General features: G+C 37.2%; 1 pseudogene; it reads right to left on the minus strand.

Annotated features, from left to right (window-relative positions):
* Nucleotides 1–46,281: 46,281 nt before the first annotated feature.
* On the minus strand, nucleotides 46,282–48,362 carry LOC145112963 (neutral ceramidase 1-like; annotated as a pseudogene).
* Between the last annotated feature and the right edge of the window lie 23,727 nt (nucleotides 48,363–72,089).

The raw sequence follows: 72,089 nt of genomic DNA on the forward strand, positions 1-72,089 counted from the left end.
TTTTAAAGTTATATTTTAACCGACTTGGACAGATAAAGTCCGTTAAAAATTCAGAACTTTATCATCCGACGTCCGATTTCGACTGTATTTATATAGTTGAGCTCCTATTAAGGAGATATTCAATTCTCATTTAAGTTGTGTCGGCTAAAAATCGATCAATCTAAAATTTGATTTTCGGGTTGTGCACTGTTACGCTAAATCTTAGAAAAATCATAACTTCCTCAAACGAAGTTAGATTTGGACGTTCTCTATATTCATGCTCTCGGTTTAACGTATACTACGACTTTCGTTTAGATCACTAAGGCTAAAAAGCAGCTTATCAAAAATTCACTTTTTACGATACGTGGCGTTGTGCCGGTTTAGTTACAAAACTTCGACGATCATAACTTCTTCGTTATAAGTCAGATTTCAGCATTCCTTATATCTCCGGAATTCTTGTTACGACTACTTCAACTTTATTCAAAGATATTGGGTCTAATTATTATTTTATTTTTGACGCATATGTTCATTATTATTTTATTATATCGTTATAAGCATATATGTTGCACATAAATCACATAAATCACATAATACTCAAATAATTCTTCTTCATTACTTCAAAATAGGTTACAATTGTTGACCCTAACTATTACATCATCATAATAATGCTTAGCCAGAAACGCGGGCGTTACAAATTTCAAATATGTATACTAATCATTTAATGAACTTACATAATTTTGATTAGAACTTATATTACCATCAGTAGAAAGTCCAATAAACAAAGAAAGGTGCTTATTGATTAAGGTCGACTATCTGGAACACGGAATATATGAAATAGATTAAGAAATATTTAATCATGATATCAATTGAAAATAAAAATTAAAGCAACAAATAAAATGCTTAAACTATGTAAGCCTTATTTGGTACAGTAACAAACTATTTGCAGCCAATTATTAATCATTTATCCGATTGCAAAAGTCTTTCATCACTGATTTCACATATGCAAAGTACACGGTGACTAGCCTAGGATCTGCACAAAACATCATCATATCACATACTACCACTCAAAATATATTGCAACAAAAGAAAAAGTCACTCAATATAATTATATCTGAAATGCCTTGAACACCTTGGCAAAGTACATCATCAGAAAGAAGAAAAGCATTCTAAAGGGGTCTCTGTTCATCAACAATATCCAGTAAATAGTCTTTTGGGATGACTATAAGGGTGTCAACATTCTTTTGCAGCTTCCAAATAGCTTCCAATACCTGATAAAAAAAAGAACATGAGTTATTATATATATATATATATATATATATATATATATATATATATATATATATAGTTTCTTTGTGAATTAGGTACCATATATCCCCGTGATCACCTGCCTGGACTGATCTTTTATGTCCTTCAAAGTTGAATGGGCAGGTCACAACACAAATAGTCAAATATCCTGATTCTTTTGCTGTCTGGGCACACCTGGAGCAGCTCCAAATTCTGTCACACCTCTCATTCCTGCTGTTATGAATATAAGATGATCCCTTTAGAGCATTTCCAATTGTTTCTTTGATTCCTCTGCAACATGTTCCCCTAACATTTGATTCCCACCCGTATATGAAGGCATCAAAACATGAACAACATGGATATGTTGATATAAGAAAAAAGATGAAATTTAAGGGGTCAATGTAACAAAAGCTCCAAAATAACACTTGCTATTTTTTTATTGTATGTGAGTTTAATGCATAATTATGCAACAAAGTTTTCATTTTTTCCCCAATGTTTTTTAGGATCAAAAGTTGGAATATTTTATCGGTTAAAAAAATGTACTTTATTATTTGCGTATAATAGCAATTCACTTACATTTTGCTCCAGATGTAAAGAAAAAACTATTAAACTACCTTGCAAGCTGTAATATTAGCAACTGTGTCCATACAACACTCGCCATTATTGGTCAGACATTCATCGTTTCTACTTCTGAAAACAAAACACAATAACTTTTTAGCTTAAAATCAAGGCTACATGGGTTCACAAGATACTATTATCTGGATAAATAATGGTTATGAGAAAATGGAAGATACGACTTAATGGGGTAATCCGATTTATATCGATTTCTCTATTAAGTTATTATATTTGCATTAGGTCTAACTGAAACATACATATATATGTCAAATATTTATCAAGTAGGTGAGATACATGAACATTTGGTTGGAAATAATGGAAAAAATAAAGCTATCAACTTGCCATCACTTAAACAAATTGGTGGCTCTATGGTTTCTTCAAATCCTAAATAAATAGCTACAAGAACTGTTTTTTTTATCAAGTTTACCTCAAAAGTCAAATGGAAGGGTGTGGGGAAGATGATAACTGATAAGATTAGTTTAAAAAAAATACTCTTTTAGAAGATAAATTTGGAATGGTAGAAACAAAAAATGAAATGTGATGGGTTTTAGGCATAACAAAAACAAACGTAAAACTCTTAAGTGTGCATGCAACCTAAAACAAGATCTATGTTTTCACTATTGAACCTATAACTATGAAACTCAAAATATGTAAAGTCCTGAAAAGGATCTTTACCAATGATCAAGCAACAAACAATCACAAAAAGAAGAATAAGATGAAAAGAAATCGAGCTTGCACACGTTTATATTCAGAAAAAGCGTCAGGTACAACTCGAAGGAACACTCTGTAAACGCAATGGCATCAACAACCGCACAAAGACCAACACCTCCACTATTTATACTAGACAGGACCGTAAACAGGGTTTACGACCGTAAACAGGGTTTACGGTCGTAAACGTGTTTACGGCCGTAAACACAGTTTACGGTCGTAAACACACATAATGACCAAAAACACATATACAACTCATAGACAGTATTACAGACTCATTCCGAACAAAATATAATGAAATCCTAGACCAAACCATTTACTGGACCCTTCAATCTCCCCTTTGGTTTGGTACTAGCTTGGACTCAGCTTTTGTCGACCACCAGTACATCGGATTTTCCCATAGCTCCGTTCCACATCTCTTTCTCGATAATCTCAGCAACCATCGAAGTGTATTCCTTTGCAACGGGCTCAAAAATGTCTTCAGCCACCTTGATCTGATGAATGGAGAGCTGATGTATGTCCCACTTGCCAAATTGAAGCAAATCCCTCTTGTCATACAAGCGGATACAATCGTCTTTAAGCTTGATGACAGCAGCAGCAACAAATTCATCAAACACCCAGTATTGCATGGATGCGAGAGATCCATCTGGATAATTTTGAAGAACGGGAACCTGCTTTACTTGAGCAGTAGCGGGCCACATCACTGATCGAACTGGCTGACTTGTTTTGGGATCAATGACGCTAGGATAAATCTTGATAATAGACTCTGCAGTCTTCATTGAAGGGAAACCCTTAGCTACTTGATCTTCCAAAAATGATTTGAACTGAGTCGCCCTGGGATTGTTTGATGGATTTGAGAAAGGAGCTTTAGACAGCTCCGTAAGATCAATCCTAGTAAAGGAATGAAAATCGTGAGCATCTTTGTATAATTCAGTGTTGCCGCTCTTTCTTCTCACCATAAACATATTCATAGTGTCATGGAATCCCCACGAGGTGATTCCTGACCTATCACCATAAACGTCTCTGAAACGATGTTCGCCCAAATCCGTAATGATGATCTTTTGTTGATCCCATGGGGCATTATGATATGCGCTCCTTTTGAATAGAAGTTGACCCTTTTCAGCTGACTTGGCCAATTTAGCGCGTTTTAATGCCATTATACTTGGAGCCTGAGCTGGTTCTTTCTCAAAACGGTCAACAACGGTGGTTGTTCTTGTAGGTCGTGGAGCTATGGGAGCATCTTGGTCCGGAAGATAGATCTTTGGCTCGTCAACGGATGATTTGAATTTGTCGCCAAATTCTTCTTCCAGCTTCTTTTTAAGATCGTAGTAGCTGGCGGTCAACAGGCCGAAATGCGTCTGAAGGTCAGTAATTTGCTTCGACTTCAGAGCTTTGTCTTCGATAAGTTCGGCCACTTGAATATTGAGCTTTGTATTCTCAGTCTGAAGGTCTGCGACCTTGATATCTAGCTCAATATTTCTCTGATCTAAATCAACATTTTTCTGATTCAGAGCATCGATCTCTTTCTGGAGTCCAAGAAGTGAAGGATTCTCTTCTCCTGAGCTGCCACCCCCAATAGAAATTCCTTTGCCATGTGAGGGAGGCGTTGTGAGTTGTTCTCTGGCCAAAAACCTGGCTAACTTAACCGAGGCAGCATCATGCTCTGTCCTGGGAGGAGAGAAATCCGTGGGGAATGAAGATCCACCAGCTTCATAGAAGGTACTAGGACGTTCACTGATAGGTTCAAATGAGATGATAACTGGAGTTGTTGTTGGTGGAGCTGTAAAACTTTGAAGTACACTAGAATCAGGAATTCCCTGTCTAGGGTCGAGTCTTTGTCTTTTAGTATGAGGTGGAGGAGTGGCTTGTGTGGCTGGGTGATCACTTTCCAATGGCGCAGAAGTAGGTAAAACAACATCAAGGGGAGGAATCCCTGACGCTGTCACCATAGGAATTGCTATTTCCGCCGATGGATTGGTAGGAGGAGGCGTAGCTTCGAGAACGTCTTATTTTTCCCTTGTCTCTGTTGCTGGATGAGCAACTTCATCGACATTGTCAAGCAGCGTGTTGAGATTTACCCCGGTCATGAAATCTTCATTACTACCGAAGTTTAGAGGAATTTCATCGTTATCAAATCCTGTGAGGTCGAGGCCTTCGTACAAATCAGTCTCCGTTTCAGACCCCTCATTGTAATCTCCTTGTACCTGAACAAATGTCAATTCATGTTCCTCAGCTACTTAAGCATTAGCAGCTGGAGTTTCTTCCTCATCATGATCTGAAACTGTGATGACATCTTCAGAAACAACTCTTTCGGAGGAAGTGGGCTCAGAAGACATCTTATCAGACGTTCCATGAGATTCAGAAGATTCATCTATTTCAGCAAATTTCCTGAATTTCACGAGAGGATGTAAGCTTTGGAAGACGACTTTGCCCTTTCGATTTTGCTTAATGAGACCAATCGTGTGCGGGCCTAATGACTTTATATCCAACTTGTCACCATCTTTGATCATCTCTGGGAATTGGTTGTCGATGAACGTCTGAATAAATCTCGGATATAGCAAGAATGCATCTCTGGTCTCCCGGCTTATAGCGTTGATATTTACCAAGAACTCGTCCAAAATGAACTTCGAGAAGTTGAATTTGATGCCAGCCGCCAATGAAACGATTGCCCCTGTGTTCCTGAGAGAGATTTCATCAGCTCCTGATCTCCTCCCCGAGATACAGCTCACGAACACATGTGCTAAAAATCTCCAGTAGGGAGGCAAAAGCTTCTTCACCGTGGGAGGATAGATGCCCTCATAACCCATCCTTCTGAGAATCTTTTGAACATCATCAATCCCAATTTCAGTAGGAAAATCGGGTTGATCATCGATCAACAATGTGTCTCTCATATACTGCTCGGTGATTACGATCTTGCATCCTTTGACCTCAGCTTTAATAGCAATCGCACCATTTTCTTTTGACATCTTGGCCGTCTGCCAGAACTCCCGAACAATGTTCTGATAAATGACAGGATTCACAGTGATGGCACAAGCTAGGCAACATTCTCTTAGTCTGTATATCATTGATTTGAAGTCTCCATGTGCAACAGGAGGTTCATCCAACACAATCTCTAGGTTGTGCATGTTAGCAAACTTAAGATTCGCCATTGATCTGCACTAAACAGGCCAAGTAAGAAAACAAAGTATTTAAACAATTTAAAGCTTTAAGTTTTCTTAATTAAACAATTTTATTTTGGCCTTAAAAATAATATTTTGATCAAAAATTGGAGTATACGGTCAATAATGGTCAAACATCGAGTTTACGGTTCAAAATGGTCAAACAGGGTTTACGGTCCAAACTGGTCATCTGACCGTAAACTGAGTTTACGGTCGTAAACTCAGAGGAGTTTACGGTCGTAAACCCAAAGTGAGTTTACGGTCGTAAGGCCAAAATGAGTTTACGGTCGTAAGGCCAAAATGAGTTTACGGTTCTTGAATCTCCCCAAACCGTAAACCCTCCCAGAACCGTAAACGCCGACGAACACTTAAACCCCGATTACTCCTCCAGTTTAAGTCGAATCGATGAACAAGTAGCATATCCCCAGTCGGTTTTAGCATACCTTCGAAGTGGACTAGTTGATTTCGCAAAAACTCACAAAAAAATTTCGAGGAGAGAGAGTAGAGAGAGAAAGGGAGTTTGCGGCAGTAAAAAGGGAGAAATGGAGGTGAAAAGGGGTTTACGGTAGTAAGCCCCACCTTTTATACTTCCTTCGAGATTACCTGTCTCCCACACAGTCCAAATCCCGATTAAAATTTTAAAAAATAAAACTTTTGAGTATATTTAAAATAAAAGTAAAATTAAAAATTAAACTAAAAATAAAATAAACTAATTTCTAAAAATTTAAGAATTAAAAGATTTAAAAATTAAATTTTTGACAATTATAAAAATAAAATAAAATTAAAATAAAAATAAAAATAAAATAAAATAAGAATAAACACAGACAAAATTTTATCTTAAAATTCACTGAAAATCTTCTTGTGATACTGGGATCAAAGTTGTTAGATAGCTTTAATCCACTTGTCGGTACCTTTTATCTTCACATCTTTGTCTGGTCGATCGTCGGTATTGTGGTCCACTTAAACACGAAAAATTGTGACAAAATTAGGACATACTATTAATTATAAGACAAAGTAATCCTAAGTTCCTAGATAATATTTCCTAAGGACCATTCAACTGACGACGACCATAGATATTGTTGTCCACCTAAATCGAGCAACGAGATCTATAGACAATCTGTAAGTGTTCAATTGTTAATTGTACTAGAACATGGTTCCCGCTTCCTGATATGCTCCAGTAATCAAGAACTTCCAGAATACTCCTTACATCGGGTGAGCAGACAATTATTAAGAGAGAAGATAGATTTAGAATGCATATGTATACACCCAGGTCGGATCTCTTCCAATCATGCAGAGGGTGAAACATATGACTAACTGAAGTTTTAGAGGGATTGAGAAAAAGAATGATGCATATACTGTATACCAGGTCGGATTATGAGTCACGCAAAGGAGACAATATATGGCTAACAGATAGAAAGAATTGCATATATAGAAGATGCAGAGAGATTGAGTTGCATATGCTACATTCCAGGTCGGATCTTTCGATCACGCAGAGGAGGCAACATATGACTAACAGATAGAGAGAAAGAATATAACCTTCTACAGACCTAACTTATCGGAATTCACCAGTCACCCCATCAATACCAGAATTAAGGACAGAATCCGCACATCGAGGAAAAGTTAAACCACGGTTCCAAGTACAGGTTCTTTAATGTGACCAGTAGATTCCCATATATATCTCCCTGCTCAATCTATCCAAGCATCGTATTGTCAGTCTAAACAGATCTAAGTAGGTCAAGATCTGTCAAGTCTATGAATTCCTTAAGTTCAACTCTGCCTAGTCAAGTCCATTTAGAATCTTCCGTGCCTACCAACGCATCAAACCCAGAGCATAGACCATTCAATTTTGGGTACGTTACACAGACTCAGATTGCCTGTTATCACTTGATAATATCACTTCCCAGTACTATATCAACAAGCAAAACTGAAAGCGACAATATTTTTGATTTTTCTGAATTTTTTTAATGTTTTTGGATTTTTGAATGTTTTTCAATTTTTTTGTTTGGTTTTTGTTTATTTCTCCCCCTAAATTTGTGCATGGGTGAGAATGAAATCACTAAAATGCGCAAATTTAAACTAACCTAATGAATAACAAAAAAATTTAATCCTCAAAACGAATCATTTTTAAAAATCCCACAAGCACATCGAATCGAGCTTTGTTAAAAGGCTTGGTGAACAGATCCGCCACATTATTGGCAGTGGGAACCTGTTCTAGCCTAATGAGCGAGCGCTCATAACAATCTCTGATAAAGTGAATTTTGATATCAATGTGCTTGGTTTTGGAATGTTGGACCGGATATTTAGTGATTTGAATTGCGGCCTCATTATCACAGTGAATTGGGGTTTCTAGATAATTCAAACCGTAATCCAACAGCTGATGTTGGATCCAGATAACTTGAGAACAGCAGGCAGATGCAGCAACGTCTTCCACTTCTGCTGTTGAGGTAGAGACGGTATGATGTTTCTTGCACTGCCACGACACCAGCCTATCGCCAAGGAATTGGCACCCTCCTGATGTTGATTTCCTGTCAAGCTCACAGCCTCCATAATTACTGTCAGCAAAAGCATATAAATCAAATTCAGAATTTTTCGGATACCAAAGACCCAATTTTGGGCTGCCTTTGACATACCGAAAAATTCTTTTGACAACAATAAGATGAGAAAGTTTAGGATTAGCCTGATAGCGAGCACATTGACAAACTACAAACATGATGTAGGGACGACTTGCAGTAAGATACATCAACGATCCGATCATCGACCTGTAGTGTGTCTGATCTACGGATTTGCCATCAATATCTGGATTCAGCAGGGGTCTTTCAGCCATTGGTGTCGATGCAGGTTTTGCGTCTTGAAACCCGAACTTCTCAAGAATATCCTCCACATACTTAGCTTGATGTAGCAGGATTCCGGTTGAATTTTGTTTGACCTGAAGCCCCAGAAACATGGTCATTTCACCCAGTGAACTCATCTCAAACCGCTTTTTCATCACGCCTTCAAACTCTTTACAAAGCTGTGGACTGGTAGACCCGAAGATAATGTCGTCAACGTAGATATGGACTAGTATCTGATCATTACCAACATGCTTGATGAATAAAGTTTGATCAATAGTGCCGCGAGAGTATCCATGCTCGAGCAAGTGCTTTGTTAGAGTCGCATACCATGCTCGAGGAGCTTGATGTAACCCATACAACGCCTTGTCCAACTTGTAGACACGATTAGGAAACTTTGAGTTAACGAACCCAGGGGGTTGGTCAACATAAATTTCTTCCTTCACCTTGCCATACAAGAAGGCAGTCTTGACATCCATTTGGTAGACCGTGAAGTTCATATAATAAGCATATGCGAGAAAGATACGAATAGCCTCCAATCGAGCCACGGGAGCATAAACCTCAGTATAGTCAAGACCCTCAACTTGTCGAAACCCGCGAACCACCAACCTTGCTTTATTGCACACTATTACACCAGAATCGTCTTGCTTGTTACGATAGACCCAACGCGTGTCAAGAGACCTTTTGCCCTTCGGTAACTCAACCAACTTCCAAACCCCGACTTTTCAAACTGATTTAGCTCTTCATTCATTGCATCTACCCAGCTGGGCTCATTCAAAGCCATGTCAACATTCTTGGGCTCTATTTGAGATATAAAGAAAGAATAGAGACATGCATTTACATCTCCACTCTGACTTCTAGTTTTAACTCCGTCACCCAGCTGGCCAATGACGTTATCGATCGGATGATCGCGTTGAATTCTTGAAGGAATGTCTTGGCTGATATCATTGAGTGAAACAGGAAGAGTGTGAATGTTGAAACCTCCATCATTTGCTGATTGATCCACATTGGATGGATCTGCTACAAACTCATTAGCAATTTCTTCAGGAAAGAGTAGTTCCATAAAAGTTGGATTGACAGCGGAAGCATCTCTAGACATGAACTCTCTTTCAATAGGGGTAAGAGGTGTAGCATCAGCATCAGGAGTTCCATCATGAACTTTAGACTCTGGACTAGTAGGTCGATCAGATGACTCCCCCTCAAGTGGAGCAGAGGACTCCCCCTCAGATGGAGCAGAGAACTCCCCCTCAACCGTTGGAGGTCTGTAAACAACTTCTTCATCTTCGTCTTCAGAAACAATCTTAGAACCAGAAGAGGATCCATTCAAACCATCTGAAGACACATTTAAGGATTTGAAAAGCGATGTGTAATCAAATAGCCAGTCAGGACCCACTCGAGCGTCTGTTTCATTCTCCTCCAACCAGCGCACGTCATAGGATTCAACAATCTGCTTAGTCTTCTTGTTGTAAACCCTATACGCAGTGCGCGCAACATATCCTATAAAGTAACAATCATCGACTTTGGCATTGAATTTAGGGTTGGATTCCAAGTGAAGAAGGGTGCAAGGGCAGCCAAATACACGGAAATGGCTGACTGAAGGCTTGTGTCCATAGAGAATCTCGTACGGTGTCTTCATCTGTGCTTTGTTGATTAGAACACGATTCTGCATGTAGCAAGCAGTGTTAATCGCCTCGGCCCAAAAGAAAACAGGTAATTTGGAATCACAAAGCATTGTCCTTGCGGCATCTTTTAAAGTTCTATTTCTCCTTTCAGCAACGCCATTTTGTTGAGGCGTGTGAGAAGAGCTGTATTGACGCACGATCCCCTTTTCTACGCAAAAATGGTCAAGAACTGCATTCTTGAACTCAATTCCATTGTCAGTACGAAGCGCCTTCACTTGGTTGTTGGTTTGCTTCTCAATCATCACAATGAACTTCTTTATCAGATCAGCAACCCCCGCTTTGTTGGATAAGAAGAAGACCCACGTAAACCGAGAGAAATCATAGATCACAACTAGACAGTACGATCTTCTGTTGATGCTCAGGACATTGACCGGACCAAATAAGTCCATATGCAATAATTGGAGCACCTGACTAATTGAGTTGACTTGCTTGGGCAGGTGTGGTTTTCTGTGATGTTTTCCTTGAGCACAGGACACACACTTCTCAAATGTAATAAAGTCTCTGATAGGTAAGCCTCGGACCATCTCATTCTTAGCAAGGCGATTCAGGTTTTTCGCGTTAGCATGACCAAGTCGTCGGTGCCATAGCATTGCGTTTTGTTCGGAGACTTTTGAGAATAGGCAGGTGACTTGTTCAGGTAGGTTATTGTTCATGTCAATAATGTAAGCATTCCCATCGCGCTTAGATTTGACGAGAATCCACTCTTCCGGGATGACAATGCCTGGCTTGAGAATCATGCATTCTTTATCGGTAAAATGGGTAGAATAGCCTTTGTCGCAAATTTGGGAAACACTCAACAAGCTGTGCTTTAACTCGGGAGCAAAGTTGACATTCTCAAAGCTTAGCACTCCATTTGTAACAGTTCCTCTTTGAGTGATCTTGCCACCATCTCCGCCCGCGAAGGAAACATAACCCCCATTAAAAGATTGAATTTTGCTCAATTGGGAGATGTCTCCTGTCATATGCCGGGAGCAGCCGCTGTCGACATACCAAGGACGAACGACATTCCTCCGCAACTGTCCCTGCAAAATGAGCGGAATCATTTAGATTTGGGAACCCATGTCATTACTGTCCTGGGTTTCCTTTTCGCTTTCTCTGATTTATCCTTTAATGTTTTCAAATTAGAATCCTCATTCCTAATCACTTCAGAGGATGGTAATGATGGATTGGAAATTGATTTGGGCATCCAATGATATTTAGGTTTTAAAACATTCTCAGGTGGTTTTGAAATAGGTTTCTTATGAGTTTGCACTGAGCCTCTGGATGTTCTACCAGAAGTGGAAGACCCATAATTGCTTTTTGACGAAACCGATCTTGGCGGAGCCTTGTTCGGTTTTGGCAAACTATTTGGAGATTTGTTAGTAAAAACCCTTTTATTCTTTTGAAAAATCGTCCTTTTTCTGCTTCGATCATCTTTCCAATCATCATTTCGAGAACGAGTTCTTGAGGATTTTCTAATTAAAGACCTTCCTCGAGATTCATTCTCTCCTCTTGGTGACATATAGTTCACAAAGATCCTATTTTGACAATTCCTAGCTATATGACCACCAACGCCACAATTAAAACAAATCTGCTTATTATTTGAACTTGTACTACATTTCTCAGATTTATTTTCTTGACAGACACTCTTACTCTTCTCAGAAGAACATGCATGAGAAATAGGTTGTGAGATAAGTGAGGGTGTCTCAGATGATGTGACTTGTGGAATTGATGGTTTTTCATGAGAATCACAAGCATCAGAATTACCAAACAGTTCATCAAACATATCAAAGAAATTAAATTCAACAGAATCAGAAGTAGAAACATCACACAAAACATTATCAGTCTTAACATCAGAATCACAAACAGAAACAGAAATATCAGAATTAGGAACAGAAACAGAAACAGAAACTCCAACTCCATGCTTCGCCTAATCTAAGGGTTGATCTGCAGAGGAAGTAGAAGCGTCAGTACTTTCAACATTTATAAATCCTCCTGAAACGAAACGAGATGGCTTGCCATAAACCATAAAAGATTCATTGGCAATCTCATCTTTGGATAGGGGTTGATACTGATATGTATGATTATAAGGAGGAGGTACACTATCATATCCTAAGCCCTTTTGTTGGTTTCGTTTGAACTGCATGCAGTGATCAATCATGTTGGCAACTACCTCGCTTGATCCATCAAATTTTCTAAAATCAAAATTTGCAGTTTCAAATTGTCCTTTTAATGTATCAAGCTCGGTAATTAGCGCATCATTTTGTCTTTTAACATAATCATACAGTTCACATTTCTCACTATATTCTGCCTGAATTCTTCTAAAATCTTTTATCTTAGTTTCTAACTGGGCCTTAAGGGGCTTTTGTCCTTTCCTAAGTTGGTAGCCCTCATATCTAAGGTCCTCTACTTCTCTACGTAATAACTGAATTTCATCATGAAGAAGTTTAACATATTCATTACATGCATGAGAACAAGACGGTAGATTTACCTCACTTTTCTTGGGCTCGGAAGAAGTAGACACCATTAGAGCAAGTTGCAGCTCCATCATCTCTGCTTCGGGATCAGCTGCATCATTCTTCAAGGAAGCATCATCAATCTGAGCTAGGTGAGCATTTTCTGGCCCTGACATATTCAAAGCCTGAATCTGGTCCTCCCAGTCAAAAGACTGAGCAACCATAGCAGTCTCACCATTGACCGCAGCACCTGCATGGTTGTTTCCCACTGCAACCATCGTCCTGTTGTTGTTCGTCCTACGATCAGGCTTTGGACACTCACGAGCAAAATGACCCAACTCGTGGAAGTTGAAACAACGCAGCATGCCTTTGTTGAATCCCACCTTCTTGTCAGCATTCATGCCCCAGTTGCTCTTCCCTGTCTTCTGGATGAATCTGATCCAGATCAGCAAATGACAGCTGAGGTGGAAGCTCTCTAGCTACGAAAGCATTGTAGCAGTTAACAAGCCCAGTGGCTAGAGCCAGATTTTCATCAGTGTCCTTTGTGTTTGAGGAAGATGCTACAACTGGTACATTTGGATGGGGAACAGCTTGTGGAGTGACAAATGGCTGACTTTATGGAATGGATGATGCAGCAACAAAGGTTTGAATCTGAGGTTGTTGAGCAGCAAACACTTGGCCTGAGGAAGTCATGATTGATGAGAGAGCATTGTTGGATGAGATTCCAAGATTCACAGTAGAGTACGAGTTCACATGGTTGATTTCTCTCTGCTTGTCATCAATATCACAAGCTTTGATGATTGCCATGATTTCAGCAAGAGTAAGGCGGTTTAGATCCTTGGTCTTCTTAATCACAGCAACATTCATATCCCATGATGTAGGAAGAGCATTTAGAAGCTTCTTGTTAATCTCTGACTTGGTCAAGAAAATCCCAAATATATTCATGTCAGTGGTGAGAGTTGTGAACCGTTACAGCTGTGTCTCAAGAGTCTCTTCGGGAATGTAGTTGAACATGTTGAACTTTTGTCTCAACATGTCCTGGCGACTCTCCTTCATATCTTTATTGCCCTCATATACCTCAATTAGGGCTTCCCACAAATCTTTAGCTGATGTGTACTCTCGGAAACCTTGAGCAATATCAGGAGATAATGCCATGGTTAGAGTGGTTAAAGCCCTTTCCTGTTCTTCCACTTTTTCAAACTCCTCATCTGTGTAGTTTTCAACAGCCTTTTCAATCACCTGTCCTCCAACTGTAACAGTGATTCTGACAGGTCCTCTAAGTATGCTTCTCCAGACTTTAAAGTCCTTCATTTTGATGTACTTTTCAATTCTATACTTCCACTCAGGGAAACCATCTGCAGACATCAATCTTGGAATGTGCGTAGTAGTGCCCATGACAGTATCAAGTTCGTGAAAATGATTTTGACTTTGAGATTCCATTTGAAATTGAAGCAAATTAAAGTCACAAAGGTGTTTACGGTTGATGATGATTACGTCCGTAAACTGAGTTTACGGTTGAAGGTTTACGACCGTAAACTTGGTTTACGGTTGAGCAGTTTATGACCGTAAACTATGTTTACGGTTGATGAGTTTACGGTTGGTGAATTTACGGTTTAAGCGTTTACGGTTAATGAAGCTTGGTTTACGATTTTTGAGGATTCACAGTTTACGGTTCTTCAAGATCTTGAGTTTACAACCGTAAACAGGTTTTACGGTTGGCAGTAAACTCCCAGAAAACCTTCAGAAACACGTTTTTGCAGTTGATTCAGTTCCTTTAACCACTAAAACACTAAAACCAGGCTCGAACAATAAGAATATCAGTTTAAACAGCCCAAAAATCGATTGAATGAAGCTTTGACACCGGTTTTTGCTCTGATACCAATTGTAAGGTCCTAAAAAGGATCCTTACCAATGATCAAGCAACAAACAATCACAAAAAGAAGAATAAGATGAAAAGAAATCAAGCTTGCACACGTTTATATTCAGAAAAACGTTAGGTACAACTCGAAGGAACACTCTGTAAACGCAATGGCATCAATAACCGCACAAAGACCAACACCTCCACTATTTATACTAGACAGGACCGTAAACAGGGTTTACGGTCGTAAACGTGTTTACGGCCGTAAACACAGTTTACGGTCGTAAACACACATAATGACCAAAAACACATATACAACTCATAGACAGTATTACAGACTCATGCCGAACAAAATACAATGAAAGCTAGACCAAACCATTTACTGGACCCTTCAAAATATGAACCCTAAGAACCCTAAGTAATTTCCAAAAATTACTAAAGAATAAGGTTTAGGGTTACATACCTTTTAGTTGTTATTGTAGACAACTAGAAATCCTCTTGTTGATCTTTTGGAAGCAAACACAACAAGTGTCGTGCCTCTAATGGTTCACACCCAAGCTAGCAAGAGGAAAACTAAAGAGAGAGGAGAAGAGAGCCAAAATTTCGTCCAAGGCTCGTAGAGGGAAGGGATTGACGAAATCATGGGCTATGGAGGCCTTTATATAGCTGAGGAATCTTGGGTTAAAAGATAGGGTTTAAGGGATAAACCCTAGATTCCCTTGCTTGGTGACCAACCAGCCCAATCCCTTATCCAAAGGGCCTTGGACGAAAATTATACGCCTTCCTTAGAAGTTTTAATCCACCTCATCTAATGAGGTTCTAGAGCCTTCCTTCCTCAATTTTCAAAAAATAACCAAATAGTCCCTGTACTTTTAATTAATCCCAAAATTAATTCAAATTAATTTCTGATTATTATTAATTAAATAATTTCTAATTAATATATTATTTTCATAATACATTATTAAACCATTTATTTAATTTATTATTCACATAATAAATTAATATCTCTCTCTCTCTAAAAATCATCATGTTCAATTGTTAGGTTTGAAGGCAACTCAAAAGGACTGTGCTACTATCAATTCAAGTATATACCAATTTTAGTTATGGGCTTAGAAACCTAATCCAACAGTCTCCCACTTGGATAAGTCTATAACTATAATTGCCAATATAACTTCTGAACTGATCAACAAATTGTAGCTTCCAAAATCCGTTGTCGAACTCTGACCCAGTCAGCTACGTGTCCTAAGATTAGTGATCATATAATCCTCCGTTCTTCAAAATATCATTCGGATATTAGGCATGGAACATAATCATCTCATAGTCTAATACTTTGTTTCCCGATTTCTGATTTGTATTTACATAGAAATTCTAATCGAACACATCAATTTAGTCGTGGCCGGGCCCGACATTATAAGTCAAAACCAAATCACCGAGGGGCCCAAAGATATCGCTTTTCCCGTTAGGGCAAAAGGAAAGAATAAACTTTGACATATATTTTTGTACCATTTACTCATCAAATCATGCACACCAACACATTTTATAACATCAAGTTACTGATGCATTTACGCATTATCAATGCACAACTGACTTGTAAACCACAACTCATATATCTTCTTTTAAAGATTATAAGATATTATCATCTCAGAATTACCCGTGATAAATTCCATGAGTAATATCTGAGCATGGTTTAATCCAATACTTAAATCTCCATTTCTAAGTACTCATGAACATTTTAGCAATACCATTGCTATGTTTAAAACTCTTTAGACAATCTACAATTCAATTCATGATAACCTTAATTCACTACTTACTTCCAAAAGTATGAACGACTGTCGAATTTGACTAATGGAATTATTCGGGAAGTCAAATATGCAAAATGAAACACAATAATAAACATTTTACAAAAGGTAGTTAAAAAAAATCATAAATAATTCTCTATTATTTAATCACCAAAAGTCAATTACATTTACTTTGTTACAAGTTTCAAACTAACTATCTAACTACTGAAACTAGTATCATCTCTCAGACCAATGCTCCTAGCATGTTGAACGTGTTTAACCATACTCAGACCCTTTGTGAGTGGATCTGCAGGATTCTCTTCAGATGATACCCTCTTCACTACGAGGTAACCTTCTTCTACCATATGTCTGATGAGATAGTATTTTCTGTCAATATGTCTTGATCTGCCATGATTTCTTGGTTCCTTTGTCAAGACAACTGCTCCTTCATTATCACAGAAAATTTCCATTGGCTCCTTGATGGCTGGCACAACTCCAAGATCTCCAATGAATTTTTTCAACCAAATTAACTCCTTTGATGCTTCGCTTGCCGCTATGTACTTTGATTCACAGGTAGAATCAGCCACTATCTCTTGCTTGGAACTTTTCCAAGTAACTACTCCTTCATTTAAGGTAAACACCCATCCAGATTGAGAAAGGAAGTTGTCCCTGTCTGGTTGAAAGTTGGCGTCACTTACCCAATTACTCTCAATGTATCACTGCCACAAAGTACTAGGACCCAATCCTTAGTCCTTCGCAGATACTTGAGAATGTTCTTAACTGCTATCCAATGAGCTTTACCTGGATTTCCCTGATAACGACTGACCATGCTCAAAGCAAAGGACACATCAGGGCGAGTACATGTCATAGCATACATGATCAATCCAATGGTGGAAGCATATGGAATCTGACTCATTTTTTCTATCTCTGCATCAGTACTCGGACTCTGAGTCTTACTCAGTTTGGTATTACTCCAGATAGGTAGTTCTCCTTTCTTGGAATTCTCCATACTAAAACGTTTTAGCACCATTTCCAAGTATGTGCTTTTTCTAAGTCCAGTTAGTCTTTTACTCTTGTCTCTCAGAATTCTTATCCCTAGAATAGAAGCAGCCCCTCCTAGATCCTTCATAGATAAACACTTTCCAAACCAAGACTTAACCTCTTGCAAAGTTGGAATGTCGTTTCCTATAAGAAGTATGTCATCAACATACAACACTAGGAAGGTTACTATACTCCCACTAGCTTTGACATATACACATGACTCATCTTCACTTCTAGAGAAACCAAACTCCTTGACTTTCTCAGCGAAACAAAGATTCCATCTGCGAGACACATGTTTTAATCCATAGATGGATTTCTCAAGCTTGCACACTCTATTGGGAAACTTTGCATCAACAAAACCCTTTGGCTGATTCGTGTAAAAATCCTCAACCAACTTCCCATTAAGGAAAAAAGTTTTGACATCCATATGCTAAATTTCATAGTCATGAAATGCAGCTATGGCGAGCATTATCCTAATAGATTTTATCTTAGCCACTGGTGAGAAGGTGTCATCATAGTCAATCCCTGGGGTTTGAGTAACGCCCTTCGTAACCAGTTGAGCCTTGAAATTGTGTAATTTTCTATCCATGTCGTTCTTCTTCTTGAAGATCCATTTGCACCCAACCGTCTTATGGCGTGGTACATTATCAACCAAATTCCAAACTTGGTTGTCATACATGGATTTGATCTCGTTGCCCATTGCCTCTTGTCATTTGGCTGCCTCAGGGCCTGCCATTGCTTCCTTCTAGTTACCAGGTTCAATCAAATTTACCATTGTACTATCACTGATAAACGTATCACTATCTGTAGTAATATGGAAACCATAGAACTCAGATGGCATTCTAACTCTACTGGAACGCCTAAGATGTAATAAATCGACAACTAGTTCAGTTGGAATCTCTTCCTCTAGTTGAACCCTAACATCTTCAGAGGTTCCTTCATTGTTTGATTCTTGAATTTCTTCAAGGTCAATGGCACTCCCACTGTCCTATTTGCATATGAGCGCTCTCTCGCAAAAGACTCATCTTCGTGCTACAAAGACCACGTTCTCACCAAGTCTGTAGAACAAACATCCAAAGGACTTCTGTGGGTAGCCAATGAAAATACATCTCTCACTTCGAGGTTCAAGCTTGGCATGAGTCTCTCGTCTAACGAAAGCTTCACACATCCAAACATTGATATATGCTAACGAGGGAACCTTCCATGTCCACATCTCGTGAGGTTTTTTGGCAACCTTTTTAGTTGGGACAAGATTAAGAATCTGGGCGGCAGTCTATAAGGAATACCCCCAGACGGAAATTGGAAGAGAAGCTCGATTCATCATGGAACGAACTATGTCTAACAAGACTTGATTGCGCCTCTTAGCCACACCATTAAGTTGTGGCGTCCTAGGAGGTGTAAATTGCGAAACTATTCCACATTCCTTGAGGTAGTCGTGGAACTCGATACTAAGATACTCTTCGACTCTATCTGATTGAAGCATCTTTATCTTCTTCCACAATTGATTCTCGACTTCATGTTTAAATTCTTTGAATTTTTCAAAGAATTCTGACTTATGCTTGATCAAGTAGATATAACCATATCTGCTATAATCATTAGTGAAAGTCACATAGAATCGATTTGCATCCCTTATGGTGGATCTGAAGGGCCCACACACATCTGTGTGTATGAGGTCCAACAAACCTTCACCCCTTTCACATGATCCAGTAAAAGGTGATTTTGTCATCTTACCCAAAATACAAGACTTGTATGCATCATCCGAACTTAGGTCAAATGATTCCAACACTCCATGCTTTCGGAGTTGGGCGATGCGTTTCTTGTTAACGTGTCCACGACAACAATGCCACAAGCATGCTTTGTCTATACCATTAGACGAATCAATTTTAAATACATTATTGCCTAAATTGTCTACACACGTCACAGTTTCATACACACCAGCACACGGTAAAGCTTCAAAATAAAAAACACCATTTTTATAAGCAAAAAGAGAACCATCCTCATCATTAGAAGAATGTCTAAAACCTTGTCTGAACAATGCATGAAAATAAATAATGTTTCGTGTCATTTCTGACGAGTAGCAACAATTCATCAAGTCTAAACTAACACCATTACTAAGCACTAGACTATAAACTCCAATCTTGGTGACAGGTGAAGATCGTCTATTCCCCATGATCAAGTTTATTCTACTGTGCTCCACCTCCTCATTTCTTCTTAGCCCCTGTAAATCAGAACAAATGTGAAATCTGCATCCTGTATCAAGGACCCAAGAACGAGAAGATGATGAGTTATTAGATGAGATAATGTATATACCTACATAAGTCGGCTTCACCTTGCCATCTTTAATATCTTGCAGATACTTTGGGCATCTTCGTTTCCAATGCCCTTTATCATTGCAGTAATAACAAGTGGCCTCTTTGGGATCAGAGACAGGAGGAGCATCAGAACTGGATTTACCTTTGGGTCAATTGCTTGACGACCCAACTTAAGACTTTCCCTTCCAGTTTTGCTTTGGTGGACCTTTCCTCTTCTTCCTTTTCCCTTGACCAATGGCCAAAATGGGAGCACTAGCAGAAGTGGAGGTAATACTCTTTCCCTTCATCCCTGCTTCAGCTGTTCGCAGGAGGTTGTGCAATTGAGCCAAGGTGGTCTCATTGTTGTTCAGATGATAGGTCAAGATAACCTGATCATAACAACTTGGTAAGGAGTTCAAGACTATGTCAATATCTAACTCCTCGTCAAAATGCACATTAAGCCTAACAAGGCGATCCACATATCGTTTCATCCTTTACACATGGCTGCTAACAGACTCTCCCTCTTTCATTTTGCTTGCTATAAGGGACTTTACCACCTCGTACTTTTCTGGACGAGCTCGCTTATGATACTTTTCCATAAGGTCCATGTTCATCTCGTACGGCCAGTAATCCTCATAGAATCTTTGCAACTCAGGATTCATGGTGGCTACCTGTTGGGTTTTGAGCATTCTAATACTCCTAAGGTGTACATGCAACCCTAAATACCTTGGATCTATGTTTTCTCTATTATACATGCAAACTTGAACTTTCCAAGGTATTACCCTAACTAGAATACAAAACATTGATACTTGGGTAATAAAACAAGTTAGAAGACATACCTTTTGTTGTAGTTGGAAGCCTTGGAACTTTAAGAACTTAGTGCCCCAAGTTTTGCACCTCAAATGGAATCACACAACACCACTAACAATTGGAATAACTTGAGAGAAGAACACTTGCACTCATAAAATCGGCTTGCCCTCTTGTGTTTCCACTAGTGCCCACTTAAGTGCCAATTTCATGAGCATTCTAACACTTCCTAAGTGTACATGCAACCCTAATAAACCTTGGATCTATGTTTGTCTAAGGTACATGCAAAATATTAATTTCCAAGGTTTATAACCTATCTAGCATGGCATGGGGTACTTTTAAACATAAAAGAACTAGATGAATTACATACCTTTTGTTGATTGCTGATTCCTTGGAGTTTGAGAGCCAAGCACCAATAATGTGAATGCCTCAAATGGAAATCACAAATCACCACAAACTTGGAAAATGTATGAGAGAGTATACTAACACTTAGAAATCGGCCACCACTATTACACACACACTAGGGTGTTATTTCATGCAACATGAGCTTGTCTATATAGTGTGCATGGTTAGGGTGAAACCCTAATAACCCATGTCTTTTCCTTTCCAAGGATCCATGGGTTAAAAGCTCCATGGATCATCCATGGACTTCCATATAAGCTTAGCCCATTAACAAATGAGTCTTAGCCCACACCATATAAATATAATAGCCCATGATTTAATTAGTCTTCCTTTTAATCACTAAATTAATTCATAATTAATTCAAGATTAAAACTAATTAAATAACATGACTTTATATTAATATATTAGAACTTATAATATATTAATAAATCGTAAGTATACAATTCTCATAAAATTATCCATAAACAGTTTGGGTGAAGTGCAACCCAAATGGACCATGCCGGGTCGGGTCAAGTATATACCAAATAAGTTATGGACTTAGACACCTTATCCAACAGTCTCCCACTTGGATAAGTCTAATAACTATATTTGCCTATATGACTTCAGGAACCAACCGGCAATCGTAGCTCTCGAAAACTCTGTTGAACTATGAAGCGCCATTTTAGATAAGTGATCATATAGTCCTCTGTTCTCATGATATCAGCTGGACAAATACATGGAACAACGTCGTACTTATTGTCCAGCAGTTTGTTTCCCGATTTCCGATTTGTTTGACAAAGAACTAAATTGAACACATCAATTAGGTTCTGACCGGGCCCGGTACATAGGTCAAAACAAAATCATCGAGGGGCCCAGATATCGCTTCTAATCCTCCAAGGACTAGAAGGAACAGATAAACTTCGACTCATATACTTGTTTCTACTACTTGTTGAATTATACACAAAGGCACGTTTTATAACATCAAGTTACTGATGCGTTTACGTGCAATCAATGCACAACCAACTCATAGGTAACAACTCATATCTCTAGGTTTGAAGACTTATATGATATTACCGTCTCACGATCACTCGAGATAAATTCCATGAAGTGATACAAGTGAGCGTGGGTTAATTCCAATACTCATAACTTATGAGTACTCATGAATGTTGTAGCAACCATTGCTATGTCTAAACACGTTTAGCCATCTACAAACTCGATTCATGACAGTCTTAATTCATACCTACTTCCAACATATGAACGACTGTGGAGTGTTTAAATAACTTAGTCATTCGGAAAGAATAACCTAGCTATTCTGGAAGTCAAAACATGCAAAGTGAAACACAATAATAATCGAATCCAATATGGTCTCAGAACCCTTTTGAATATAAATAAAACCACCTTTTATTTATCACCATATTGATTACACATTATTCATTGTATAATGTTTCAAATAATCAACTTAATACTTGAACAAAAACAACAGTCGTCCCATGCTCCTAGCATGTACACTTTGTTTTTCTAAACAATAGTTATGCCATACTCCAAGTATGCACACTATGTTTGTCTATGATCTTTACTTTGTGAAATAGATCAATTGAACATGATTCCAATGATGCTCATTTCACAATCCCAAATCCTTATTTTAAATGTAAGAATTCCTAATTCCTACCATTTACCAAAAAGACTGTTAGATTTTAAACTTTTATGCAATGTTCCTCTTGTAATGATTATGCACAAAGTCACAAAACTTGTCAACAGTCATTACAGAGTATTCCAAAGGAGATCAACTCTATGGAAACGAAGTCTCATATTCAAAGTACATTGCTTTGAACATCCTTCTTGCACTAAGGTTTTCTAATCTTACACAGATTGAATAACTTCCACCTATGGAGAAATTTCCATAGTCCCATTTTGACTATCACTTCTGAACAAGAGTTACCTCTTTTTAGAATATGTCAATATGGTCCTTTCCAACAATTTATATCCTACTTCCAACTGTCCCCGAGCAACCAATCTTTGGAGAACCTTAGATTGTCCTCGACAATTGCTTAATCACTTTAGTCATATCCAATTCTAGACTTTTCCCTTCTTAATGCCCTAAGCATTTGGAAAATTTAGAAAGGATAAATATTATAACACATGAAATCGATCCTATATCCGAAGCATATGGGACACGATTCATGATGTCTCACATAAAGACATGATACTAGACCAGTCTTTTGCTACAATATTTTTTATTTGCCATGTTTTCAAAATTTAACTATGAAGAGGGATGCCGTAATCATAATCGAATTTTGATAACGCAATATATATAGAATTTCTTTAAGTTGAACCATTTCAACATAAAATACATATATATATATCCTTGACTAAAGATGATTAAAAACTCAATCTAAGCTTTTAGAATTGAAATGAAGTATAATTTCCTCTCCCTTAATTATAGCAAAACAACTTTTTCAACCCCTACAACTTTACGAATTGAAACTTTTGTTTTTCTATAATTAACATTGCTAACTTGCAACACTAAACATAATAATCATGCTCCCACTAACATGATGATTATCAGCATAACACTTATGCTCCCACTAGCTCTGACATATTTCCAGAAATCAGCTGGACTCCTGAAATTTAGATTCGTACACCCTTTCTTAGATAGCTCACATGTGTGTCTAAACAATTTCCAGAACTATGAAAAGGGATGCCGTAATCATAGTCTTAATTGTTTAGACCTTTGCCATTTCTCACAAGTCCATGTTAGTGTGCCGGTTAACCACACACGCTCCATTAACGACTTTGAGAATGCAAAAATCACAATTGCTATCTACTTAAAATCTTCTTAGTGAAAGCATTTCCTCACCATCATTTTCATGAATCGGAGAGAAACCTTATGACACTTAGATTTTATAGTGTATGAGTTTCTATCCATGTGAATTTGTCAAAACCATAATCACAAGACAAGGTTAGTGACAAATTAGCCTTACATGGATTGAACTTGTTCAATCTTAATTTCTTGTCACCTGGTAGCACAAGGCCCACCAATGCTTCCAAGCTGTTATGCACACAGTTTAGAACTAACAAAACTCATATGCATAGTCAACTTAATAGGAACAGACACAAAAACAAGAATTATGTCAACTTAATAGGTTGCAAACCTTAAGTCGTGTGCTAGTGATAAAACTCAGGTTTTACTCTTGATATCTTGAAATCCTTTCAGGATCTTAAAGACTCCCACTGTCCTCTTGACTTATAAGTTTCCCTAGTCAAGAACCATTCCTTGACAAAACAAATATTCAAGGGATAGTGCAGATTCTTATCAAGATAAACACTTCACACAATTGGTCTTAGTTGGTCTTTGTCTTATCCAAGACATCACAACTTACCAATTTCAAATGTACAGGAGTAGAAAACATTTTACACTACATTTGATAAGTGTTTTAAACCTTACTTTATGTCACTCAATGTTACAATCTTGGATTATGACTCTAAGAGTTGTTTTGGAACGAAGTATGATCCATCTTCTTGATTTTAACCATTCCAACAATTCATGACCCCTCATCTTAGTCATAACAATGCACTAAGATGTCCTTAGAGTATGAATTTGTGATATGGTTTCATAATCATTAAGATGATCATAAAAACATGTATGATCCATCTTTTTGATTTTAACCATTCCAACAATTCATGACCCCTCATCTTAGTCATAACAATGCACTAAGATGTCCTTAGAGTATGAATTTGTGATATGGTTTCATAATCATTAAGATGATCATAAAAACATGATACTAAAGTACTCTCCCATCTTTTCAGATTTGAGAAACTTTTATCTTTCTGCCAAATTTGATTCTTCTCATCCGTTCTGCCATACATTGAAACTTTTCCAATGTTACAGAATTATACTTAACCTTATAAGTATAATCATATTTACTAATCTTTAGTAAATCATGACGAATTGATCTTTGTGGTGGACCTTGACCAGCACACACCCAGTGTGCCTAATTCCTTAGTCCTTCAATTGACTCACACATGCATGTGATCAATGAATTAGTCTCAATTTTACAAAGATGAAAATTCTCATTCATCATACAATACAACTTGTATGATTCCAAGTTTCTGTCTAACTGAAGCTTGGGTGATGAGAACCTTTCCTCATTTGGTAAATTCAGACACTACCACATATGAGAGAATCAAACTTATATTTCCAATATTGCTAGAAACATACAAACATCAATTTTCCATAAATGCCATTGTAAGGGGATATAATATAAAATAAACTAAACAAAACTTTTATTTCTTTATTAAAATGCGGAAAAATATTCCTTACAATGCAACTTTAAATGAAAACTATGCTATTACATATTTCTTAGCAATCTATCATAACTTTTAAGTAGTGGCTCAAAAATCCGATCCTCGAACCATGCGATAGAAATCCATCTTCGTGATCAGATTCAACACACTCTTCTTTTAACCTTCCTTTTGCTCGATCCTGCTAAACATCAAGATGCAACCTAGTCACATCATGTAATAAGAATCAACAATTAGGAACTTTAACAAAGTTAGATAGTGGACTTACCTGAAGCCGAGTCAAACATTTTGTCTCTACTTGCTTTCAAATATTTCAGGTATTCAGGGCAGCTTCGCTTCCAATGTCCCTTCTCATGACAATAAAAACATATAGACTCTTTGGGAATGGTACACGAGACAATCACAGACTTAGCCTTTCCCTTTACCTTTTAGTCAACCGGGTTGACCAAGGCCGATCCCCTTCCATTGGGACGAGAAAGCTTTTCTGGACTTCCAATGTTACCATTGTCCATGTCCATGGAAGTTTGAGAAATAGATTTTCCATCAATATTTGCTTGACCATTGCGCCAAATCATTGCTGATTCAGCAGCAACAAGCAAATAAGAAAGATCTATTAGGGTTATGTCGGGATCTGTCATATGGTAGTCTTTAATAAACTCACTATATGACTCAGGAAGTGACTGAAGAACCCAGTCAACAGCGAACTTCCTTGAAATAACAGCACCCAACATTCTCAACCTGTCTATGTGTGACTTCATTCCTAAGACATGAGTGCACACAGGTCTTCCATCTTTATGTTTCATTTCTAGTAGAGCTTGAGTGATCTTGAACCTTTCAAGTCTTCGGGCTTGTGGGTCAGGGAGAATAAATGGAGGAGGTGGGGGGAGTGAAGCATGATGTTGAGGGACATCATCTTCAGGAGGAAAGCTTGTTTCAAGCGATTTGGGAAGATCATAGTTGTCTGAACCAGACATCTACAATGGGAGAAAATCAAGTTAGTTGATTCAAGTCCTTAATATAACACCCAATATGAAATATTAAGGCTAGGACCCAACACAATATTTTATAACTTGGAAGAGGGATGCCGTAATCCAAGCTATAAAATATTTGAAGGTAGGCGAATGACGATTCACCAATTTCCACCATGAAAAACGAAATAATTTATTAGGTTTTAATTGGATTTGAAACTCCTAGATCTTTTGAGATTCATTGAACTTTTTAATGGCATGTTTCAATCTCGATTGTGCCCTCTCAAGTTTTGTGACTGGGATGCCGAGGATCACAAAACAAGGTGTGAATAACCATGCAAACTCACTAGGTACCCTTAATATTATCACCTAATCGATGTGCCGGTTAACCACACACGCTCCACCGATCTATGATAAACATTAAGTCACCCTTCGTGATCTTTACTAGTCCAAGTTAGTGTGCCGGTTAACCACACATGCTCCACCAACGACTTGGTAAGGTACAAAGTGTGAATTCCATGGACTAGCACCAAGTTCACATTTTTCCTAAAGTAACTAAGATTGGGAATTAAAATATTTAGTTACTTTATAATAATCATTATACTTTTAATGAGGATTTAAAGTCATTGTCCTACCCGTTCGGCTAACGACCCTCCACCGATCAAGGAAGCGGTGGGTGAGAGTGGACACCCATTAAGCTGCCATTTTATAGGCAACAACCTTATACCCCCCTTATAGACCGGCTTCGTGAATGAGGCCTACTAACGGTAGAACGACTTATTCTTATACATATATATAATAATTAACCATTAATGTTATAAATAGTATAAGTGTTGAATTTTAACTATTAAAACTCTAAGGGTTGGAATTAAAGTTTATTAAAGTGTGTGTAACTTTACAAATTCCAAAACCTGAGGACAAGTTTTGAAACTATTCAAAACTTTTCATTTCATAACTTATGAATTAAAGGTTCATAAAAATGAAGACTCTTCATTTCCATGTAACTTATGTGTTTTAAGTGTGTGTTTAAAAGAAGTGACCTTTGGATATCCATAACTTGAGGACAAATTATGGACTCCATTAAAACACATAAATGATCAAGAATTAATCCTAAACAATTCAGCAAATAATTCCTATCATCTTCTAAATTCATAAGAACATGAACATGATCATCAAAGTTTCAAGAATTATATGAACACATACAAAGCATGAAATTTTGATATAAGCTATTGTAAATGGATTAGAACAACCATTACACCAACTAAAACAAGTTTTAAAACACCAAAACAGTTTAGGGTAATGTTTCTAGTCCATTTCCAGCAGCAAAAGTCGAAAATCTGCATTCTGAGGCTCCTACTCGCCGAGTGCACGAACCTACTCGGCGAGTAGGATGAGTTTACACATGAACTCGGTGAGTCCCCCCATGGACTCGGCGAGTTCATCAGTCAGACAGCAAAAAATCGACTTTTTATCACTATTTTGCATCAAGTATCAAACAAACAAGCCTAGGCTCTTATACCACTGTTGGGTTTTGAGCATTCTAACACTTCCTAAGTGTACATGCAACCCTAATAAACCTTGGATCTATGTTTGTCTAAGGTACATGCAAAATATTAATTTCCAAGGTTTATAACCTATCTAGCATGGCATGGGGTACTTTTAAACATAAAAGAACTAGATGAATTACATACCTTTTGTTGATTGCTGATTCCTTGGAGTTTGAGAGCCAAGCACCAATAATGTGAATGCCTCAAATGGAAATCACAAATCACCACAAACTTGGAAAATGTATGAGAGAGTATACTAACACTTAGAAATCGGCCACCACTATTACACACACACTAGGGTGTTATTTCATGCAACATGAGCTTGTTTATATAGTGTGCATGGTTAGGGTGAAACCCTAATAACCCATGTCTTTTCCTTTCCAAGGATCCATGGGTTAAAAGCTCCATGGATCATCCATGGACTTCCATATAAGCTTAGCCCATTAACAAATGAGTATTAGCCCACACCATATAAATATAATAGCCCATGATTTAATTAGTCTTCCTTTTAATCACTAAATTAATTCATAATTAATTCAAGATTAAAACTAATTAAATAACATGACTTTATATTAATATATTAGAACTTATAATATATTAATAAATCGTAAGTATACAATTCTCATAAAATTATCCATAAACAGTTTGGGTGAAGTGCAACCCAAATGGACCATGCCGGGTCGGGTCAAGTATATACCAAATAAGTTATGGACTTAGACACCTTATCCAACAGAATCATCATTTGAAGTAGACATCTATAAAAAGAAGGTATTTTTAGTGAGATAAGAATAATCGTTAATATAACAACCCAAAAATGAAATATAAAGGCTAGGATCCAACTAAAAAATTCACAATTTAGAAAAGGGATGTTGTAATCTAATTGTAAATTTTATAAAGGTAGGTAAATAACGATTTACCAATTCCACCAATAGAAAACGAAATTTGAAAAGAACTAAGTTAAGTGAAATTCCAATATCTGTTGAGATTCATTGAAACTATTCAATGGCATGTTTAAAATCAGATTATGCTCTTCCATTTGTGACCGGGATACCGAGGATCACAAACAATATGTGAATAACCATTCAAATTAGCTTCGCACTCTCGATGTCTTTATCATCTCATTTTAATGTGCCGGTTAACCACACACACTCCATTAATCAATGATAATTTTAGATATGCCCATTATGACTCTTTATAGTCACTATTAGTGTGCACGTTGACCACACACGCTCCACTAACTACTATAAAGTATAATGTGCAATTTCATGGGTTAGCATAGAAATTTACATTTTTCCTAAAGTAACTAAGAGTGGAATTTTAATAAAAAAGTTTAATTACTTTTAATAGCATTATACTTTTAATGATAATTAATTTGTTCTATCAAACCCGTTCGGCTAACGACCCTCCACCATACAACAGAGCGGTGGGTAAGAATGGATACCGAATGGCGGGCATTTGTAGGCCGCTTCCTTAAACTCCCCTTATAGTATGGCTTTGTGAATGAGGCGTACTAGCGGTTCAACTGACTTTGTATTATACATATATTAATTATTAAACTTTTAATTTTACATATAGTATAAGATGTATTTTAAAACATTTTCAAAATACTAGGTTTATATTCAAATTTTGAAAATTAAATAATTAATTTAAATTTAAAAATAAATCAAATGATTTAATTATTATCTATTAATTAACATTTAATTAATTATATTAAATCAAATAATGATTATCCAATCAAATTAATCAATTAATTTAATCCTAATCCTTGTACCCCTAAATTTTCAAAAATAGGTATATGATTTATCCAATTTTAATTATCCCTTTTTTAAGGCAAGTAAAAAGATAATTACCAAAATTAAGAAATCCCTAACCTACCATTTTCGAAATCTTGCTTGGGGAGGAAGGTAAGGGATTCAAATCCTTATCTTAATTTCGAATTTCGTGGGGAGGAGGGTTAGGGTTTTAAAATCCTAACCCTAATTACAAAACTTAGGGGGCAAGAAACCCTAATCCAATTTCGAAATTTGTTGCCTTATAGGGTTTAATTGTCATAAACCCTAATTTGATCAAATTCAACAATTTTAGAAAATTCAATTGAAAACAAACCTAATGCTTTGATACAACTGATAGGTTTTAGGCATAACAAAAACAAACTTAAAACTCTTAAGTGTGCATGCAACCTAAAACAAGATCTATGTTTTCACTATTGAACCTATAACTATGAATATCAAAATAAGAACCCAATGAACCCTAGTTAATTTTCAAATATTACTAAAGAATAAGGTTTAGGGTTACATACCTTTTAGTTGTTATTGTTAACAAATAGAAATCCTCTTGTTGATCTTTTAGAAGCAAGCACCACAAACGTTGTGCCTCTAATGGTTCATACCCAAGCTAGCAAAAGGAAAACTATAGAGAGAGGAGAAGAGAGCCAAGATTTCGTCCAATGCTTGTAGAGGGAAGGGATTGACGAAATCAAGGGCTAGGGAGGCCTTTATATAGCTGAGGAATCTTGGGGTCAAAGCTAGGGTGTAAGGGATAAACCCTAGATTCCCTTGCTTGGTGACCAAGCAGCCCAATCCCTTATCCAAAGGGCCTTGGATGAAAATTATAGGCCTTCCCTAGAAGTTTTCATCCACCTCATCTAATGAGGTTCTAAAGCCTTCCTTCCTCAACTTTCAATAAATAACCAAACAGTCCTTGTACTTTTAATTAACCCAATTAATCCCAAAATTAATTCCCATCAATTTCTGATTAATTATTAATTAAATAATATGATTTCTAATTAATATATTATTTTCATAATACATTAATAAACCATTTATTTAATTTATTATTCACATAATAAATTAATCTCTATCTCTAAAAGTCATCCTATTTAATTGCTAGGTTTGAGGGCAACCCAAAAGGACTGTGCTACTATCAATTCAAGTATATACCAACTTTAGTTATGGGCTTAGACACCTAATCCAACAAAAACAGCTTCAAGACAGGTGATCATCATATATCATGCTTCTTGAACATCAACATCAAGAATACAACTCTACAACAAAAAGAAAAATCACTAATTAATATTCACATTTTTAAATAATACATCAAATATTTGCAGAAATACTATGGACCTTTCCAGCATCATTAGTAACTTCAACTGATTCAATGCTAGTACCATAAATATTGCCATGGAATGTGGCAAATTCCAGAAATTTCCTGGATTTAGCTTTTCTTCCATAACACTTCATTTTGAGAAATAATAATTCACTATATTTATATCCTTTTCTTTTGCTAAACGGGTGAGATGGATTTCCTGAAAAAGGAACAACTCTTCTAAAAGGAGGTATGGAGCACCTGAAAGTGGAATGCAACATCCTATGCTTGGATACACCACTTAAAATTCAAGGTGCCACACTATTGGAACTTGATATGCCACGAAGTGACTTGATATGCCACCAAGTGACATGATATGCCATCAAGTGATAGGATATGCCACCAAGTGACATGATATGCCATCAAGTGATAGGATATGACACCAAGTGACAGGATATGCCATTCATTAGGTGGATACGCCATTATGGAGTGGATGTCTAGATATGCCAACCTTGGAGAGGATGTTCCATCCCTTGATCAGGATGCGCCATCTTGATGCAAGGATGCGCCACTTGGTTCCTTGATATGCCAAGGTATCCCTTGATGAGTCGTATGCTATGAAGTCCCTTATGTTGCTCAATATTGTTCAAGGAAGCTCAGAAGTTGAAGATGCTAAAGACTGTTCAAGCAAACTCAGAAGTTGAAGATGCTCAAGGATTATTGCTTGATGTGCCACCATGATGGTTGATATGCCATGGTGATCCTTATAATCCAATCTTGCATCATGATATGCCACTATGGATCATGATGCTCCATCATGTGTGTTGTTGATGCTCATGTAAGAATAAATGTTCCAGAAGATGTTGCATGGCGGATTCTGATTGGTTGACACCTTTCATGGGCCTATGGGCAAATGGGCTTGGCCCATTAGGGTTTTAGGTCTGGTCCCTCAAGTATAAATAGGGATGCATGCTAACTCATTTTGTATCTTGAATTCTAGAGTGTTAGGCGAATATGTGGTCAATTGTACTTGTAACCTCTGTTTGAGAACTCTAAAAATAAAGAATACTCCCCTCCTGCCCGTGGACGTAGGTCTCCTTGACCGAACCACCTAAATATTATGTCTTTGTGTGCTTATAGTTTTGCTTGTTATCCGCATTACTTCCTAACAAGGATCATCAGAACTTGGCAAGTGGCATCAGATTTATTCTGAGTCTTGACAAGTATCGCCTGTTTTCCTTAACAACAGGTATCAGAGCTGCGGTTGGTATTCTGTTGATAGAAGATGGCATCTCACAAGTTCGATTTGGAGAAGTTTAATGGTTTGAATGATTTCACTTTGTGGAAGGTGAAGATGAAGGCTCTTCTGGTTCAACAAGGATGTGCAACGACACTTGAAGGAGAAGCTCAACTGCCTAAAGACATGGCGATTGAAAGGAAGGTGGATATTCTTTAAAGATTTCATAGCGCTATTTTGTTGATTTTGACAGACAAAGTACTAAGAGAGGTCGTGGATCAAACGAGTGATGATAGGCTTCGGGAGGTATTGTGTGACAAGTATCAAAACAATTCTCTGATGAACAGGCTATACCAAAAGCAACGTTTGTATACTCTTAGGATGTTAGAAAGCACCCAAGTGAAGGATCATCTGGACAACTCCAATAGGATCATCTTGGACCTACAAGTTATGAATGTAAAGATTATAGATGAAGATCAAGCACTTATCCTCTTATGTTCACTGCAAAATTCTTATGAGAATTTAGTTGATACCATGTTGTATGGTAGGACAACAATCACTATGAATGATGTGAAGGATTATTTGATGTCCAAGGATTTGAAAAGAAAAGTTTCAGTTGGAGAAGAAGTTTCCAGTTCCGGTTTGTTCTCAGGCATAGGATGAACATCAGAGAGAGGTGGAGGTCACAAAGGGAAGTCAAGTTTTGAATCTAAATCCAACATTAAAAGTTATAAGTGCAAGGAAAAGGGGCACTTCGGAAGGGATTGTTCATTGCTGAAGAAAGGAATAATGGTGTTGGACGAAGCAACAATAACGTTGTTGTGGTTCAAGGAAATTATGATGAAGGGGATGATGGTGAAGTTTTGACAAATTGTACATCTAGTTCTGTTGATGATTGGGTCTTGGACTCTGGAGCATCCTATCATATGACATAATATCTCCACTGGTTTGAATCCTTCAAAGAGTGGAATGGCATAGTCAAGATGGCTGATGATTGGGTGAACACTATCAAGGGTAGTGGCACGGTGAAGATCAAGATTCACGATGGTATGGTCAGGAAACTGGATTGCTGGTTCGTCCCGGAGATTCGAACAAATTTGATTTCTCTTGGCACTTTGGCGAAGGATGGATTGAAGTATTCTGGAAAGGGTGACTGGTTAAGAGTCTCCAAGGGTGCTCTTGTAGGTATGAAGGGAAGGATGAATCCTCATGGGATTTATATTCTGGATGGTTATACGGTTGAGGGAACGGTGACTGTATCGCAATCCTTGGATCGGTATGACGATGAAAGGAAGTTGGGGCATCATAAGTTGGGGCATGTGAGGGAGAAGCAGTTGTTTGGTGGAGATGCAACTGGAAATGTTAAACCTAGTGAGCTTGTGTTCAAGAGATTCAACACAAGGTGAAGTTCAATTAAGTTCAACACTCTAGAAGGATATTATTGAGTGTGTTCACTCATATCTATGGGGTCCCTTTCCCGTGAAGTCTCATAGTGGATGTCAATAATTTGTGACTTTTACGTATGATTATTCATGGAAGACCTAGGTGTATTTTCTGAAGACAAATGATGAAGATGAAGAGTTTGGGTGGTTCAAGGAGTGGAAGACAATGGTTGAGAAACAGACTGGGAACCATGTCATGCCACTCAGAACAAAAAATGGGTTGGAATTATGCAACGCTTTGTTTGACAACTTGTGCAAAACAGAATGTACAGTGAGTTATCGCACTATACGGCTAATGCCACAACAAAGCGGAGTGGTGGAATAGATAAAACATTAGTGGAGCATGCTCAGTGCATGCGATTATCTGCTAATTTATCAGAGCAATTATGAGCAAAAACAGTTAGCACTGCTTGCTATCTGGCGAATATATCTCCATCAACTGCAACTGATTGTAAGACTCCTCAAGAGGTGTGGTCTAGAAAACCGTCTGAGAATTCTAGTTTACGAATGTTTGGATGCTTTGATTATGCTCGTGTGAATGATGGTAAACTGGAGCGTAGGGAAATGAAGTGCATATTTCTAGGATATGCATCTGGAGGGAAAGGTCATCGTCTGTGGTGTATAGAAGATCAAACTCCAAAATTTGTTATTAACATATATGCAACCTTTGAATCAGCTATGTGTAACCAGAGAAGAGGTGGTACAAGTGTTGCGGGGACGAACACAGTTTTATGATAAATGAAAATCAACATGGTGGCATGGATCAACATTGACGTGAGGAATCCCTTGATCAACCCAGGGAATAAGTGCCTGGTGATGCTGATGCCATGAAACACAACTTGAAGAAGCTTATGGAGAATGAGTTTGTGATGAAAGATTTTGGAGATGAAAAGAAGATAGCAAGGATGGAGATTCAGAATTATAGAACAGCACGATGGTTATATATTACTTATTACTTTGAGAAAGTCTTGTGGTCGTTCTATTGTGCTTATTCTAAACTTGTTGGTACTTCTTTGGTGGTTCAAGGCAAGCAGGGAAAAGCTCATTGGGAAGTGATCAAGTGGATCTTTCGACACTTGAAGGGAATGCTTGATGTTTGTCTGGTGTATGGTGCTAATGCACGACATTCGGACTTGGTTGGATTGATAGACTTGGTCTATGAAAGTGATCTGCAACTAAGAAGATTATTGGCGGTTGGTCTCGTTCAAAGTCTTCTTTTAAAGGTGGAGAAACCTATCACGCTCTATGACAATTTATGCATTCAAAAGTCTAATGCCATGGAGAATCCGGAAGACATGGTGACAAGGTCGTTTCCCAAAGAGAAGTTCAAGCTTTGCTTGGACTTGGTGGATATTCGCAGGAGGTAAGCCTATTTGGGGCTTGATGGCAGGAAGGGAGAGGAAGTGCTTGTTTGAGGTGGATTTTAGAGGATGCTCAAGACAAGGTGGAGATTATTATATGTGACTCGAGCATTTGGAGCATTCGTATGGAGAATTTGAGTTCAATGGAACATATGGAACTCAATGGAGCACTTAGGGTTCATGGAGCATGTAACAAAGGAACGGATCATCTGAGAAAGGGATGGATCTCTGGACAAAGGAATAGATCAAGTGACAAAGGAACAAATCTTCTAAAAGGAGGTATGGAGGACCTGAATGTGGAATGGAGCATCCTATGCTTGGAAGCTCTACTTAGAAGTCAAGGTAAGCCACTATTGGAACTTGATATGCCACGAAGTGACTTGATATGGCACAAAGTGACTTGATATGCCACCAAGTCACATGATATGCCATCAAGTGATAGGATATGCCACCAATCGGCATGATATGCCATCAAGTGACAGGATATGCCACCAAGTGACAGGATATGCCATTCATGAGGTGGATGTGCCATTGTGGATTGGATGTCTAGATATGCCAACCTTGGAGAGGATGTGCCATCCCTTGATCAAGATGCACCATCTTGATTCAAGGATGTGCCACTTGGTTCCTTGATATGCCAAGGTATCCCTTGTTGAACCGTATGCTATGAAGTCCCTTATGTTTCTCAAGATTGTTCAAGGAAGCTTAGAAGTTGAAGATGCTCAAGGATTATTGCTTGATGTGCCACCATGATGGTTGATATGCCATGGTGATCCAAATATACCACTCTTGCATCATGATATGCCACTATGGATCCTGATGCTCCATCATATGTGTTGCTGATGCTCATGCAAGGATGAATGTTCTAAAAGATGTTGCATGGCTGATTATGATTGGTTGACACCTTTCATGGGCCTATGGGCCAATAGGCTTGGCCCATTAGGGTTTTAGGTCTGATCCATCATGTATAACTAGGGATGCATGCTAAGTCATTTTGTATCTTGAATTCTAAAGTGTTAGGCGAATCTCTGGTGAATTGTACTTGTAACCTCTGTTTGAGAACTCTAAAATAAAGAATACTCCTTCCTGCCCGTTGACGTAGGTCGCCTTGACCGAACCACGTAAATATTGTGCCTTTGTGTGCTTATAGTTTTGCTTGTTATCCACATTACTTCCTAACAAGGATCATCAGAACTTAGCAACTGGCATCAGATTTGTTCTGAGTCTTGATAAGTATCGCTTGTTTTCCCTAACAATGAGAGAATCCAAAGTCTAACAAAAACCTATCAAGAATATGCAATTTACTATCAATTAAGCATAGAGAGAAGGTAGAGGGGGTAACATTTGGAGAGAGAGAGAGAGATAGAGAGAGAGAGAGAAAGAAAGAGGGTGTTACAGAGACTCGGTCCATGTTATTCAATCCATATCAGAGAAGCATGAACCTACAGAGTTAGATTGATAAACAAAGATAGCATCAGTGTCCACATCAATAAAGCCATCAATAAACTTCAACAGATTGATGAAAATAGGGGAAGTTACTGTTAGGCATCTCAAACCCAACAAATAATAGGGGTACAATGGACACCAAGTACACTACTTTAATGCACTAGAAAGTAGTACAAGGCAAGTAGGGTTGAACCACAGAGTCACAGGATAAAAGTCTACACCTCTTTGCACACAAGGTACTTTGATCACAAAAGGGGGGTTTTGTTTGCAAAAGTAAAATAATAAAATAACATTCTACTTTAAAAACATGCAGAAAATGAATTAAACTTGTAAACAATTTGATTGAATGGTTCTAGTTCTAGTTCTCAAAGTTGTTGTTTAACTTGATTATGATTTGATGTAATTCATGATTGCTATTCTAAGTTGGTACTGAAAGATATTAACATGCTCTAATACCTCTCGCTTGCCAAATTATCTAACCAAAACATGCTCTTTGACTAGACTTAGCTTTACTAATTCAACCTAAACATGCTCTTAGATTGTATTGAAAAACCGCATTAAGTTTTGTACAAGCTTCCTAACAATGTTCAATTCTTCTCATACGCTCGGAAGTGTGAAAACATGTGATATATGTTTTACAATAAGAAAACTTATTGTTTGTTACCAATTATTAACTTAATAAAACGATTAGGTGCCCTAAAAGTTAATTAACTACACAAAAATTCAATTCATGAAAGTGGCCAATCAAATTCAAGGGTTCTAGTTTAAACAAAAACATAATCACTTGAATAGAATCACAAATCAAACATCAAATCATATGCTTCAAGTCAAGCAATCAACATGTCTTGAACAAAAACTAGAAATTAGGGTTTCTTAGCCACACATGGCTAAGAACAAATCAATCAAAAAGAAAGATGGAATTGGAAATGTCTAATGCTTACAAAATGAAATCAAAAGTGTTTGCAATGATTAGTAGCTTTCAAGAATTCCCAAAAATCTTCCAAAATCGCCAGAGAAAGCTCACAAAATCATCTATGTATTAAAAGTGGCAACCTCCCTTGTTTTATTAACTGCTCACGTGCTTGTCATAAGACCATGCATTTTTAGCATGACCATGCCTTTTGCCCATGCATTTTTAGGATGACCATGTGTATTTGGCATGACCCGTGCTTTTTGCTAAAATCCAATAAGTCTTCATTGTTGGCTCCTTCTTCAGTCTAGCTTCACCACGAGTCATGTTTCTCAAATATAAGATGAGAAAGGACAAACACGACCTGTGTCGGTGTGATACGAACCGTGTTTCAAACGTAGTCCTTTGCTATGATGATAATGCAACAACAACTCGAGTTATGTCTTCATATTTTCTTCCATGACATGACCGATCTGTCTTTTCTTCATGCTCCAAAGCTCCATGCTCCATGCTCCAGTTCCATGCTCCAAGCTCCATAATGCCTGCAAAATAAATCAAAAATAGTAAACTACCAGACATTCTTAATAAAATATGCAATTGCCCAAATAATTAACTAAATACAAAAATTATGAAGTAGAATGCTATGAAAGAACGAAAATAAACATGCAGAATAGGTGCATAAAATGCACCTATCACTTACCTCAAATTATTGTTAATTCTCTTCAACTTAACCTTTACGAAACGATGCATACCTAGAAAAACCTTGAAATCGAACTATCTAATCATGACAATTATAAAATTTGATTGATTTTACATTGTAGAATATTGAAGAGCAAACTCTAAACCTTATATTAAATAATGAAACAAAATCTAAATAAACCGATGCCTCCTTCGTTTCATTATCCGATTTATTATACCTCATCTTGAGCCGAGTGGAAAAGGCATCGATGAACATGTTAGGACGAATAACGAGATGACAAATGCGGAATCTAAAGAATAATCATGAATCAATCACCATAAAGTTGCAAGTAACATGTCAAAGGTTTTGTATATTATTGATTTTGGAATGGGACGTACAAAGAAACCTTTACAGGAAAAGCTTACATCACAAGCTAACCTAATGACTATATATAGGGAAAATAAAATATTTTCCAAAAATACAAAACCCTAAATAGTCTACCATAATTAACAGAAATGCCAAATAAGTTTCGATATCTCAAATACTCAACAATCTCCCCCTAGATGTTGAAACTGATGAAGATCATGATTTCCAATCTCTTGGCATTTCTCCCCCTAAATTGTGAGACTCATCAGAACATGGGGTCTTCAAAGAGAGAGAATCAAATATCATCTTCCAAATGCGAACTCACCCTTGAATCTTCAACAAATACCATGGAGAGAATCCGAAAAATTAAGAATAATCACCAACAAGCTACTCTATCACAAAGAGCAAGTTCGCTAAACCTACTCTATCACAAAGAGCAAGTTCTCCAATATGGATCTTCAAAACCCATCAGATTTGAACAAATGATGAAATAAATTCTTTTTGGATTTTCGGGATTTTCTGAAATTGAAAACGGAAAAATAACAAAATTTTTTTTGTGTTTTTCGGTTTTTGAGGTTTAGACAAAAAGAAAAGAATGAGAAACAATTCTTAGAAGGGTTTAGAAAGAATTAGACCAAAGAAAAAATAAGAAACGAAAATATTTTGGGTAGAAAGGGGTAAAGTGTAAAAACCCAAGAAAGTGAAAGAAATTAGGATCTGGGGTAGAATCTGCCAAGTTGTAGAAACTTTGGGGACTGAACTTGTAGAATTTACCATCTTCTTCATTAGATTGGATGTAAACACCTTCACTAATAGTTTGCCGTTTAAAAAAAAATCAAAATCACGAAAAAAAAAAACGATTGAATCTTCGATCTTAAAACCGCATGCGAAGCAAAAAAATTCGATCTATAAGTTCCGATTGTATAGTTTTCGATTTTGATTCAACGATTCTGAATATAATGATCGGATTTGTGACATCGTATTCCAATTCCGACTTCATGAGATATTCCGATTTTGAAGTTGTGAAATTTTGATTTCAACACCTGTTCCAATTTCGTTTTTGATGGCCAAAATTCCGGTTTCTCAAGCATTAGTTCCGATTGATTGCAGAACATTCGATTTTAGAATCAATTCCGAATTCTGATTTCCAATACCTTGAAATTTCGAACAACTACTTCTGATTTTGGTTTCAGAAAGGATTGAGCAGAAGTTCCGATTCTGATATATTAATTCCGACTGCTGTTATTAATTCTGATTTGGGTTTTACCGTGTAATTCCGATCGCCAAATAAGTTCCGATAGACAAATTGTTGCGATTTAGAATTCCGATCACACCAAATCCGATTACAAATTTCCGATGCCAGAACTACGAACGATTTCGAAGCATTCCGATTTTAACTTCTGATTTGTGATATCGATTCCGAAATCAAAATTCCGATTTTGATTTATGTTCCGATCACCTCTAGTTCCAATTCTGATTTCGATGGATGAATTCTGAGATGAAGTTCCGAAATCAACAAAACAAAAGTAATCCCGATTGAGATTTTCAATTCCGAAACCAGTTACGTGATTTGTCAATTCCAATTTTGAAGTTTGAAGATACGATCATATGTTCGTTCGGATTGACATAGGCGATGTCCAAAATTGTCATTTGTTTCAATTCAGAACCCTTGGTACACAATAATTCCGAAATAGACCCCTTTAAGATTCAATTGACAGCTAGCATCCCTCAATATTGCAGTAATGTGTCAGTTTTTATCCCCTTTTGCAGAAATTGACAGCTTTCAGCTCCAATTTTCACTTTTTGACTAATTTCAAGTCACATTTTGCCTCTTTTTTTTTATAAATTTTTTTGAAACATTTATGAAACCTTTGGAATTCATTTAAGATTCAAAATTGAAGAAGACTTTTTGCAAACCCATTTCTTTGAAGAAAAACGCTCATCTTCTAAAAATGATATCCGCTCCTTAGTTGGAAAATAAAAATTTCCAAAAATCTTATTGAACCAACCATAAACCTTTTTCTCTTTTCTCCAACTTCTAACACCATCATCTGAACAAAAGTGTGAACTGAATCTTCTTTCAACATGCTTAGCTTGTACTTTTTGAACTTTTTCACAAGCATGAGGGACTTGTACTTTTTGCATCCAAACCTTCTTTACTTTACTCTTCTCCTTTCTTTTCAGATTTTGAGACTTCAAATATAATTTTTGGATCTGAACAACCTCATCACATTTCAAAAATTAAACATCAAAAGCCTTTGGTACACAAACTTTTTGAGTTTCGTACATTTGAACGTCTTGAATGATAGGCTTTCTATAAGGAACCATTCTTTCAAAATTATCTTTAGAACATGAAAAATCATATGTTTGAGTTCCAATAGAACAAACTATCTTTACTTTCACTATTTTAGAAAATTTTCTTTGAAATTTATCTTCAGAACTACTAGATTCAGATTGTGACATTTTTGAAAAACTTGAAACTTTTGACTCCCCCTCAACAAGAACATATGGAGTCACTTTTTCTTCAGAAACTTGAAGAATTTTATGAACTTTATCAAGAACACCAAACATCTTCTCTTTCTTTTCTTTCTTTCTCTAAATTCTGTTGTATTTTCTTCAGAGTAAATATTCTTTGATAATGGAAAATTGCTTTAACAAATCTTTATCTTCCTCTAAACGGTTACTTTCAAATCCACCACAAGAAATATGTGTGAAATCACCAATCTTCTCATCAACATAGAGATTATACATCTCAATGGCATTCTTCAACATAGATTGACCAGGAACATCCGAAATCAAATATCCTTCTTTAAGACGAAACCTTGTATCTGTAACTTTTAATCCCAGTCTTTTAATGTGATTTAACACCATATAATCCACCATTAAATATTCAACAAGAATCAAGATTCGAAGAGAGAGAAAATAGATCTGATAAGATTTCTAGAAAGAGAAAACGGATCTGAACACAAATATGAGAATAAAACACGAATTTCTTCTTCTATTTCACTTTCAAAACTTGAATCAAGAATAAATCAGATGATAGAATGTGTAGAAGATAACAGATCTGAATTGAGTTTTGCAATAATAAGAGATATTTCACTTTTCTCTTCAGAAAACTTACAAAACTTGAAGAATAGAGTGAGATTCATGAAAAAAATTCGCTATATCTGATCGATTCTTGCAATAATCGTTGAGATCTACAAGAACCCACTCTGATACCACTTGTTAGGACGAATAACGAGATGACGAATGCGGAATCTGAAGAACAATCATGAATCAATCACCATAAAGTTGCAAGTGATATGTCAAATGTTTTGTATATCATTGATTTTGGAATCGGACGTACAAAGAAACCTTTACAGGAAAAAGCTTACATTACAAGCTAACCTAATAACTATATATAGGGAAAATAAAATATTTACCAAAAATACAAAACCCTAAATAGACTACCATAATTAACAGAAATGCCAAATCAGTTTCAATATCTCAAATAATCAACAGAACATAGTGAATCAGGATTTTGATCTTCACACAATTATGACATATGAAAGAATGGTTTGGAGGAGTTGTCCATAAATTCTTCGAAATCTATGATAATGTGATTTGGGCAGGAAATCCAGAATCACCTGTGTTACCTAACCTCTAAACGTTGACATCGAGATTGTGATTTAGGGCATAAAACTGAAATCGAGCAAAGACCTAGTGGAAGGAGAGGTAAGACTAACTTCGAATCTTCAAGTCGTGAAACTGTGAAACTAGAGATAAAAGTCAACGAACAATGCTTTAAGGCGACCTATGATGTTGGTTTGAAAGAGCGTCTGGAGAACAACGATTGGGATTTCATGCCCAAATATTGTAATAATTCATACGGGTTTCATCTAATGCCATAAGCCTCAAGCGACTTAATCAAATCGGGAAACTAACCTGGTTAACTTACTGAGAAGAATAGCAATTTTAGCCCTAAAACTGGTAAGAGGTCATATTCTAGGGTTCAAGAAGGACATATGACGAAAGGATTGAAGCATGAGAGAATTTGGGTAATGAAGGGTGTGTGGATGGTGGTACAACTTTTTCCAACCATTTGCAGCAAGAAAGCCAAATATCTGCCTGTAGAAGAGATGCACCGATTGAGAAGCCTATAGGGAAGACAATTGAATTGATTAAATTTGAAATTCAGAGGTTGAAGGAGCGTAGATATTTCTTCACGTCAACAACACGGTGGAGAACGGGAAGAGAAACGGTGAAAAGAAACTGTAACAATCATCGCTTTTATACTTCAAGCCGAATGCCAAGCATTAGCATGAGTCGATGAACACTTATAAGGGACCAAATTTGTCAAACTACAAAGTAGTGTGGCAAATCTCTTAAATGACCAAAAATATACTATTTCTAACATCCTATGTGCTTTAATATATATATATATATATATATATATATATATATATATATATATATATATATATATATATATATATATATGCTTAGGTTATTCTATTCTAACTAATTATTGTGCGAACGTATGGACAATGTTATTCTTTGAGAATGATAAAGAAAATATGTTGTTTGATAATATCAATACGTTCAATCTTACATAACTATTGTCATTAAAACACCTTCTCACTAATTAAATCGTCTATAAGATTATTATACACTATTTATTATTATTCTCATTTCTGTCATAATGTTGTCAGAATGTTTATTGAGTCGTATTCTATTAGAATGAAAATGAGTGAAAAACGATGTGTGAGAACAAAAATAAATAATAATTAGCGAGAATGCATGAAAATGACGATATTTTGGTAAGGTTGAACGTATTCGCATTGCTAAACAACTTATTCTCTTTGTAATTCTCATAGAATAACATTGTCCACACATCCGCACAATCATTAGTTAGAATACTTGAACCTAGCTCTCTCTCTCTCTCTCTCTCTATATATATATATATATATATATATATATATATATATATATATATATATATATATATAGGGAAAAGTTCAATAGATAACCATTATTAATCAAGGAACCAAGGAACTAAACCAAAGCGTCGGAATTTAAAGCGATCAACGCCAAAAAGAAGGGTTGTAAACTTTTATAATGGACGCACATGTACCGGATTATAACAAAACTCACTTCCTTTTTTTCATTTAAAATTTTTTTAGGCCAAGTTTTTTATCGAAAAAAAAAAACCGAATATACCGTTGTTCACGATTTTTCGCCTCTTTCCATAGAGATCCATGATGATATATAAAAAATGAACTTTTTTTTTTCGAAAAAAAACTCACTTAATTTTCTTAGTTTTTTCAATATTTAAGTTTATTTTTATCAAAAAAAAAACGAATTATACCAAAAATATTAATTTTTTGTACTCTATTAATAAACATCAACACCGATTAAAAAATAAAAAAAAACCTCGAACAGTGTATCTTCACACTGTGAATCTAAACTGTAAATATTTCAATTTTTAACATTCACAATATGAAAAATCTCGAACAGTTCAGATTCACATTGTGAATCTGAATTACTATTATGCATACTGTGAATCTGAGAAGGTTCACAAAAAAAAACCTCGATCAGTGTAGATTCAGATTGTGAATCTAAACTGTAATATTTCAAATTTTAACAATCACAATGTGAAAAAGCTCCGATCAGTTCAGATTCACACTGTGAATCTAACTTATTATTATGCACACTGTGAATCTGAAGAGGTTCACAATGTGAATCTGAACAGGTTTACAATATTAATCTGAACAAGTTCACAATGTGAATCTGAACTGAAATATCGTTTTTTTAACATTAATATGAATCTATGTTTAAAAAGTACAAAAAAAATATGAATTTTGATATATTTATTAATTTTTTTCTATAAAAAATAGACCTTAATTTTTTTCAGCAAAGAAAATGAAGTGAGTTTTTTTCGAAAAAAAAAAGTTCGTTTTTTATATATCATTATGGATCTCTATGGAAAGAGAACGAAAAATCGTGAACAACGGTATATTCGGTTTATTTTTTTGATAAAAAACATGGCGTAAAAAAAATTTAAACGAAAAAAAGTTGTCAGTTTTTTTGTAAATGGTGGATTTTTTGGTATAATTCCGTGTGTGTGCGTCCAATGTAAAAGTGTACATCTATTTCCTTGGTCGTTGATCGTTATGATTTCCGACGCGCACGATTGGTTCATTGGTTAATTATGGTTCTCTATTGAACCTCACCCTATATATATATATATATATATATATATATATATATATATATATATATATATATATATATATATATATATATCTTATAATCTTATAATATATTATAAAAGATATTTGTCATATATTGAATTCTAAGAAGTATAAGATACAAATGTTTTCGTACAAATCAATTATACATAACAAAATCATTAATACTTGCCAAAATTTTGAACACAAAAATTAAGGAATGTTATTGAAATTTTAATTTAGAGCAAAATGACAATTTTAAAATATTAAATTTATCTAATAAATTAATTTATATTTCTTAAACTAGACATCGATAAAAATTAATTTACATCAAATATATAAACAAACAATATAAATATAAGTTCTAAACATAAATATTTTAATTAAAAGTGGTAATTATTTATTATATAATAACTAATAATAAAATTAAATAATTATTTATTCGTAATAAAACTATTCGCCAAAAGAGAGCTATTTATCGATGTTACTTTGCGCGGACAAACATCTATTTTATATATATATATATATATATATATATATATATATATATATATATATATATATATATATGTTGAAATTGATGACACTAAAAATCTTAAAGCATTTTATACTTCATTCCACATTTATGATTTACAAGTTAATAAGTGTTAGGGCCGGGATCCTCAAAGCTTTCAGGATCCTCAAACCTCATCAGATATCCAGGATCCTCAACTATCTCAGGATCCCGACTATTACCGTTATTATTATTTACTAACATTTATAACGGTTATATTTCGTTCTTAACAAACACGTGTGCAGAAATAGTCAAGAGAAGACCTATTCTCAACAGAGTTTCGTCTCAACTATGCTAAAGACCCGGAATACCAAGTCAAACAATGTTCACAGAGCTGGTCATAGAGGATCCCGAGAATATCAGACATCTTGTTAGTTAGTTTAGACTATAAATTGACACATGTATCTCACACACGACACACTCGGCTTACTCTTAGCTTACTCTACATACTTTTGTTCTTACTAAAATACTCCATGTAATGATCGTTTTATATTAATAAAATCAGCAAGGCAGGTGATCATTATCACTTTCCAAGGTTTTGTGCCGGAGATCATAGCAAGGATCAAGGGCTTTCCTTGTAAACAATCGTTTCATTCTCTTTACCTTTTTCTATTGCACAATTCGAACATCACAGCCTCCCACTCAATTTGGTTGAGCAATACTTGTGTAATTTTTGACCAAAACAATTTGGCGCCCACCGTGGGGCCGTGGTGTTCAAAATCCTCGAAAGATCATGTCTACACAACCGATCCTTTCTTCATCCTCTGCTCCTTCCATTCCAACAAAAAATCTACCACCTCCTCCGAGTGGACCCCCTGGTCAGAGGAAAGCGCCTGACACTTCCAAGAAAAACACCCCTCCGGTCACTAACCAAGGAAGTTTGGGATCTTCATGACTCTAGGATCCGACTGCTCCGGTCACTACTGCAGAACTCTTCGCTATGATGAGGAAAATGACACAACAGATGACCCAACAGCAAGAGGAGAATAGAACACTCCTTAGAGAAGTGGAGAAGATGAAGGCATAATTTCAAAGATCCCAGGAAACGACACCCACATTTGTACAACAAAGGATCTTGAACTTCGATAATGCAGGATCCTCAGGAAATCACCAGGGGAACATAGCTCCTGCTACTGTTGCGTCACCCATAAAATTTAATGTCATACAAATAATCGTTCCATGGAAAGATAAAACAAATAAATAGAAGTTGTAACAGAAATTTACAAACTAATAGTTCTAATAACCTAATGTGTGCCTCACTGTAAACTGGATTTCTGCTGATTTTTTTAAATGTGTGCCTCACTTGTCTCCACTCTTCCTTAGTAACACCACTCAAGGACTCTTCCTAATGTGTGCCTCACTTTGCTCCTGACTTGGCGTTTTTAGCAAGTTCCTCACCAATTTCCAAAATGGATTCCCCTAAAAAATAATTAAAAATTTTCAAATATATAACAAAATTGAAAAAACTCATAAAACACGATTTGTTTTAACTTACAGTGTTGTCCCCTTGCTTAAAATCAAAAGCCGCAGGCCCATCAGTTGTTCCAGCTGTAAATGCAAATCCCATGACAGCAGGACATGTTTTAACACTCTCATTCCCTCCTTTTTTCACCTCAAGCTGTGAAAAATCCAAATAACTGTGACGAAAATCAATCTTTCCAGTTATTTTTTCAGCAGCATTGTTAAAAAGATCAGCAGCTTTCTTGAATTGCCTCTCCCCAATTATACGCGTGCTTTCAAATTCATCTAGGTGTCTGTCATTAATTGAAAAAATTCAACATTCATACATAAAGCAAAATAAAAAGTTAAAAACACATCAAGAGAAGGATTATAATGTATAGAAAAAATAAAAACACGAACCCTGGTCCTCTTCCATAACACAACTCATTCTTCCCACCACAAGTACTATGATTAAAATCACAGGGTAACCCAGTATCTGTGCAAAAAGCCCTAAGCACATTTGGAATCACATCCCCACAATTCGATTGACAAAAAGCAGATACAAATATTGGCCTATTTGCAGATCTAAGAACACTTCTAACACGTCTTGATATGCTCAAATACTTGGTTGTTGGTTGACCAGAAGTTGACTGAAATGAAGACGCGAGTTCCAACAACTCATGGTTTGTATAAAAACACCATAAGATTATAAATAAACAATTTTAACTGGTAATTATTTTAATAAACTTACGATTTGTTTGTGAAACTTGAACAATATTGGAGACTCTTCGTGGGTTTTCACTAACACTTTTCTGATTGAACCAATCTTCCATGAGGCGTGCAGCTGTTCCTTTGTTGTCCCCACTGATTAACTCATTCGTACGACTCATTGAAGTTCCATGAGTAGCAAACCAGTTAAAGGCACCCACTGGACCCCACTGATCATCTACAAACTTCAAAAGTGTCATTTCTTTATCCACATCATACTTGTATTTTGCCCTTTCTGTTGCAGGATTGTTAAGATAAGCAGTTAGGGCTACGATTCACACTTGCATACAAGATCTCTCCTGCAAGTTTTATACCAAAACTACCATAAATAAATGGCCCACAGGTTATAATGCTAACAAAATTAAGATATTTTTACCTTTGTTTACAAAAACTGATCCAGGATGAAGGTTTTCATGAGCACGAATGACACTTTGTTCAATGCCATCAACTATTACATCAAATGATTGGCGTACAAATCCTAAAGATGTAACAATATACACCACATATTGCAGATAACCTCCAGGGCCAGCATGGGTGTGTATACAACTAATGGCAACATTCTTGTCTGTGTATAAATCTCCATACCTATAGAGCAAAAAAAGATGTTTTATTTGCCTATAAAGACTATAACTTGATCACCGATTATAAGTGTAAAGATAGAACATTAGAACTACAGTAACGTATTAAAGTACCATGCAAGCATCAAGATTTACAAATATTAAAGTACCTTGGAATCAAATCTCTAGCACCGGGTGACAAATGACTGGGAAGGGTATATATTCCACCCTTAAACAACAAATCAAAATGAGAAGGGTATAAATGGGAATTTATCAAATATTAAACTGACAGACCTTAATTTTCTTGAAAAGGTTGGGAATGTTTTCGTCGTCAAAAGGAAGGGTCCTACAAAGAAGAGCATACAGGATAACACCACAGCGCCATACATCTACCTCGGGCCCAACATATAGTTTCCCAGATATAACCTATTTTAAAAAAAATGTTAAATCTGATGCTGAAAATATTAGTCTGATTTATGTGAAATTTATATTTTATACCTCAGGGGCTGCATAATTTGGACTTCCACAACTTTTTTTGAGAAAATGTCCATCACGCATGATATTACTCAAACCAAAATCTGCAATTTTCACATTACATTTGGCATCCAATAGCAGATTCTCAGGTTTAAGATCTCTGTGGACCACCATATTACGGTGGCAATACATCCATGACTGATAGCAGCAGAAAGGACATTGGGTATCTATTAACAAGTACCTGATCAACAAAAACTGAGAATTAAAGTTTCCAATTTTTCAATGTGAGAAAGAAGAAAGATAGGTTAGGTTGACTTACGATTGACTACTGGGAGCTTCCCCTATGCAAGAACAACACCAAATTTGTTCAGCCGACATCTTTTCACAGAAATCTGGGTGTTTGGGCGCATGGTTGCTGATTTTGTTTCCAGAACCCACTTTTCGTAATTTTCAACCTAACAAATTATAAGAAAATATAAATACTATTTATAAGAAATAGAAATAGAAATATAAGATTATTTATTTTATATATAACAAAAGGGGACCTCAGCTAGCATCTTTTCACAGAAATCTGGGTGGAGCATATCGAATGTGAAATTAACTCCTGGAACAGGTTCCGACATTATGTTTCTGAAATATTTAGATCATCAAGGCTCGAGATTTTTCCTTCCGCAGAACTATCGGTTGCTGACTGGACACGCAGACCATGCGCCCGCTGGTTTAAATCGTCTAAAATACGCAACAAAGATAGGATGTTGTAACTGAAAATAAGCCAAACTTTATAAATTGTCTAAACCAAGAATAAATAAAAACAGGAAAAGAGAACATGATAACATTTGTCTAACTGAAAAGAAGCCAAACTTTATAAATTGTCCAAACCAAGAATAAATAAAAATAGGAAAAGAGAACATGATAAGGAAATAAGAATGAAACCTGGTAGCAAGAAACTATACACTTTACAAGGATATGTTCACTAATCACTATGTTGCCATTCCTTGCATTTAACCTTAAACAAAATAAGGTTAAAATAGTGGCATATAAGTTATTGACAACCAGGTTTGTTGTGATTTGTATCAAACTGGGTATATAATCCTCTAAATAATCAAATAATTATAAACAAAAATGGGATACTGAGCACTAAAAATTTATTAAGATGACATGATTTGTAAAATTCTGTAGCACCAAAACTCAAATGTCTAAAAATATTGCCTTAAACCCTAAATATGAAGAACAGAGTTACAGAGAAAAAAGAAAATAAAGAATGACATATAGTCTTTAACAGTTCCTTAATTATGATGACAAAAATAAACAAATGTGGGGTTTAGCTACTTATCCTAAACAAGTGCTCCTACAACCCACATGCATCTAGCACAGTACCATCATTGTGTATATCATTATGTACTATAGCATAAAGAAAAATCATTCTCCTGATCAGTGTTTTATTAGTTTCAATGCAACTACACATGCCTCTAAAGATGTTCACGAAAGAACTAGTTAACATTCATATTTACTTTCATATAATTAACATTCATATTTACTTTCATATAATGATGTTCTAAACATATAATCAGAGTTAACCTAATGAATCAAGTCAATTGTAACAACAACAATGAAGAAGAAACAAAGCATAATGAAGTAGAAAAAAAATGTTCTAAATATATATTGTGAACACGATCTAACAACAACAAAATACAGGGGAGAAGAGTGAAACCTGATGGATGATGGATCGATTTTTTTGTATATTCTGAACAAGAATGAAGTCTGCAATAGGGACGTTGAAGCAGTAGGGACGTTGAAACACAGGATGAAAGATCGATTTTTTGATGTATGTTAGAATGATACATGATCTTTGTTATCCTTGTCATCGATTATCTTCTCTCCAAATCTCTCCAATTTGGGAGGAAGATTAGGAGGGAAGATTATCCTCTGATTTCCTTTCTTTTCTTCCCAAATCATTCCAAAAAAAAACTCAGGAACACTATGGTTTACTCTTTCGCTCCGATTCCCTCCCTTTCTCTCTTCTTCCCTCGTTAAATGAGACTCGGGAACTGTGTATATATCGACCCATAATCTGCTTCCATCACTAGAGACAAAATCACTCCCGTTGTACCTCTCGTCATCATCTTCATCAAGAACAAGTTGTCTTTGAATAGCTTGATAGATGGTTAAATGGAGATTGAGTGGATTTCCATTTAGGTGGCAGACGTAGATGGAAAGTGGGGTCGGGACGTAGTCTCCGGCACGATGACGCTGATGAGTCGCAGTCGCTGGTGAAGTGAGGCGAGCCTGATGAGGTCTCCGGACGGTGAGAGGAAGTGTTGCAGTCGTACTCTAGCTCGATCATCTGGAGAATGTTGTAGTAAAAAAAGCCCTAATTATCGTGTGGGGGAGTTTAGGGTTGTTTTGAGATGCTAAGGTTTGGTTAGAAGGGATGTAGAGGGAACAAGGGAGACTGAGAGAGGATCGAATAGGCGGGGATTTTAATTTTTTGGGATATCATTTACCGCCTTGGCTAACGCGCGTTTCATTAAAAATTATAAAATGACATGCTTAGATGACACACATTTTATAATAAGCGCCCTCCGTGTTTTTTTTCTGACACTAAATTTAGGGCACACAAAAATGGGCGTCCTTAATCCTTCAAATTCCTTGAGAGATGACATCATTTTAAGGTCACACACTTTTACGTATCGTAAATTACTGTGTGTCATTGTTCGCGTGTCATTAAAGGACTGTTTTCTAGTAGTGAGATAATTCAAATCATCAATCTTCAAGAAATTAGCATGAACATATAAACTAATACAACTTGAAATTATGACAATTATCTTTGAAATTGGATTAGCATGAACATTACCACATCAAAAACAGGTTTATAAGATAAAAAACAGCTTAGGGTAATGTTCCTAGTCCAATTCCAGCCTTAAAAGTCGAAAATATGCTGTTAGGGGCTTCTACTCGTCGAGTGTATGAACCTAATCGACGAGTAGGACGAATGTCTTCATGGAATCGGCGAGTCCATCAATGGACTCGGCGAGTCCAGTCCCCAGAAAGCCATAATTTTCGATTTTAAAGCTATTTCAGCAAGTATAACTTGAAAACAAGCCTTGGCTTTGATACCACTGATGGGTTTTAGTATACTACAACATCCTATGGTGCACATACAACCCTAAATACCTTGGATCTATGTTTTCACTAATTATACATGCAAATGGTTTCCAAGACATTAAACCTATAACTAGCATGCATTTTCATATACCAAATAAGATACTAGTTAGAGTAACATACCTTTTATTTTTGTAGCTTGATTCCATGGAGCTTAAGAGCCGAGTGCCTCAAGTGTGACACCTCAAATGGTTCACACAACACCAACAACAACTTGGAATAACTTGAGAGAAAATTCCTTATGCTCAAATCGGCTAGCCCTCTCATATGAAACCCATAGGTACCGATTTCTTGAGCCATGGGGTCCTTATATATTGTGGCTATTAGGGTTACACTATGTAACTCATGTCTTTCCATATTCTTCATGCTCCATGGGTTAAAACCTCCATGGAGTATCCATGGGTTACTCCATGGGTTTAGCCCAACAAGAAGAACTATGGATCATAAGCCCACATATATATAAGAATGAATGATTTACACAATCAATCCCCATATATTTAATTAGTGTCTTTTGATCACAGAATTAATTCCAAATTAATTCTTGATCAATACTAATTAAATAATATGATTTCATATTAATATATTAGAACTTATAATATATTAATAAATCATATATATCCTTTTCTCACAAAAGTCTATCCAAATCGTTCTGATGCCATGCAACCCAAATGGACCATGCCAAGTCGGGTCGAATACATACCAATAATAGTTATGGGCTTAGACATTTAATCCAACAGTATGGGCCCGTACTACTGAAAGCACAGGACCCATACGCGTAACAAGGAAGTCAAAACCCCTAGGGTTTTGGTTGGGAGTTGGTTCCCCGTATTATATGGAATGTCTGATATGTTACTGGTATGGTATATTTTTAGTATTGTGACTACGAGGCGGTTTATGACCGGATCGGGATCGGGATCGGGAGAGGGCAGTCAGGGTAGACCAGCAGAGCCCGAGGCCATTGGCCAGATGAGGTCGGATGAGTTGGACGCAAGGATTCGGGAGATCCTTCATGATGAGGTTGCTATGCTGTTCCGGGCACAGTTGTCGGAGATGTTTGGGTCTATCAAGACCGCTATGGTGGAGTACTTTGATGAGCGCTATGCAGCCCTTGCTCAGACGGCTGCCGTCGCAGCCTCCGCAACTGTAGCAGCCGCTGGTGGTGGTATCAGCCAGGCTTTCCAGTACCGGGACTTCGATAACCCAAAGCCCCTGACTTTTGATGGGATTCAGGACCCAATCATAGCCATGAGGTGGCTGTTTGACGTGGAGGGATGCTTCTTCACATGCTCATGTCCTGCTAACCAGAAGGTCAGATATGCTCTGAACCTACTGAGGTCCGGAGCAAATGACTGGTGGAGGTTGATTACTGGGTTGTATACTCATGATCAGAGAGCAGCGGTTACTTGGGATAAGTTTAGGGAGATGTTCCGCGCTCGCTACATTCCACGGGTTGAGCGAGAGCGGCTGTCACATGAGTTCTTGGATCTGAGACAAGCTACGGAGACGGTGACAGAGATCACCTACATGTTCACTGAGAAGGCGATGTTTTGCCCGGAGTTTGCATCCGAGCAGGCTCAGATGGCTCGTTATCTGAGCATGCTCAAGACTGACATCAGACAGTTTGTTGCTACCCTGCGATGTGACACATTACTAGAGTTACAGGAGGCCGCTAGGCGGCGTGAGCTTGAGATAGAGTTGCAGTTGAAAGAGCAGAGACAGGCCCCTGCGCAATCACTACCGACGCCGAAGCGGTCCAAGACCGTTGATTCTAGGTCTGGAGGTCAGCACGACCACACTTGTGGGAAGTGCGGGAAGGCTCATTCGGGGGTTTTCCGATCTGGTAGCAGGTGCCACAAGTGTGGCAAGCAGGGCCACATTGCTAGGGATTGTAGGCAGCAGACTCCAACTTCTAGAGTCAGACTTTGTTACCATTGTGAGCAGGTGGGCCATATGAAGGCCCGATGCCCCCTGCTAGCCGCCAAGCCGACGCAGGCTCCCGCGCTAGCTACTCTGAGGATCATTGACGGGAGTCAGGGTAGAGCAGAGTCTCTGAAGGCCCGGGGACGCGCCTTTCAGCTTACAGTCAAGGAGGCCAGGACAGCACCATATATGGTTGCTGGTATGTTTCTATCCCTTATCTTGTTGATTATATTTGTTTTATGCTTATATATTTGTACCTATGATTAGGTACATTTCTAGTGAACTCCTTTCCTGCTTTGGTATTATTTGAATCGGGGGCGAGTCGGTCATTTGTCTCTCATTCATTCATTAGGGAGTTCGGTTTGTCAGTAGGAGAGCTAGAGTGTCCGTTGCGAGTCTTTATCGCCAACGAACACATGATTTCCGCTTCTTCTGTCTATCGGGGTTGCGTGTTGGAGATCTTCGGGGTATCTTTCCCAATACACTTGATTCAGATTCCCATGGGGGATGTATGTGTGATTGTGGGTATGGACTGGCTTAGTCGTTTCGGTGCCATGATCGACTGCGAGGGTCGGTGGGTGGTAGTTCGAACCCCAAGTGGGGGAGAACTGGTTATCTATGGAGAGGGCACCAGATTCAGTTCAGGGTATTGCTCAGCTGCCAGGGCTTAGTAGTATATTCAGCATAGATGTGCGGGTTATTTAGCGTATGTGGTGGATACGTGGGTCAGAGATCAGGTTTCGGTTTCGGATGTTCCGGTCGTCAGGGAGTTCGTTGATGTGTTTCCAAAGGAGTTACCCGGAGTGCCTCCGGAGAGGCAGGTCGAGTTTATGATCGACCTAGTGCCAGGTGCGGCCCCTATCGCCAAGGCGCCGTACCGATTGGCACCACCCGAGATGCAGGAGCTGTCATCACAGGTGCAGGAACTGCTGGGCAAACAATTCAATCGTCCGAGCAGTTGTCCGTGGGGAGCGCCGATTCTCTTCGTCAGGAAGAAGGATGGTTCACACCGGATGTGCATTGACTACCAGGAGTTGAACAAGTTGACGGTGAAGAACCATTACCTACTCCCGAGGATAGATGATCTTTTCGATCAGTTGCAGGGAGCATCTTGGTTCTCCAAGATAGACCTGAGGTCCGGATACCATCAGGTCAGGGTTAGAGAGGAGGACGTGGAAAAGAGCGTGTTCCAGACTCGTTATGGAATTTACGAGTTCGTGGTGATGCCATTTGGACTCACCAACACGCTGGAAGTGTTTATGGACATGATGAATCGGGTCTGCAGACCGATGCTTGATCGCTCGGTCATCGTGTTCATAGATGATATCTTGGTGTACTCCAAGACCAGAGAGCAGCATGAGGAGCACCTCCATGAGCTACTGGGAGTTTTGAGGCGAGAGCGGCTGTATACCAAGTTCTCAAAGTGCGAGTTTTGGTTACGAGAGGTTCAGTTCCTTGGACATCTCGTTAACCAGGAGGGGATTTTCGTCGATCCGGCCGAGATCGAGGCAGTTATCCAGTGGGAGGTTCCGAAATCTCCCTCAGACATCAGGAGCTTCTTGTGATTGGTAGGGTACTACCGGAGATTCATACAAGATTTGTCCAAGATTACGGTACCTCTCACTCGTCTGACGAGGAAGGGAGTGGATTTCCGGTGGAGCCCTGAGCAGCAGACTGCATTCAAGACACTGAGACAGCAACTTTGCGAGGCGCCCGTTTTGACACTCCCTGAGGGAGTTGAGGACTTTGTAGTATTTTGTGATGCATCGATCACCGGGTTGGGATCAATCCTTATGCAAAGAGGACAGGTGATAGTATATGCATCGCGGCAGCTGAAGCCGTACGAGACAAGATATCCCACACACAATCTGGAGTTGGGAGCAGTGGTATTCGCTGTCAAGATTTGGATACATTACCTCTATGGGGTCCGTTTTATCATATACACGGACCACAAGAGTCTGAGACACATCATGGATCAGCCGAACCTGAACATGAGACATCGCAGGTGGCTTGACGTAGTCAAGGACTTTGACTGCGAGATCCTTTACCATCCTGGTAAAGCAAATGTAGTTGCGGACGCCCTGAGCCGCAAGTCAGTTGGATCTTCTATTCCATCTGCATGTATGAGGATATCAGTGGATTCTCCACTTGTGAGCTTTATTAGGGAAGCTCAGGTTGAGGGTATGCGGCAGGAGAACTGGAAGCTTGAGAGGATCATGGGCGAGAACACCCGATTTGTGCAGGATAGTCGGGGATTGTTGACCTGTTACGGTCGGGTATGGGTTCCGATGTCTGGTGGGGTCAGACAGATTGTACAGGATGAGGATCATAAGTCTCGCTTCTCTATTCACCCCGGGGCCACCAAGATGTATCGGGATCTGAGTTTGAGCTACTGGTGGCCATGCATGAAGAGGGAGATTGCTTGGTACGTCGAGAGGTGCTTGACCTACTGGATGGTCAAGGCCGAGCACCAGAGGCCGCATGGCAAGTTGCAGCCTCTGGAGATTCCTGTGTAGAAATGGGAGCATATCACGATGGATTTTATCACCAAGCTGCCAAGGACGGCGAAGAGATACGATGCTATATGGTTCGTCGTGGATCTACTGACCAAGAGTGCCCACTTTTTGCCCATCCGGGAGAGGTCATCGGCCGAAAAGCTGGCCGACGTGTATATCCACGAGATCGTTGCTCGCCATGGGGTTCCGGTCTCTATCGTGTCAGACCGTGATGTTCAGTTCACCTCCCGTTTCTGGCAGAAGTTCCATGAGGAGCTGGGCACACGGCTGCATTTCAGCACAACTTATCATCCGCAGACATTCGGTCAGAGTGAGCAGACTATACAGACCCTCGAGGATATGCTGAGACTGCAGACTGCTCAGAGTCGGCAGAAGAGTTACGTAGACTACCGAGAGGATGGGTCGGACCGAGGTAGTTCTGTAGACTACCGAGAGGATTCAACAGATCAGGCAGAGACTGCAGACTGCTCAGAGTCGGCAGAAGAGTTACGCCGACCGGTGCCGATCTGATTTGGAGTTTCAGGTGGGTGACATTGTGCTACTGAAGGTCTCACCCTGGAAGGTGGTGATTCGCTTCAGGAAGAGGGGAAAATTGGGTCCCCGATATATTGGGCCATTCAGGGTTATCTCCAGGGTTGGCAAGGTGGCGTATAGACTGGATCTCCCGGACGAGCTCAGTTAGATCCACAACACTTTTCACGTCTCGCAATTGCGGAAGTGCATACTAGATGAGGAGGCAATAGTGTCATTGGATGATATTCAGGTTGATGAGCGCCTGAATTACGTGGAGAGGCCAGTGGCCGTTCTGGAGAGGAAAGTGAAGGTTCTACGAAACAAGGAGGTACCTTTGGTGAAGGTACGATGGGAGCACCGGAGAGGATCTGAGTGGACTTGGGAGTTGGAGGCAGAGATGCGGGAGCATTATCCGAAGTTGTTCACCGCAGCAGACTTCGGGAAAGAAGTGTAGTTCAAGTGGGGAGAATTGTAACACCCCGACTCCCAGGTATAAATTTTAAATTTTAAATTCCTTATTGGAGACCTACTCGACGAGTTGGATGCCCCAACTCGTCGTGTAGAGATGGATATGGCCGCGTGGTTTATGGAACCTACTCGACCCCAACTCGACGAGTAGAGGCTGTACATGAAAACCCTAATTTTTAGGGTATGCACCCTATTTAAAGGACCTTAAGTCCTTCCTTCCAGCCTCCTTACCACCTTTTCATGTCCAGAAGCAAACCCTAATCGATCTAACCCTATTTTGAGTGTGTGTGAGGCTAAAAGTGTGTATTTGGTGCATTTCTTGAAGATGTTTGAAGAGTTAGGAGCTTGGAACGAGAATGGGCTTATATCATGTCGTCTTTCTTTTTAGGGCTCCAACAATTTCTTTTTTCTTCTCTCCTATCGATACATCCCTTCGTCGGTAACATCTAACATCAGGCTCAAATCCTATCACCACCATCACTAAAACCATCATTACCAGTAATATCGGTTAATATTAACGTTGTTGTCAGACACAAGAGACTGTATTTAACATCCACTACATCGATTAAGTTGGTCGTACTATCTCAATCATCAATTAACAGTGAATTTCACTTATCTTCATGACGCAACCATCACCGACGGATCACCACAATCATCTCCGACCATTATCTTTTCCACAACGATGTGCTTCATTTCCGACTGTTTTTTTATCGGTAAGATGACGATTTGCTTTCACTTTTTTCTGTATTTGTGGGTAAAAGAATCAACTCTAAATGGAAAAGCAATTTTGTGGATTGGACGAAAATTGAAAAAAAAAGTAAATGAATCAACTCCAAAAGAGAAAGCAATTTTGTTTGTGGTTTGAACAATAAAAAAAAGATACTTCCCTGTTTTTGCATAAAAAATTAGTTTTTTTTCCTTCTTGTGCATTCAGTGGATTGAAACAAAATCAAAAATCCTTTTTTTTGTTGTGTGTTTATATGGAAGTTGTGTTTTTGTATGATTTTTACTCATTTTATGTAAAAAAATATTGAAAATTGTTCACTTTTTAAACATGACAGGTTCATATATATGTTGGTGAAGAAGAATGACAACCCCTATAACCGAATTATGAGGATACTAAACCAATAAACCCGCAAGTTGCAGAATTAACGCATTGCCAGACCGCTTAAACAAAAAGTTGCTAGGCTACATAAAGAAAAAGAATGAGTGAAAATGATAGAAAGAATGAGTGTGAATTGCCACCATGCTTAAAAATTTTGTTTTTTTATGAAATTCTTTGAACAATGGGTAGCTTTTGATATAATTCTTTCAAGGATGTAACAATTTTAAAGAATGTTTTAATATTTTAATAGGATCTTTTTGTTTTTGATGTAATTCTTTCATAAATTTGTTTGCTTTTATTAAGTATTTTCAATGGAATGGAAACATATTTATTAAAGAATAAAAACGCATTTCTCAATTCCTAAAATTCTAGATTTGATTGTTTTGTTGCCTAAAATAAGAATACACAAAATGTCCATATTACCCCTAAGACGGATTTGAAAATTTAATTCTTAAAAAAAAAAAAAAAAGTAAATGTATTCTTTCAAGAATGCTTTAAATTTTCATTGATCCAATGACCAAAATTAAATTATAGGTTTGCACAATAAATGTCATTTACATTTGAACATATATATATATATATATATATATATATATATATATATATATATATATATATATATATATATATATATATATATATATATATATATATATATAAGGGCAAAGTGAATATATTCGTAAAGGTATTTATGCTTAGGTACCCAAACTCACTATACTACGTCGTTTCGTTTCATATATGAATTGTAATCGTTTAGAGTTCTTAAAATTCAACTCCTAACTAGATTTACTTCCAATATTTTTATAAATTTCACCATTATCTTCCTCTTACAAAGTTTTCATTTTCAACTATATATATATATATATATATATATATATATATATATATATATATATATATATATATATAGCCTGGTAGGTGTTCGGGAGAAAGATGTACTGTAAAAGGAAGATAATAGTGAAATTTTGAGAACTTGAAAATAAATCAGGTTAGGGGTTGAACTTTTAGAACATTATAATGCATATATAATACAAAACGATATATTATGGTGAGTTTGGGTACTTAAGCTTATATACCTTTAAGAATATATTCACTTTTCCATATATATATATATATATATATATATATATATATATATATATATATATATATATATATATATATATATATATATATATATATACAGAGAGAGAGAGGGAGAGAGAGATTGAGAGATTGAGAGAGGGAGAGAGAGATGGAGGAAGGAAGGGGGATGGAAATGATGGTTTTGCATCGTTAGAGGTGAAAGGCGAAAGAATTAGCGGTATGAAAGACATTATGTATCACTTTATTTTTTTGACCAGTTTAAAATTTTATTTAAAAAACAATCTTAAAATTATTTATATTTATTAGGTAATTAATTAATGGAATAAAGAAGAGTGTTAATAAAAAAAATTAATATTATTTTGATTTTAAATAATAAATTGAAGAGTGTGGACTAGAATTGAAAAACTGGCCAGACTTACCATATGGCCTTGACTTAGTCAATGGACTAAATTGTAAGAGTACAAGGGACTTTAATAGAAGGTTTGGAAGGTAATTTAGAAATTTGATCAAGTTAGTGGTTAAAAATGAAGAAATAGGCTTTATAAAAGTTTAAGTTTCTGAAACCCTAAAGTATGTAAGTAAAGCCTCCATTATCTCCTAAAAAAGAATAGATTGACTGAAAGAGGGGGATAAGGAGTTCAAATGACGATTTAATGAGATCAAGTGAATTAGAGGGGACATCAAGGTAAATTTAGAATAACTAATGAGTTTAAATAGATTTTCTATCTTAATCTACCAATTACTTCATAAGTATAAGCTCCAATCTCCATTCTAATGGTTGAATGAGATTTATGCACTTTGTTGTGTCATAAACCCTAGTTATGGAATGAAATATGAATTTCATGATTTATTCAAAGCTTTATGTATGTTTTGATTCTAGAAAGTTGTAAGAAATGAGAAATGGTCAATATATCGTCACTTCACCATTGAATTATTTCATTCCATCTCTAATGGGGAAAATAGGGAATTAGAACCCTAGTTGGTTAAAGGTTGTACTCTAGATACTGAGACTTGTACACAAGCTTAATATCATGCATTTGAAACAAAATTAATGACTCTAGGTTAAGAAGCGAGTAATTAGTTGTAATCATTATTTGGTTGTTATGTGATTCTAATGGACCTTATGGATATCATGAGTTTAAATGGTTATCCCAATTAAATCCACGATTGGAATTGAATTGAAATGATTTTTTTAAATAAGTTATTGTTAGTTTATGAGGATCTTTTGGCCATAAAGGCACAAACATAGTGGAAGCAATATAAAATAAAATGCAGTAACTCATAACACAAGAGTCGAATATCTTGTACAACCAATCGACGCAACAAAAAATATATTTAGAGAGGGAGGGAGAGAGAGAGAGAGAGAGAGTAGAGAATCATACATTTTTAGTCTTTGATTTCTTCTTTCTCACCAGTTGAACGGTTGAAATAGAACCCAAAGGAGCATTCCTCTTATGTGATCGCACCCAATAAGCAAATCAAAAACACTAAAAACCACCAACTGAAACCCGAAACGATTAGGGTTTCTGTTCTTGAGGCACGATGCATGGAGGATGGAGGTGTGATGATTCTATTATGAACTCATAGGGTTTAGATAAGGTTTAAGGGTATCCAAATTTCTTAGGTTCTTTCTCTCTTGAGTGATCAACCAAATCCATTTTATGATCCCTTTATTTATAAGGGAACGATTTAAATCCTAAGGGATAATTAATTAATCACCAAGTAATATCCTTAACTTTTGTAAATAGCTGACTTTCAAATTCTCACACTTAATCCCTTCTAGATCTACAAGTTTCATTTAATTAATTAAATACTTAATTAATTAACAAACAAGAACCCTATAGTTATTCTCTTAATTAATGTTGATCATATTTTTCCTTGCGTGTAACCCAAAAGGAAGATGTCATTAATAATAATATTACCAACTTGTTGTGACTGTGGACACTATCTTCTAACAGCTCCTAGTTACACAAGTCACCAACAACAGTATGGTCTCATATTCACTAACAAAAGACAACAAATGTATAATCCAATGCAACTACTATGCTTATTGTAACCTTGAAATACACAACCCTTAGACTAATGATTTCATATTCCTTTGATCTTCAACATATCTATATGAACCCGAGTCGTGGATAATTAGTCAATCATAAAGTTCATGATTATGTTTCCCAATTGAGATTTATGATGACTATATCAGACTAACTATTAATTTGACCAACTCAGCTCAGCTCGGCCACACATTTAATTGTCAACACCAAATCATCGATGAGCCTAGAGATATCGAATTCTCATGTTAAGTCAGGATGAACAAATAAACTTCAAGTATATAGGCTTGCCCTATTCCTCATGTCATATATGGTCAATCCCAATGTGGCTGACAATTACGAACAACATTAGGGAAAACCAAAAAAATAACAGATTGTATAATAAAACCTCATGTATCTCCATTTAAAGAACATGGAATATTGTCATCTTAGAATTACTCATAACATAATCCATGTGGTAATCTCTAATTACGGGTTGCTCAGATACTCAAAATCTCTGGTCCAAGTACTCATGAGTATTGGTCTTAATCTCTATATTATGTTCATCCCCATGAGCAATCTACCATTACTCCATGACAATCTTAAGTCATTACTTGCTTCCAAAAGTAGGACCGACTCTGGAGGTTCGAATAAACTAATATTATGGAAGTGGTTCTAAACATGCAAAAAGGGAACACACAATATATTAATTAAAATAGTAGCATTCAAGTTATTATTAAGTCTCCATAAAACAATCACCAAATCAGATAAAACATAAATTGTATAAGTTCCAAAATATCAAACAACAATCTAAGTAATAAAACCAACTGACTAGAAAATCTAACGCCTATCAATCTAGTTTAACCATCATGTTTGATCTATGACAATGGTTTGGTGAATGGATCAACTCGGTTTTCTTTAAATGATACACGACTAACTATGATGTCTCCTTCTTCCACGAGCATTCCTAGATAAGATCTTAAATGATGACCATCATGCTTGATCTGTGCCAAGTATGCATGGATCATCTTTTATGTCCACCATAGCAAAGCATTCCTAAGCTATGATTTTACACTTTGTAGTGTTGGGACATTATTTCCTATAAGTAGTATGCCATCGACATATAATACAAGGAAGACTACAATTCTCCACTAGCTCTAACATATACCAATCCTTCATATTTGTTTATTAAGAAATCAAACTCTCTGACTTTCTCATCGATACAGATGTTCTAGCTGCGAGATGTTTGTTTGAGTCCATAAATGGCCCTTTCAAGCTTTCACACTTTATTTGGATACTTGGACTATACAAACCTTCAGGTTGTGCCATATACACATCCTTAGTCTATTTTTTTTGTTAAGGAAAGTGGGTTTTACAACCATTTTCCATATTTCATAATCATGAAATGTTTTTATGGAAAGAAGTATCCTAATAGTCTTGATCATTGCTACTAGAAAAAAGGTTTCCTCATAATCAGTTCCTTGAGTCTAAGTGTAGCCATTAGGAACCAATCGATCTTTGAACGTGTGTACATTCCCATCCATGTCACTATTCTTCTTGAAGACCCAATTATATCCTATGGTTTTAAAACCGGGTAGGATTAACCAAATTCCAACTTAATAATCGTACATGGAATGAATCTTTCTCTCCATCACCTTTTTTCATTTAGCAGCCTCTAGGCCTACTATGGTTTCTTGATAGCTATTTGTCTCATCATTTCCAACTACATTTCCATCCTCATTGATAATATGAAAACCAAAAAAATCAAGTGGACGATGCTCTCTATAAGATCTACGAGGAGGAGGAGGAGGGATGTTAGATTCCTAAACATGTATATAAACTCTGGTTGGGAGCTAGTACCAACTTCAAGCTCTTCATTGGTTGACTCTTGAATTTCATCAAGATCAATTTGCCTCCCACTAGTTCCTTTAGTTATCAACTCCTTCTCTTGGAATATTGTTATTCGAGCCAAAAACACTTTGTTCTCACAGGGTTTTTGAAACAAATATCCAAAGGACTTGTCGGTATATCTAATGACGTAACAGTTTTATGATCCAGGTTCTAGTTTGTCGAGTGCTTCACGAAGACCGAAGGACTGACAACCCCATACATTAATATATGCTAGTGTGGGATGAGTCACAGTCCATATTTTAGAGCGTGTTTTCAAAACCGTCTTAGTTGGTACATGGTTTATGAAATACGCATCGGTCTCTAAGGAACAACCCCAGAAACTGATTGGAAGTTTAGCACAATTCATTATAGATCGAATCATATAGAGTAGAATTTGATTTATCCTTTCAGGCACACCATTATTCCCTGTTGTTCTCAGTAGAGCAAGCTGTGAAACTATTCCACAGTTTCTAAGATGATCATAGAATTCATCACTAAGATATTCTCCATATCTATTAGATCAGATAATCTTAATGTTCTTTCCCAGTTGATTCTATACTTCTTCATGGAATATCTTGAACACCTAGAAGGTTTCAGACTTATGTTTAGTCAAATAAAAATTTACATATCTACTATAATGATCAGCAAATAGGATAAAGTATCTTTCACCTTGTCACATGGTAGATCTAAATGGTCCACATACATCAAAGTGAATTAGTTCCGTCAAATCTTTGCCTCTTTTATAGTTACCTATGAATGACGCCTTTTCCATCTTACCAAAATCAAGATTCACAAAAATCATATGATTCTAGTCAAATGATTCCAAAATCCCATCCGACTGGAGATTGGTGATGTGTTTCTTATTTATATGACCAAGTTGACAATTCCATAGACACGATTTATCTAAATTATCCTTGGATGAATCAACACTTAAGATTAAGTTGTCATTTTTTCTCAAACCTATAATGGTTTAATATATGCCATTTCACGGATTTGCTTTAAAAAAATACCATTATTTTTGAAAAAAATACTATTGTCATCAAATCCAAAAGGAAAACCATCTCGGTATAATGCATGAAAGGAAATAAAATTTCTTTCCATGAAAGGTGAATAAGAACAATCTAATAAACCAACTAAAAACCCACTAGACAAAACAAGATCGTAATCCCTAACAGTAGTAACAATAAATTTACTTTTTTTTCCATGATCAAGTGGATCTCACCATGTCTTTGCTTCCTACTTCACTTTAGTCCATGCACACCATAGAAAATGTGAGTACATGTGAGAATCAAAATTTTAAATAGAATGGAGTTCAATCATAAAAACACTTGAGGTACCAATCTAATTGGCCTTGTTCTTCTTGATGTCCTCTAGGTACTTTGGGAAACTATGTTTCCAATGTCCCTTTTGTTGGCAATAGAAGCAGATGGCCTCATTAGGGTTACTAATAAGTGATATGTCATAGTCGACCTTTTTAGGGTTGGGAAGAACTGTCCAACTTTTTCCTTTCCATTACCTTTGGGATGAAATATCTTCTTTCTCTTAACACAACCTTCCCTAATAGCCAGAATGGGAGTAGTTGAGCTAACACTATGAGGTTTTATCATACTTGCCTTAGTGGTTTTCAACATGTTATGTAGCTCCATCAAGGTATTTTCCATGTTGTTAATATTAAAGCTCAACATGAACTAATGATACAAACCACTCAATGAGTTAAGAACTATGTTAATAGCTAAATCATTACAAAATGGAAAACGTAGACGATCAAGTCTATTAATGTACCATTTCATTTTTAGAACATGGGTACTTACATATCCTCCATATTGAAGCTTACAACCTATAATAGATTTCACAACTTCATATCGCTCATTTCTAGCTTGATTTTTGAATATTACCTCGAGATTCCAATTCATGTTGAAAGGCGCCAAGGTTCTCAAAACTCTTTTGAAGCGTTTGAACCATGACCGCCAACATAATACATGTGACTTCAGTCGAATGATTAAGATGTTTCTCAAAATAAACAAACTCTTTAGTTGTAGCATCTTCATAGGGCTCCTCAGGGATATCTTCTCCCATAACATACTCTTTCTTCTCGTACCAAAGGGCGATCCTTAGAGAATAAATCCAATCAAGATAGTTCGGACCAATGAGTGTATCCCTTAAGAGGAGTTAGAGTAGTGAGAAGTTTGACGAAGAGGTAGGTATCGTGTAACACCCGTTTTACAAAATATTTCAGTTGAGTACTAAAGGAGATCAAAGGTAATGTTTTTGGGAAAAACCTTGTTCCACGAAGTGGACAATGGAGTGCCACGACGTGGAAAAATGGTGTGCCACGATGTGGCATGCTAATTTCAAGAATGCTTTTTTTGATGGCTGCCACGGCGTGGCAGCAGTTGCAGCCCAAGCCCATGATTTTTAGGGTTTTCTCCATATTTAAGCACCTAATCTCAAGGATTAGAGCATCTTCTTTAGCCTCCAAACCCTAATCATGAAACCTAGCGTCCATGCATGTTTGAGATCCTATCTTCTTGATTTAGAACTTATTCTTTGGATTTTGGTGGGGATTGAGGAAGAAGGAAGTTCACATTGGTGCAAAGAAGCAAGGAGTTGATTTGGATCCATCATTTTCTTCTGATTTCTAAGTTATTTGTGTTATAAAGTTCATATCTTTGCATTTTGTTCTTCTAGATTCAAGTTCGGGGTCATTTTGGGTGGTTTTGGTCCCTTCCATGGATGCTCTTGGAGTTTGAGGAACTCAAGAGCTTGTTATGGTCCTCTTGTCGTCTCTAAGCGTCTGTTAATTGAGAAAGGAGTCTTGGTTGGAGTTACTTTGTGTCTACGTTTAAGATTTTGCCTCATTAAGGACTTATTAGATTTAGAAGTGTAGATATTGCCTTGTGGTGGACTCCTAATGGATAAAGTTGGAAAGTTTATACATTAAGGAATTAAAATGGACTAGATCTAAAGTTATGGGTTTAGATTTGTAAGGATTAAGCTTATAATGAAGAATATAGACTTCTGTCAGGGATCACAACGTGGCCAAGGGCTTTCCATATCATGGTAAAGTCCTACATGTCGACTGTTTTTTGGGTCACATAATTGTATAGATTTGATGATGCAAAATATATACATTATAGTTATAGTTAGCTAATCTAAAGATATGCTGATGGAAGTTTATATGTCGAAGACTGAAGAACATCTCCTGATGACTGAAAGACCCTTAAGACTCTATCAGAACCAAAGGCATGAAGATACCATCTATTGAAGCCCGATTTGTGTGTCCAGAAGCTGATGGTTATACATTAATGTCACACTGATCAGGTGACACGCCGATGACACTCGCTGATGGTAGTATATGCTGAAGTTGAAGCTGACTATGAAGCTAAAGATGAAGCTGATCTCCAGACACTGACGTTGATGCCCTAATCAACGTGACTCCCTGAAGCTAGTGCTCTGATCAGCTTCTAAAGTGTTGGTGCTTATATATGAATTTGAGGAAGATCTAATTTGATACATTCCTTTTATACCAGATTTGTTTATATGTAGATTAGATACAATCCCTTGATTGAAGGGATTCACTAGAATAGATTAGTATATATACATGTATTAGGGTAAAATCCTAATTGAGTCTAGTAATCGTATTGGTGACTATCTTTTTGAAAACCCATTTTCTTGGTGAAAACAAACCCTTTCTTGGTAAAAGAAAACTTTGTGATACTTTTATGTTCTTCATTGCTCTTTATTATTCTTTCTTGTTTGTATTCGATCTACAAATCTACAAAGGGTTTGGGACTTTCAACTGGCATCAGAGCAATCAAAGATACAAGTTTTCTTGCTGAAGAAGAAAACGATAATAGTTCGAAAAATAAAAGAGCTGTCCTTGCAAGCCCTTTATCATGTTTTCTAGATCTGATATATGTTCCAAAGGCTCCTCTATCTATGTTCTTCATTGTTGAACTTGATCTGAAAGACAAAATCATCAATCAGAACCAAGAAGATATTGAAGTGTTGAAGAAAGAACTGATTGAAAGGCTAAAAGAGATATCAGATCTGAAGGAGAAGATTAAAGAAAATGGAATGAAGAAGAAAGTACATGATGAATGTTCATCTTAAAGAAGCCCTACTTTTCACCCTGATAAACATCATATCAGCTCTTGCACCAACACGCCTCACACTGATAAGCTTTATGCTAACAAACTTCAAGCCAATAAGTCTCACACTGTCAAGACTTCACACACTGACAAATCAGTTCACACTGATAAGTTTATTCAAGCTGACAAGACTTTTGGCACTTTCAATCCATATCAAGCTATGAAGACTTCATGTCACCCTGTAAAGACTCAAACTCCTGCATCAACTCCGAACATTGGAATAGCTCAAACTAGTAAGTTTTCTAATGCATGTTCTTGGTTCACTAACTCTTATTACAGGGCATCATTCACAAAGAAAAGGAAGTTGAATCACAATAAGTCAAAGATAGTGTGGGTTCCAAAGAAGACTTATGTCAAAGCGTGATTTATGTCTAAGTGGCAAAAAAAGGAAAAGTTATGTCTATATTTTTATTTTATTTCTGAGTAAAAAAAGATTTCTTGATGATTCTTTTTGGGTTTTTCCTACAGTATGATGTGAGGAGTCATCAATATGGGTTATGGTTTTACCCATTGGTTCATATATTATCATGTATGTATGCATGTTATTTCTTTGTCAAGGAATAGTTTTTTGCAGGTGGATAAAAGTCAAAGAAAATATTGTATTAAATCTTTGAAGAAAGAGTGGTGTTTAAAGCATGACTCTGTTACATTTGCTTTTCATCCAAAAGAAAAAGATTCCAAGACACATGGTTATGCAATTTGAAGTTTTAAAGAAAAGAGCCTCAAGGTTCAAGAAGCTTCTCCTCGATTGAAGTCTAGTGGTCGTTTATTCTCAAGAAGATGTAAAGTTCCTTCTACACTTGAATGTCTCATTCTCTGATTCACAAGGCAAGCTCACCATATTGTCATTCAAACGACTATGTCACCTTCTTATGCAATCTCGTCAAAGTTTTGTGTTGGAATAAGAAAGAAAACCAACTCATCTTCATCATCTAGCCTCCTGCAACAACTCCGTTCACCACTTCTTCCATCTACACTTTTTTATCGCCAAGGGTATTATTGATATTTTGCTTTTCAAATTGGTTGTTCGTTTGTTGTAATGAATGTATTTTCCAAGTGATTACATGGAATTTCAAGAGAATGGTCCAGGTAACCAAGGAGAAAAAGCATGGATCTTACAAGTTTGATATTCAATGTTAACATCAGAAAAAGAAAAAGCTATATCAGAGTGTGTTTGGTCCAGACCGTAAAAGCAAAAATGAAAGAAGGGCTGACATGGAAGCATTGTGATCGTGATATGTACGCAGATCTGCAAAGAAAAGGTTTGGGTTAGTGTGACTTGGATTTGTCGGTCTTGTGTCCCAAAGAAAAATACGATGCATGCTCAAACCCCAACTCCACAGGATGTTGACAACATGAAAGAACGTATAGGGGTAGTTTTGTGAAAGATGCACAAGGGAAGTGTGACAACCCGAAACTTCGACCGTTTCCGTTACGCGATTTCCGTTAATAAAAATTCGAATTCATTAACTTTTCCGTCAAACTTCTTGGTTTAGAAAACAATCTAGATATATATAATAAAATTATTTACGAGTCAGACCCAAAAATCGCGCGGGAACCCGAATATCTCGAAAAACCAAACATTTCCGGTCTAAGTGAGTTTACGACCGTAAACTCATTTACGGCCGTATTACGGCCAGTAAAGAGTGGACCCCACTAACGACCACAAAACCCCTATAAATACGAGACCTCCACCTTCATTTGAACATTTCTGGCCAAAAACTCTCTCCTTCTCTCTCTAAGAACCTTGACCGTAAACACCTAAAAACACCTTCAAACTTCGGGAAACATCGAGAAACACCGTTTGGAGTCACTTCAGAACGTCTGGAGCACTTATCTCCCCGAAATCAGCACCATTGTTCTTGAGTTTATGGTCCACCTTCAAAGACCGTAAACCCTGTTCTTGAGTTTACGGTCCAAGCATTCAGAAACCGTAAACTCTGTTCTTGAGTTTACGGCCGTAAACTCATCAAGCCTTCAGAAACCGTAAACTACCAGTCGACCGTAAACCCTTGTTCACGGCCGTAAACACCTTTTAAGTGGTGCTTTTGACTGAAAACCCACTTTCGTCGATTCGATCAAGTCCCGGTAACATTCCTCAACCGAATACAAGTGTTCCTCTAACACTTTATCTAACGAAATCACTAATTTAGATACATATATGTATTTATTTGATAATAGGATTCTGTTAAGTGTCACGTGCAACAACTCGAGGATCTTCATTTTAGTCAACGCTTTCCCACAACAACTGTGAGTTCATACCCCTACATTTTCCGTATTTTTAATGTTTTCAGGGGGGAATACAAGCTAAACATACATGTTTTCAAAACCTATGCAAATCTCATACTTTAACCCTTTTGTACTGTGTTGAGCATAAGGGACGTTTTCACTAAAATTTGCATAGTTTTCCGGACACGCTATTCACTATGCATGCAATCTATAATCGGTATAGTTTTGGATTTTCTAAACATAACGAGTACAGAAACTTTCACTACTAAACATATGCACTAAGACAGAAATATTTTACAGTTACATCACTACTTTATCATGGTTTTCATAACTGTAATTATCACTATATACGGTATACATACGGATTTTCACTACGATAGAACGCTACTACACTACATGTAAGCTAGATTGTACGATACTGTGAGGCGCTACTTCACTACTGTACCCTTGGGTGTACAGGGATAAATCCTACCATAGTATAACCAGAGTCTCCTGGAGGGAGAGCGTGAGATTTGTGAATAGATCTATTCGGGACTGACAATCCCACATCTGGACTGCTAGCTACAGTTAGGCGGGCACGCCTGAGATGTACAAATTTCATTTAAATCGACGCCTGAAGAACGTTGGAAAGGTCTCTAGTCATATCAAGCATGGTTATACGACTCACATTATGTATAAATCACCTTTAGTTTACAACCTGGCACTCTTCAACAGTTTTATTTTTACTAAATAGAACTGATACACACTACGTATACTGGTTAAAGCCAGGGTTTTCAAACAGAACCGATTATGCAATGGTTTCACATACAAAATACTTATACTTCATGATTAGTTTTAGCTAGTCACATGAGGTAGTATTTTCGCACATCACTACAGTTTTCCGTAACGAACATTCATGGTTTGTTACAGAACTGATAACACTACATTTTCACTAAAGAAAATATCGGATTTTCTTGGAAACATACAGATATTCATGGTTTATTACAGAACTGATAACACTACATTTTCACTAAAGAAAATATCGGATTTTCTTGGAAACATACATATATTCATGGTTTATTACAGAACTGATAACACTACATTTTCACTAAGGAAAATATCGGATTTTCTTAAAACTATACAAATATTTTCCGAACTCATCAACGATTTTCACTACAAACCACCGCTTATGAACTCACCAGCTTTATGCTGATACTCTTTCAAACTGCTTGTATTCTCAGGAAATCAGTAGACAGGTACTTGCTGGATTTTCGAGGAGCTGGAGCAATAAGAGTTTTATGTTTATACTATACAAAGCTATTGGTTGTAATTCAAACAAAGTTTCAGACAAAGTTTCAACTGATGTAAACATTTTTATTTAAGTATTCACTGTAATGGTTGTGTTGCTATGATTGTTGTTATTCATGGGTTGTGATGCTACACATGACGTCCTCCGCCCCGGAACGTTTCCACCATCGGTTTCGGGGTGTGACAGATTGGTATCAGAGCCCTTGTTTATAGCGAACTAGTATACCGAACCTTACGTGGTATACAACTATAAACACTAAGGGGCCTAAGTGCTCTACGCTAAAAGTATACTTTCAAAAATATAAGTATTTTTATAAAAGTATACGAGCATGCATACATAACAAAGTTCGTGTCTCTAGTAGAACAAAACAAAAAGTATTTGGATGTTGGAACGCTACGGTTAAACCTGGGCAGTTATATAATCATGTCTAGGGTGAATATAGCCTGCTCAACTATATTCAGTCGAGACATGACCAACATGTGCTTGGGAGTGACTGTGGTGTTACAGCAGGCCTAAAACTTACCAAAATCATCCCACAGAAAATACTATAGGAGTATCTTCGCTAGAGCCAAACTCAGTATACAGATTCACTCTAAGTGTTGCTACCTCTTCTCCCTTAAGCGATAACTTACTTGCGTTAGTAACCTTTCTGTGCTTATCGCTCGGTAGTATACTTTTATTATCAGGATGAGATATATTTTTTTTTATAAATATCTCGAGGACTTACCGTCCTCTTCTTCCTGACTGTTTTCTAGAACGAGATGCCTCCTCGACCAAGACCCATCAGAAGGAACGACGACACTCCGCCACCACCACCACCTCCTCAGTTCGACCCTGTCATGTTCCAGGCTGCAGTTACCGTCGCCGTGACTGCAGCAATGGCACAAGTGAATGCTGGTGGGGCTGGAGGTGGAACCGACCCACAGAGACCAGGTGGAAGTCAGGGACATCAAAAAGAGTGTTCCTACAAGGACTTCATGACTGCGAAACCCAAGTCCTTCGACGGAAATGTAGGTGTCATCGCCCTGACTCGATGGTTCGAGAAGATCGAATCCATCTTCGAAATTTACGTCTGTTCTGAAGCAAACAAGGTGAAGTTCGCCACCTGCACCTTCACCGACAGAGCCTTGACCTGGTGGAATGGTCGAGTCAAAACCCTAACCCTGCCAGTGGCTAACGACATGGCTTGGGAAAGACTGAAGGAGCTCATGCTCGCGGAGTACTGCCCGAGGGGCGAAGTGCAAAAGTTGGAACACGAACTCTGGAACTTGAAGATGAAGGGTTCCGACATCGCTGCCTACACCGTTAGATTCTGTGATCTGGCTCTCCTCTGTCCGGGAATGGTCACCCCGGAAAGCAAGAAAATTGAAAGGTACATCTGGGGACTGACACAACCAACAAAGGGGAATGTCTTGGCTGCTAGACCGATTACTTTTGAAAGCGCCAAGGATCTGGCACAGACTCTGATCGATCAGGATGAGGTGGCAGCTGTCTCCGAGCCATAAAAGGAAAGCGGTGGGAAGAAGAAGAAGTTTGGTAACAAACG

Source organism: Lactuca virosa, chromosome 5 (assembly GCF_052849685.1).
Source record: "Lactuca virosa cultivar CGN04683 chromosome 5, Lactuca_virosa_CGN04683_v6, whole genome shotgun sequence".
NCBI lineage: Eukaryota > Viridiplantae > Streptophyta > Magnoliopsida > Asterales > Asteraceae > Lactuca > Lactuca virosa.